The 71,108-nt window shown below is 43.9% G+C and overlaps 3 protein-coding genes across 5 annotated transcripts; 1 reads left to right on the top strand and 2 right to left on the bottom strand.

Annotated features, from left to right (window-relative positions):
* The first annotated feature begins 17,848 nt into the window (after positions 1 to 17,848).
* CCND1 (cyclin D1) lies at positions 17,849 to 35,670 on the top strand. The gene is made up of 5 exons (XM_054198411.1): positions 17,849 to 18,262; positions 20,046 to 20,261; positions 20,844 to 21,003; positions 26,622 to 26,770; positions 32,213 to 35,670. The coding sequence occupies exons 1-5, from the start codon at positions 18,065 to 18,067 to the stop codon at positions 32,366 to 32,368; spliced, it is 879 nt and encodes a 292-aa protein (XP_054054386.1). The 5' UTR covers positions 17,849 to 18,064; the 3' UTR covers positions 32,369 to 35,670.
* On the bottom strand, positions 21,537 to 53,321 carry LTO1 (LTO1 maturation factor of ABCE1). Of its 3 annotated transcripts, XM_054198412.1 has the most exons (6): positions 53,175 to 53,321; positions 52,500 to 52,605; positions 49,878 to 49,948; positions 48,779 to 48,896; positions 25,605 to 25,665; positions 21,537 to 23,591 (listed from the first exon to the last, which is right to left on the bottom strand). In XM_054198412.1, exons 1-6 carry the CDS (start codon positions 53,237 to 53,239, stop codon positions 23,536 to 23,538), a joined length of 477 nt encoding a protein of 158 aa, XP_054054387.1. In that variant the 5' UTR covers positions 53,240 to 53,321; the 3' UTR covers positions 21,537 to 23,535. The 3 variants fall into 3 exon arrangements, with proteins under 3 accessions (XP_054054387.1, XP_054054390.1, XP_054054388.1); XM_054198415.1 differs by lacking the exons at positions 21,537 to 23,591; positions 25,605 to 25,665 and adding an exon at positions 36,180 to 39,266; XM_054198413.1 differs by lacking the exons at positions 21,537 to 23,591; positions 25,605 to 25,665 and adding an exon at positions 45,806 to 48,416.
* A 5,282-nt stretch (positions 53,322 to 58,603) lies between these two features.
* On the bottom strand, positions 58,604 to 62,923 carry FGF19 (fibroblast growth factor 19). Its single transcript, XM_054200880.1, has 3 exons — positions 62,704 to 62,923; positions 62,493 to 62,596; positions 58,604 to 58,936 (listed from the first exon to the last, which is right to left on the bottom strand). Exons 1-3 carry the CDS (start codon positions 62,921 to 62,923, stop codon positions 58,604 to 58,606), a joined length of 657 nt encoding a protein of 218 aa, XP_054056855.1.
* Positions 62,924 to 71,108: the final 8,185 nt, after the last annotated feature.

Raw genomic sequence — 71,108 nt, 5'->3', positions numbered from 1 at the left:
CTTTCCAAGAGATAAGGCTATAACTACCAGTTGCTTTGACCTAAAAGAATGGGCTGTTTCTGGGTTTACAAGACACATTTGCTCCCCTTGCAATGAGATTTAAACAGATTAAAACAGATTTTAACCCCAGATTTTCCAAGGGTACACAGAGGCAAGGCTTGGCTCTAGATTTGAGGAAGAATGTATATGAGCTCTTAAACCAAGTGAAAGCAGTCAATGGAAATGTGGATGCTCATGGATTTGTGTGTTTGAGGCCTCGAATCCCTGCTAGTGATACACCATTCGTCACTATAGAGTAGCTGTGTGTTTCATACCGAGATTGATGGGACATGGGCTCATCAACAGCAACGAGAAACCAAAAGCTCTAGCTATTACATACTGTGCTGCATTTGAAAAAGGAGGAATGTAATGTTGAGAAATAGGAGTCCAGAGCTGTCCTGCGCATGAGAAGTCCTCTGGTAAAAAAGGAATTTGTGCTAGAGAAAGGGCGGGCAGACTTGTGAAGTGGATACTGTTGTTCTCTATTTGTTTCTCAGTCCTGCCAAATAATTCTTATACAGTGTTGGGCAAGACAATTCAATTTCTCTGGGCCTGTTTCTGTGACATGGAGATAATAAAGAATGATTTCTGTCTCCAGTCCTTTGTTTCTTTTGTCTATATGAACAGCAAACTGTTCAAGACCAGGGCTGTATCTTAACTGGATGTATTTGCAGTGCTTAGTATGGATGGCTCTCAGTCTCACATGTGGCCTCTAGGCACAATGGTATTACAAAAATAATTAACTGAGAGTGTGTATTTATTTAGTTAATTGTAATAACTTAAATCAGGATATTGGACCTAATTTTAGCTTAGTGTAAGTCAGTTCATATTCATTGATTGGTCTGCTCTTTCTAAGTCTATTGCTTGTGACAATATTGGTTCACAAGCAGGATGTCAACAGGCACATGGTGATTTCTATTGTTTGGGTGTTTTTTTTTTCCTGTGAAATGAGCAGGTGAGGATGCCTTACTGCCTGGAAGTTAACTGACTTCGAACTTATTTTAAATATACCTGATGCCCATCAATTTGTGAAGATGTAGAAGGATATAATACAACTAAACAACTTCAGGAAGAATGCCTTAATTACTCAGAGAGATGTTGAACGCATGCTGAATGACTCTCGCAGAAGCATCCTCCTATGCCTTATCTCACTGTCACAATGTCTTTATCTTACTGGTACAAAACCACATTTTATTTTCCTGCAGAAAATCGTGTCAAACTGCAAAGCAACGATTCAGCACCCAATGAAGACAAGCGGAATTATTTCTTTGATGGTAAGAAGCATAAGGATTTTGAAGACCCTTCCTGTGGCTGCCACTTCTTAAGTCCTGAGCATCCTCAGAATTGTTTGTGTTTTCGTATCTAAAGATGTACCTAGCACCTCACAGTTTTCGCTCCTGACATACATAGATCTTTTCTGTTTAGTTCAGAAGGATCACCGAATTGTTTAAATAGAGAGCGCTAAATATTACCACTGTTTTCCAGATTGCTGGCTGGTATCCTGAAAGAATATACAGGGTCACCTTTGAGAGTAAATTATTGTAAATGTTTAACTGAAGATTTATCACGTGGTTCCTAGTAGCATCCCAGTTTGATGTTGCATCAAACTTACTTTTTCTTTCTTTTAAAGAATTCAATGCATTTTGCTCTCCAACAGTGTTCAGCAACCTACAAGTTACATAGAGACATCAGAAGTCTTTAATGCAGGTTTTCAGAGTAAATGAAACCTTTTTTCGGTGTGGTTGCCTTTGTAATAACAGTCTTCTTATTTGTTGGATACTTATGTAACGTAAGATGAAAAGACATTTTATAGCCTTCTGGCAAGAGGACTTAAAATTAACAGCATACCTGTGGCTGCCCTAAGCCAGGGAGGGAGTCATTTTCAGGCCATGGGAAAACTGCAGTTTTGCATCCTTCGCTTCTTCTGACTTAACTGGTATTCAGTATTTCCATAGACTTGTTTTTCATGAAAGTATCGTCATCATGCACAAAAAGAAAAATTAAGTAATTGATTCTGATGGAAGAACAAGAGACCAAGGTGGTAAGTGATAACTGTCACCCATTAGCATTTCCCCAAAGAATGTGGTGGTTTAACTTATTCTTTCATTTTATATTTTCATGCCTGGCTGGGCTCTCGCATCGCACACAGTCAATTGGCTCTCTACGCAAAAGCTATTAACTGTCTGATTACCTCTGGCAGCAAAACGAAACAGATGCAGTGCACATCGAGAGGTAGGAATCTTCAGCCTCCCGGTAACATTATGGGCCATATCCTGCCAAGAGTCCGCAGGCAGGCAGGCTCCCACTGAATTTAAAGGGTATTTTACAAAACAATCAATGGCCCTTCACACTGACTCCCTCCCAATATGCAAAAAGGAAAACCACAAAAAGATAACGATCTGGGGTCTGATCTCACCCATACTGGGCTGACAGTAGGGTAATCCCGTTGACTTCAACCCATTTATTCTGTCAGTCAAATGACTTTCACAGGCTCTGGGCTGGGCCTTTAAACAAATGCAAACTTGATCAGAATCAAGCCCAATCACATTCATGCCCATTCTTGCTTTGAATATTTGTCTTCCACAGCACGCTTCCACCTGAAATACGACTGACCTCAGCGCAAAGTTTTATTATTTAAAATTGACAACTATTTTCAAGACAGGTAATTAGTCTCCATTATAAACGCAGAATGCTTTAAAATCCTTAAAGAAGCATGCCCGGAGATAGAATTTCCTACTCATCCACATTGATTACCAACAAATACATAGATCAGGGCTACAGTCCCCAAAGAAACGCAGCTCCTGAAGACATGCCTGAGCTCGTCGGCTCAGATATTGCTGGCTGCAGCGTGGAACACACCGTGGCCAGCAAAATCACCCAGGCCCCTAGGTAAATACTTGGGCTACTAGCCTGTCCTGAGCGTTGGGCTGCTCCAGTTATGCCACTATCAATACTTGTGCTGGCTAGTTGGGAGGCAGGTCTGGGTAGCTGGCCACGTGAGCTGCTGTCACTGGAGGATAGATAAAGACAGCATTCATAAAGGTGACTGAATCTAACCTTTGCCTACGTCCCAGGGCTTTCCGCGCCCATGGACAGCCCAATGGGGTCAACAGAGCAAGGCTGTCGCTCTTCTCACCCTAGGCACTGGAGGGAAGGGATGCGTCAGCCAGCAGAGCGTGGCCAGCACAGCTTACATGAAGGATAAGTCAAGCCCTCAGCTACAATCCTGCCTGGAAAAATAACTCCGCTTTCACAAAAGCCCTGTGAGATCTGTCATGACCCCAGGCGGCTGAGACCCCAGTTTCACGGCTCAAGGAAATATGCGACTAATTGGTATATTGCATCTACTGGAGATCAGACAGACTAATGCTAATACTCCTACGTTAGACATGCTAATACTCCTTTGCCTCTTCAGCCTTTGGGTTGTTTGAACTTTTTCTCTCAGCAGCAACAATTACCCGCAATACTAGAGATGGCAGTGATATTAGATTAGAAAATGACTCATCATTGAACTAGCCCTGTCAAGCAAGATAAATACAATTTAGTTGTTAGCTAATCTATTTTTGTTTGTATTCTCAATTCATCCAAGACACTGATTACGTTGCAGTCTATCATGCTAGCATTAAGTATATTTTGTTACAAAGCTCTTTGCTTTGTGAACATTTATGAATACAATAGTTGTATTTGTCTGTCAATATTACATCACTGCTGATGTACCGTCCATCAGCTCTCTGTGTCAAAGCACACAGAGTAATATTTTGGGTTTTCAGGAGTTAAATTATGGAAAGGCAGTATTTAACTAGAAGTCTCACCTAAGATACACTCTTGCTATCCGTCATCTTCATCTGCCAGTTATTCTTCCTCCACCTCTACAACTAAAGTTTCGTGGCTTGATACTGCGTTGAATCAGCTTTGGACTTTGGCCTAAGAAGGAAGGCTAACAGGAGCTGTCTTAAGAGGCCTTGCGGGATGCTTTTGCACCTCCGTGCTGAAATTTATCAATGCAAGCAGCTCTCAGGGGTGCTCAGCACCTCCTAAATTCTCCTTCTGGAAGAATTCAGGCTTTGCATTTGAGTTATTTATTTTCATTGTGCTTCCTCTCACTTTGTTTTTAGTTTTGTTTAGCACTTACTTAGCCCTTGGGAAGGGTATTTATGGAAATTTAAAATTTTCATGATAAAGAAAGTGTTTTACAATTAGAAGGAGAGGAAACCATTGATCTTGATAATAGAGAGAGAAACTTTCTAACTCGCATGGTTGGCAAATCAATTACCAATTGCCAAACTTTGCAGAACAGTAAATAGGCAAAGGTGCATGGTAAAAAGGAGGTGAAAAGCATTGTAAAACATGCTTTCTCTATTTGAATTTAATACCAAGTAAGTTGGCATTCCAGATAAAGCATTTATCAACTGTCATATTTTATGAAAGTCTTTACAGACTCAAGTAAAAGCTCTCGCTACAATCACCTCATGATGAAGTCTTTTTCTGGGAATCAGGGCAAGATAACCGATTATTTTGTGCAGGCCAAGAAAAAAAAAAGGAAACTGTGGTTTTGCAAAGTTCCACCACACGTATAACAGAACTTCAATAATCAACATTTCTGCTGCTTTTCCTAAAACTGACTACAGCGTTACACTGAAAGGACTGAACCAAACTATTAGTAATGAATTTACAATACTTTGGAAGCCAAACAGCTGTGGACATTTTTCAGGAGAGGCACGAATGCACGCCTACTGTCCATCATGATGTTTGCCTTCTACTGTGGTCCTTTAGGCCTTTTGTTGTATTTCTACTGGTGGTGAGAAACTCTTGTAGAGCCTACTGGTTAATCACGACGTGTTAAACAAGCTGCTAAGTGATGTGGGAAACCATTGCAAAGATACATAACTGAGACAGATTCACTATACTATGTATATAACCTCCTTCCATCTGATAGTACTATCGTTTGGTATGGGCTGTGTGGGAGCCTGAGCTGATGGTTCATACCACATTTCTCATGCAGATGATTCTGTCTCCCAAATTTAACCCGTAGGCTAGACAAGACTCAGAGGATGGGATGAAAATGAGTGAAGTAACTTCTATTCTCCCTCTTGAGTACATTACACTGCATTGTACTGCTTGTCAGGTACATTTTGAGACAATTGCTTATTTTTCTCATCTATACCATAAGATATTATCATTATCATTACTATTATGTGATATCATTTAAACTAGTCCAAAATTGCATACCTGTGTGCAATTCCATCTCTCTCTTCATCAGCTGAGACAGACGGATGAGATAACTATACCACGAGTGAAGCCAGGGCCCCGAGCTGGTTGGGCTCCATCAGCTTGGAAACGAAGGCGGCAGAGGTGGTTTCTAAATAAGAGGTAGGTTTGTGAATAAGAGCATGTTAACTGTGTTAACTTCCCCCACCAGAAGAGCAGGAAAGAAAATCCAGCCTGCGTTGAGGATCTGGCTTTCCTAGCAAGAAGATGCATCAGAACACAAGAGGCTGGTGTTTCCAGCCAACTCTATTGGACTGAGGACTGGAAGTGTGACAGCACTGTCTGAAAAAGCCCAGCAGCAGTCACTGCCAACAAAATCAATTCGACAGCTCGAAGTGGTGTAACAGACCTGTGGCCTGATCCTTACCCTCTTCCAGCTCCTGCCTGCACTTTCTAGTAGGTAAACCTTAAGAGTGACTTTTCCCGATGGCAACTTGTGAAAGGATGGATGCCTTATGGGCTGCCTGCTAGGCATGCAAGGAAAGCCAACATGTGTCCTTCTTATCTTCAGACTGATACCATCAAAGGGCTCAGTCTATCCTGTTTGGGGGTTGATTCTTGCTAGAGAGTGAATAACTTGTGAACTGTGGCTAAAGCTTGGATTTTTAGGTGGGTTTAGACACTCACACACTCACTACTGTAGCATCTAAGTTACTAAGGACTGGATTCAATGTAGGACTTGGATATTTGAAGAATAGGTGTGTGCTCCTTGGAGTGGGACAACAGTCTGGAGCAACCTGGCTAAATTGTGTGGGGAGAGCCCGGCACTGACGATGCCACAACAGCCAGCCACTCTCCTAAAGGGGTTTAGTCCCTCCTTCATCACCCAGTTGGGTGGCTGTTCCTAACTGACCCCAGCCACCCAGTCCTCCTCAGGACAAAAGGAGCTGAGGTTCCTTGCAGATCTACAAGACAGCCCTCCCGAAGCAATGCGCTCTGGCCTTTCCCTTGGTTGTTGATATTTCAAATAATACTTTGTTGCTGTTACATTTCTGCTGGAAGGATAACAACCACCAGTCAAAAAATATTTTCATAGCACAGAGGGTGGGCTAGGAACAAAGGAAGCTGCACTTGCAAATTCCACACATTGCACTTGAATTTTCACTTCTCGGTGCAGGAACTGTGCACGCAGAGTCCCACTGGGATTTTTGTCAAGGCTGTTTCTCCTTGTGCTGATGGTGCTATGGGAATGAGGGAAATCTTCAGGGACTACAATACTACACCGCAGTTATCAAAAAGGCTGCTTAGTACCAAAGCCCCAGGCGTGATCCAGTGAAAAGCATCAGAAATGCTAGAAAAAAAGCAGAGAGGTTAAAATGGCTCAATGTCAGAAGGAGATCCAAGACCTCAGTGAGCCCATCAGTGAAAGCCCTGCAGCCGTCATCAGCGCCCTTTATTTCTCCAGGGAAGCCATGCTGAGATTTGCAATGTTTTCTTCTCCCAGATACTACGTTCGGAACTAAAATTCTCTTTTTTCATTCTCACCCTTGATCATTCCAGGACAGTTCTCATGAGAGATGGAATTGGCTCCTGTGGCTTTGGACGAAACTATCCTGATCCATGTACGCTGTGCTGAATAGCTGCCATGCCCTGCCCCGGCCCTCGTTTCACGTCAGTGGTGCTGTATTTGATTAGTTGATAAAGTGCAGTGGGATCCTGTGTGAGGAAGGTTACTATAAACTGCTGGTAACAGCTGCCTGTGCTGTAGATCCGTGGTTCACATCAGCAGTTTTCTGTGGAAGAAAATCCCATGGATGTCTGCGTGGGTTCCTGAGAGCTCTGGGGAAAGCTGAGAAATCCAAGGTGAAGGATGGTAACTCAGCGATATAAATGAAAACAACACGTATTTTCACCTACATTTTTGCTTTCCACTGAAATGGTTTCAACTGTGGAAGCGTCAGCAAGGAAGAATATGATTTTAACTCTCCCTTAGGGGATGGGAACAATTGTAGTAAGGGGAAATCGATGCAAGACCTGTTATAAAATCACACCATCAGAGCCATGGTGAGGAGATAACAAAGAAAAAACACACCAAAGTCCCTGTTCTTTGGCACTTACAAGCTTAATTAAAGGGTAATGTAATCAAGCCGGTGATTAATCATAAACTTTTTATCAATGGAGAATGATAGATTTTCCCGCCAAAGACTCCAGCTCACATTTTGCTGTCACTCTAACCTCATCGAGTACATGGACTCCATCTTTCCCCACTAGCCCAACACGAGTCATGGGAGCCTGGGGAATTATACAAGGGTAAAATCAGCCAGAGGAGATAATTGCAAGGTAGCAGGATCCTTCCTTAAACTCCTACACAGAGTCAAATAAATGGATCTGAAACCATATTCCTATTGGATGATAGGAAATCTTTATGGCACAAGTAGTGCATTGCTTTGTAGATAAACTACGTGCTCCTTAAAGGCATTAAATTTATAGTCCCGGAGGCAAGGCCATGAATTATCCTTGTTCCCAACAGTACACAGAGTGGCATGAAAGACACCGATGAGGGAAAGTCATACCTCGTCCTGCCAGATAATGCTGTTACTATAATAGGAGGGAAAGAGAGGGGTGATAGTTTGCCACAGCCAGCAAGGACAAAACGGCCAAAAGTTTACAGATCCAGATTCCCGTGAAAGGAAAAGAATGGCCTCCTCAATCCCTTCCTATAGGATTCCTTGCGTTGTTGCAACAACGCCACTGCAAAGCTAAGCCAGTCTGCATATTAACACAAAGTTAGAACATCATACTTCACAGCAAATAAAGGCAGGGGCCAGGAAAATACCTCTAACTTAAAGTATATGCTGATGTAAGAGTGCACAATATTTCAGGGTCCCTTTGTAATAAACTCCCACGCTGTAGCCTTAAACCTTAATGGTCTGTGAAAGTTATTATGCGAAGTTTTTAGCATTCAGTTTCATTCTGACAGGACTTTATGATGTGTATTACAGAAGAATACTGTTAAGCTAATCATATTAATACCAAATCTTTGTAATATAATAGCTTCAAACATTTTGGGCAAGGAGCAACTTGACTTTTCATAAATATAGAAAGACAAAACTTTTAATGATGTTATTTTCCTACTGCTTCCCCAAGTCCATCTGCTAGAGTTGCTAAAGATCAAGGACCATAATTTCTTTTTTCTAAAAACCTAACAGTGGAAACTGAACTTGGCTTCCCAGGGCCTAATTCTGCACTTTTTTAGTCCCGGGGCACTCTCTTCAAGCATTATCAATTTGTCTTTCTCTTTTTCTTTTTAAGACATGCCTGGTATAAGTCATGTCTGAAATATAATTCCTTATTTCTGCTACTGATGACAGCTTAAATTATTAAAAGGAATTTTAAAGTTCTTTTTAGGTTTCTCATTTTCACATTATTTTCCTTTCTGCGTTTCATTCAGTTTTGGTAGTAGGGGCATTATTTGAGTCACTTTTTCCTTCTGTCTATTAAAACTAATTCTATTCTGCTTTTGATGTGCAGTTAAATCCAAAGAAAAGAAAAAAAAAATTCAGGTAGCAAATACTCTCAAACACTCACCTATGCAGAACTGCACATACTTAAAGAAAAACTAAATTTGCATCCTAAAATTGTCAAGAAGGGCCCTTTAAGCTTGAAACAGGAGCAGATTCTTTTAAACTTTCCCAGAGAATAGCAGTGACCTTGCAGATCAGATAACCCATGGTCCACAAGAGTTCAAATATGTCATCAAGACTTTATTTTACTGCTTGCTGTTCCTTGGCCTAGTTGCTCCAATCAGGCTAATTGCACCACCCCCACCGCCCCCCCCCCCCCCAAAAAAAACAACCAAAAAACCCTACAACAGAGCTGTACAACCAGGAGCAATGTCAGCAAAGCAGAGCTGGGTGCATGGTAGGAACAAGGAAGGATAAATGAGACTGCGTGTCGAAGGCTGGATTTTTGCTGAGTGACTGTAATCTGATGGGTACAATATATTAAAACTAATGGAAACAGTTGATTAAAAATATGCTAGATCTTTGCACAGAGTCTTATCACAGAGCCATCGCAGGCAGGCAGCCAAGTGCTTAGCTGCAGCACAAATGACCACGATAGAAATCCACAGGCCCCAGACTTCCTCCTTCCATGGAAAGCTTGCCAGAAGGATACCTGGGGTCCTCAGACCTCCACTGCCTTTAAATGTTTGCACTGAGGGACCGAGATCTGCTATCACCATCCTTAAAAACACTGACAACTCTGCATCATCTCCCCAAGCCCATGACTTCCTGGTGTACGTCCAGGAAGCCTTATCCTTTCCACGGAGTTATCTGCCTTTGTGTCAGGTCCTCTGAACAGCCTTCGATCTCCATGGTTTTATTCCAGAAAGTGTCAATCAGTTTGCCAGGAGACAGCACGGTCCTCGTGCTTGTAGCAAAACCTTCACAGAGGGCCAAATAGAAGTGCTGAAGCCCTAATATCTCTGTGGCTGGTTTCAGTGAAGCTGAGAAGCCACCAGTGATGTCCCTACATCTTCTGCATCCCACCATGAAAGGCAAGCATCTCAAAACACCCTGTCTCTTCTTGCTTGCTTTACAGCCAGCTTGATTTTGGTGACATATTTGTTTTACTCATCCCTTACTCTTAGTTATCGCTAGGAGAATGTAGAAGCCCGTAAGGAAAAGAAATAAATGTATCCTAGTCAGCATGAGAACTGCTCCCCTTAATTCTTTCTCCAACAGGCTGTAGCTTGTGAAATCAAATGGGGATTTCATGTTAGTACAACAACTGACTTCGGGGTATCTCCATTGATTTTTAGTATTAACTACGACTGTTACTTGCATTTTTATGAGAAATCAATACTTTTCAAAGTTGTTGAGGAAGTAGCAGTTATTGCCAACAAACTGCATTTGTTTTACTCCAACGTGGGCCATTTCAAGGAAGTAACTCAGGAGAAGAAAAATCACTTTTAGCAACAGCTACTGTCTAGATTAGTTTAGCTTTAACTTCAAACTGTACCCTTAGGCCTCAGTTCAGCAATGTATTTAAACATATATTTAATTTTTAAGCATATGAGTAATTCCGGTGTATTTACTTATTTAAATGTAGGCACATGTTTAAATCTTGTCCTGAATTAGCTTCTAAATCATTCACAATCTGGCCTCATTTCCATCAGTGCAAATCATCGTGCTACATCATCTGATTACTCCAGAAGTAGGAAAAAATATTCTCCGTATTTCTTGAGAAAGTTCTCCTGCTTTTTTACTAACGTTTTGCTGAGATTCAGCTTCTTTAACCAGTTTCAGCCCCAGCCTGAACTCAAAGACAGAGCTGGGATTTGATGAAATAGTTTGGTTGTGGACAAAATATGCTCAAACGGTACACAGATTTCAAAGAGGAAAGATAAGGTGGGGGCATAGCTTTATCATACATTTCAAGCAAAAATGTAGCCACTCCCCTTTTCCAGATCCTCCCTTTCCTAGCACAATATTCTGGTAAATTACCTGTGAGTTTCAAGACATGCCGCAATTAGCACTCACACCATGATACCCGTGCATGTGACACAAGCTTGTGCCTGGCAGAGAGCTGCGTGTGTATTTTGGGTTGGACATAAATATTAAGGTTTATCTTATTTTCTTCTTGGTGTTGTAAGTCTTGGATCTGCGTGCCTTACCATTTTCCAGTTGAGAATCTCTGTCAGATGATATCATCTAACTTCACTGCGTCCATCCAGACATCTTCTCAGCCCAATGCAACCGTTACTAGGAAATCCCATGAGAGCATCCTCCGAATTTTTTAGCTGCATGAAAAAGAGCTCCTTGCCATGATCAAGCAAATGGAGGTTGGACACATGCTGACTGAGCCTTAACATTTTCTGAATGACTGGGGAGCCTGTCAACAGGCAACAGCAGACTAAGCACTTCAAAAAAGCCATTTACGTCCCAAGCTGGGAATCAAGAAAACATAAAGGATAAAGTGAATTTCAAATAGAATGACATCACATTTTTAAATCTGCTTGTTCTTTACTTTAAAAGTGGGCACTGATGCTGCTACAAACTCCAGGCTCCTCCTAGGCCAAAGTAATATTAAGACCATGGAAAATGTCATACTTTGGAAATAAAGCATCTCTAATGTAGCTGTTAATCAAAACCGGCATTCACATTTTATTCTGACTTTCTTAAATTCCTCTGAACTGTAATACACATTCAGAAAGATAATTCCTCTCTTTTTTTTTTTCCTTCCCAAGAAGAAGCATCCACAGTTTAAGGTTGTAAATCTGAGCAATTTAGAAAACGATGTAAACACAAATGAAAATTAGCCAACAAAAGAAATTCAATTGAGTTAAATAGGAGGCTATTAGCATACCTTACATTCTGTTCTGTCACTAGCTGTAGCTCTGTGGAGAACGAGTCAGGTAAAAACAAACCAGAGGGGGCAAAAGAGCTACTGTTGATGTTTTGCACTATTCCTAACACAGCAAAATAAACAATAAATATAAAATAAGTAATATACAAAGATGCATTCCATACTCATTTTTAATCAAATTGAGCTGTACCACAAGCAAGGAAAAAAATACCAGGTGCCACAAGCAGACCAAATTAAGTGTAAATATTTCTGTAGTCTTCACTAAGACTATAATCTCATTTCTTCACTTCCTTTACTGATTTATGGAAACAAGTAGACCAAGCATCACTACTTTTATTTTTACCAATCTAGTATAACTGCCCCAGATTCAAAATGGTAGCACTCTAGATCCACTCACCTGGCACACGCATAAAAGCACGCACACACAAGGCAAAAGGTGGTAGAAAACCCAGGCAATACAAGTTTATTTGATTGTAGTCATTAGTGCTATACATTACAGGTTCAATCCTGCTCCCTTTGATGTTGATGGTAATACTCCCATTGAATTCATGTGCTCTGAAAAATGCCTGAGTTTTGAAAATTTATCATTTTGTCATCTATGCTTCAGGTCAAAATTATAATCCAGTGTTTTAGACTTGGTTTTGAGCCAAATGATTTTTACTAAAGGTTCAAAGTACGCATACTTGTCCCTCAGAGAGATGCCAATTCATTTTACAACCAAGGAGGAAAATGGTTGAGGATTTCAAAAAGGTCTGAGGGATGCAAACATCTTACAGGTGACTACAGCAATCTCAGCTTCCAGGGTCTCACTGAAGGAAACAGCAAGGCCCTCCTCTTGCTGGGGGCATGACAGTGCCCACCTGCTTAGAAAGAGTTGGGAAAATCATTTGCAGAACGCCAGAACTGAAGGAGACTTTCTGGGATTGTTTGTGCTACTGAACTGCAGCTCTTTCGGTGAAATATCCCAAGACTTAATCATTTACACCATCCAGTCCACCCACCACTTTTAAGTGAAGCAAGTTTCTTTCTCTCCTTGTCCTCACTTTCTCTCAGTCCGTGGTAGAGAACATTGCATACGGTGAGAAACATTGGGTAGTAAGAGCTAAGTTCTTCTGGTCATCACGGCTGTTCAACCCAAATGTGTTCAACAGCAATATTCAAGAGATTCTGAAACAAGGTAGATGAGTTTCCCAAAAATGGGACTACACTTTAAGTCAACAGAAAGGATGAGAGAATACAGAAACAATTAGGCAGGTGTCAGATGCCAACAGGACTTTGATTTTGAAAGCCTCTCCCTCCATCCCAAGTCAATGTACCAAAAACTGGGACCTTACCAGAGGACTTGTGAACTGCCACAAGCAGTAATTAAAGAAGGCAAGGAGATTACAGGGGAGTCAGGTGCCTGATTTACTGAAGAAATGACCCTTAGAACTACCACTGGCTTAAATTGGAGTTAACAGCACCCAAAAAAATCTGGCCCCAGCGGTAATTTGTACCACTTTTACTTGGAGAGTGTGTCACAAATATGCAGCAAGCAGATTTACCACTTTCAGGTAGGTGGAGAAGGAGCAGACAGGGCAGTAGACTGAAGCAAGAAGTGCAGCATGTGGCTGGATGGGCTTGGTTCTGAACTCTGGGAGAGCTGGAGAACGGCTGGTGGAGACGGTGACAAAAATGTGCCAGATCTCATTTGTATTCAGATCGGAGTCCCAAGATAAGCTTCTATCATCACACCCCTACCCCTCCCTGGAGCCAACATGGTTTAGGAAGCAAACCTGCCTGGATGGAACTACCCCACCAGCCCAGCCTACCTGACAGTCTGGATCACTATTACTAATGCATCTTTTCTGGCAGAGGGAGAAAAAAAATGTAAGAAGACGATACCTAAACATTCCTGAAATAGCTCTTCTGCAGCATATGTGATACATACTGATTTACTGGCACTTATCAGGAATTATGCAATGTACTCTGCAAAATTTGATTAGGCCTTTGCCACTGATGAACAAACACAGCATAGGGATCATTCCAGTAAACTCTCCGTCCCCCTGCCCCAAGCAAGTCATCACGCTGGCAATCTGCCCTGTTACAGGAACCCAACGGCTGCTGACTTCAGTGGGAGCAGAACTGAACCTATAATCACCACAAAACATCTTCCTGTGTCCGTCCTTTTGCAATACTGGTGAAGCGACAGATGGAAAATAATAACACCGTGTTTCAAAAACTACTCCCAATACCCAGTTCTAACTGTAACAAAATCCTAACTGTATTTTTAATGTGCCTTTAAATTGCCTACACGGAGGAAGCGTCAGTTTGAGGAACTGAGAAAATGTTCCTTTTCTACCTTGTAAACCGAGTTTAAACGCTGTATGTGGCTAAGCCGTGTTTTTTCATAGCTCACTAACCCATATCAAACACCAGCGTGTACGCTGGTCATTTTCACGCTACTGTGTTACCAAAATGTACTGTCAACTGAGGACTCCCAGTTAACAGCGCACAGCCAAACGGAAACTGTAGCTGCTGGTTTTAAAATCAAAATATTTTCCACTGAAACGCTTTCACTGTGAGGCTGTTGGTGCATAAAGACATTGTCTGTTCACCTTGATGCCGTCTGCCAGGCTTCCTTTCGTGCCTCTCCTTCCACCGGCTCGTTTCTGGCATGTCCCAACACAAGGTTTCCCTTGATGAAGAAAGAAACAAAACCAGCCCTGGCTTCCTTCCTGCTTCTTCCCCTGTCCTTAGCCCTGTTGACCTCCTTCTCCACTTTCTCACCTCCACTGTCCAGGCCAAACTTGAGCTAATGTTTGCCAGCCCTGGAAGGCAGCTATGGCCTGTCCCTGCCCCTCTGCTCCCTCAGCAATGGCTCCTCGCCTCCGACCAGCCGTCCCCCACCCTGTGCTGGGCTCACCCTCCCTCCCATTTGTGCCTCTCCCCGGCTTGGTGATGGCTGTCCCCCTTGAGCTTGGCTCCTTCAAACCCCCTTCTCCACAGGCCCCACATGGCCCTGTGGGTGCGCGTCCCAGGGGGACAACATGGCGGCAGGCGGCGCCACCACAAGGGCCGGGCCGGGCCGGGCCCTGGGGCCTCTCTCCTCACCAGAGCCTCCGGCACCTCACCACCTCTCCCTCACCGGGCACCTCCTGCCTCGTTAGCAGCACGTTAATTATCGGCAGCAGGGAATGAAAACATGTGACAACCGGGAGCGCCCAGGGTTTGAAGCCGAGGCCAGAGGGAAACCGCTCCCCCGGGGCGGAGGAAGGGGGTCTCTTCCCCTCCGGTGCCACCCCCCCCACCCGAGCGCTGCGCGGCTCTTCGGTAGATTACGGCGGCACGCCAGGAATGCGCGTCCCCGCGGCGGGCCCGCGCGCACCCGCAGCCGGCGGGGGCGGGCCCGGCCGCCCTTTGTCGGCGGCGGCGGCGGCGCGGGGCGGGATGACATCATGAGAAAGTGCCGGCCGGGAGCGGCGGCGGCCCCGGCAGCGGGCGCCGCGGGGCGGGGAGCGACGAGGCGGGGAGGGGCGGGCGGGCAGGCAGGAAGGAAACGCCGTCGGAAGCCCCCGGGGGTGACAGCGGCGGCGGTGGCAGCCCGCTCCCCCCCCCCCCGCCCCGGGTCGCGCCGCGGGCTGGGCGCGTTAGGCGGCGGGGCAGGAGGCGGCACGCCCGCTAGGCGCGTAGCCCGGGGCGGGCGGGGAGCAGGCATCCCCGCGCCGCCCGAGGGGAGCGGGCGCTACCGAAGCCCCGTTCCCGCAGGTAGCGGCGGGGGTGGGACCGCGGGGGTGGGCGGCACCGCCTGCGCACCACCACCCCCCCCGCTTCCCCCGACCCGGGCAGGTGCGGTGCCGCCCCGGTGCGGAGGCGGGAGCTGCCAGCGGTGCCGCCCCGGTGCGGTGGCCGCCATCCCGTCACCGTTGACCGGTCAGTCCCCTTTTGTCTTGGCGGGACCGGGCGAGCCCCTGCGCCGAGATCTGCCCGATCCGCCTGGTAACAGCCCGGCGCCCCCATTGGCTCACGCTAATGGCCGCTTCCTGCGGCCGCGCCGCCCCGCACCGCCCGCCGGGGGCTCCCCCGGGCCGGCCCCGCTCCCTCCCCCCCTCCCTCCCTCCCCGCCGCCGGCACCGCCCGGGAGCCCCGCGCCCCGCCGGGCAGCTTTTATGAATGAAACCCGGGCCTCGTGCTGAAAGGGGGTGGGGGGTGGGGGGGAAGGACACACACCAAACCGAGCCCACCCCAAGCGGGAGGCACCGGGAAAGCGAGGATGGTGGAGGCGTGGGGGCTGCGTCCCTGCTCCTGGGCAGGGCCGGGTGATGTGGCTAACGATAAATGTTTGGGGGCAAAGAGCTGGCACGATCCGGACCGGGACTGGGCCCCCCAAGCGCTCTGCCAGCACCCCCAGAGCGGCTGCTCCCCAGAAAGATGCTGGGGGTGCAAGCACATCAATTAAATCGGATTCCCCAGTCGCGCGTCGCGGGCAGGCCGGATTCCAGTCTGGGAGTGCAGGGTCATGGCGTGTTTCTGCATTAAAAATTAAAACTGGCCAACTGAAGTTGTGGAAACAGAAGCGCGTGTCCTGTGCGGAGGGACGCGGGCAGGGGACGGCTTCCTTCCCAAGAAACCCTCCCCATTCGCCCCAGGGGCTGTGGTGCACCAGGGAAACTGAGATCCCCATGGCTTCCGACGTCCTCCCGACGGACGAAGCCAAAATGGAGACAAACGGTCAAGCAAAGCGGTAAACTAGGAAAGATGGGCAGATATTTCATGCAAAGAGATTACGTAAATGCACCACTGTGCAACAGCGTGCCCTGTGATCTTTGGCACTGCTTTCCCCGTGGGTCATGCAGGGGAGATGCCGTGTAACTTTGTGTGGCATGTCTTCCAAAGCATGTCCTCCATGGCATGTCCTCCACGGCCATGAGACCCTTCCACTGCCCTGACGCCTGCTGGCGATGCTGCCGCCAGTGCCGTCCCACCGATGAGGTCTTCCTGCACCCAGGTGATGCTGAAGCGCCGAGGCTGAGGAGCGGGTGGGCAGATGGCAACGTGACCCCCAGTTGATGGCCTTCCCGCTTCTCCCCACTCCACTTTGGAGCTGGACAAGTCATTTCTCCCCCGCAGTGGGGCATCGGCTTGACCTCTGGTGTCTTCCAGCTGGCCCCAAGCTCCCCTATCAGCCCCTCAAAAAACAAGGAGTTTAAAAGAGACTTCTTTTATTAGAAACAAAGCAAAGCAAAGTGTTTTCAGGTACGGGCGGTTCAGCCAGGGAATGGGAGTTATTTATGGTGGGGCCCTGCATGTCACGCGTGGACAGGCTGTCCTGCCAGCACGGCGTGTCGGATGAGGCCCCAGCAGGCTCCGGCGGCTGCCGGCACCTCCCTCTCCCCCCCTTGATTCATCTCCCTTTAGGTGCTGGAGGAAGCTCTGGCCACCATTTTGCTGCTCTGCTGGGATATTTCTTTTCTGGGTGGCTGTGCGCGGTGGGGGTGGGGTGGGGAGGGGAGCGCGGCCTGCCCGGCGTGCACTGCCACCGACGGCGGCTCGGATTAGCTGTCACCCTGTCTCCTGCCACCTCTGTGCCCCTTGTGGAGGGTAAAACCTTTAAAGTGAAAGGAAAGACATTAAAATTAAAAAAAAAAAATAAAAAAAAAAATAGAAGAAAGAGCACTATCGTGACAGAGGTGGGAGACCCCAATTCCTTTAAAACTTCTGGTGCGCAGCGGAACGATCTAGCCTGGGAAAAAATAGGTCTGAGGAAATGGGAGAAAGCTTTCCCTTGGGATCAACTACAAAGAGCTGGAGTTCAGGTTGGGAGCGTGCCTTTTTAAACGACGCCTGTTGCAGGTACCCGTGGGTGACAGCAATAATAATAATTGATAAGCAAACAGCGATGTGCTGGTACTGCCCTGCTCCCCCTCCCCAGCACCCCCCAGTAAAATAATACCAACCCAGTCTCCTTGTATTTATATCCCTGCGTGTCTGTGTGTGGCCTAGCCCCATTCATCATTTGGCTCCCACTGCAGAACTCGCTCCATTTTTAAAATTATGCATGATACACTGAAGAGACAATTTGGGTTTCCCCCACCTCTCCCTTGCCCTTGAAGAAAGCAAGCCCTTGTCTCATTTGCATTTGCATTAAACCCCTGCTCTCTATAAGCTAAGCAAAGGGGAAGGACTTGAAGCCTATGGGATGGCTTTAGGGCTCTGCCCCTTGCTTTTGGCTCTCTCTCTCTCTCTTTCTCATTCTCTCTCGTGCTTTGATCTCTGCTTAACAACAGTAACGTCACAGGGACTATACAGGAGAGTTTTGTTGGAAGTTAGAAAGTTCTGCAGCCTCCAGAGGGCTGTAGCGGCAGTAGCAGAAGCAGCATCCAAGGGACTCCTGGAAGGGGAAGAGAGCGAGCGAGCGACTGACTCAGTCCTGCTGCAGAAAACTGACTCGAGGACGACGGAGGCAGACATGGAACATCAGCTGCTGTGCTGCGAGGTGGAGACCATCCGACGAGCCTACCTAGATGCCAACCTCCTCAATGACAGGGTGCTGCAGACAATGCTGAAGGCGGAGGAGACCTGCTCGCCCTCCGTCTCCTACTTCAAGTGCGTGCAGAAAGAAATCTTGCCATATATGAGGAAAATAGTTGCCACTTGGATGTTGGAGGTTTGTATCTTTCCGGGGATTTTCTTTGCTCCGGCACCGAAATGAATTAAGCCGGAGAGCTGCTCCCCCATCTCCTGACACCCCCCCCCCCCCCGCCCCCCCCAATCTCCTCCCGAAATAAGTTCCCCGGCGCGGCACACGTTGCTCTGGCTCCGGAGACGCCCGCCCGCACCGAGGCGACCCGGGCCGGGCTTACCATCGCCGCCGCCGTTATTGCCGCTTCTTTATCCCCGCTGCAGCGGTCGGGTCCCGCCGCGGAGAAGCGGCGGACGACCGACACCCACCCCCGCTTCCCTCCATCCCCCCACCCCCCCCGGTACACCGCGTCGGGGGGCGCCCCGGCACCTTCCCCGGCCGTCGGGGCACGGCGTGTACCGGCGGAGAGCACCGGGCCGCCGGTGCCCCCCGTCCGCCGCCCCGCCGGGAGCGGCCCCGGCCGCCGAGCCCCCGGCCGCGCCGTGCGGGGCCGCCGGGAAACCCTGCCAGTTAATTTTTTCGGTGGGGGGGGGGATTTTATTTTAAATTAATATCCTTGTACACGTATGCAAGCGGCTGCCCGTGCCAGTATTATGCGCCATCTTTGTTCTTTTATTTGCAAAGCAAAAAGTGTTTATTAATGGGGAGAAAAATTAAGAAAGTCCCGGGGAGCCAGCCAAGGGTGTGTGTTGCGGGGGGGAGCGGGGGAAGGGGGCCGGGGGAAAGGAGGTCGGGGGCCGGGGGACCCAGCTGGGGCTGCGGGCAGGGAGACCGGCCGGAGGGGCTCCGGCGTTTCTTGGGGGGAGTTGCAGGGTGAAAGTTTCTTTGTTCAGCGCGAAGAGAGGCTGGAGCTGTGGTCACCCCTCAAAGGCACGCTTGTGCTGCGGCGGCGATCGGCAAGGTCGCCTGGGAAAAGCCAGTTGGAAAGGGCCTCATCCCCTGGCGGGACACGTCTCGGGGGGCTCCCAGAGGGAGCCCCAGGAGCTGGGCTACATTTTCATGCCTTTTCCGAAGCCCTGGGCGCCCGCGATCTATTTTTAATTAATTTTTGAAAGCGCAGCGCCCTGCCTTGCTCTGGGAAATGTCGCGCCCGGCTGTGCTGCAGGGCGAGAGAGGGAGGCGGTGAATTTCACTTCGGGGGGCCTCCCCGGAGCCCCCCAGCAGGACCATCGGCACGGGGCTCGGTAAAGGACCCCCGCCGCTTCATTTTCAGCCTTTTTTGAGAGCTCGAATTATTTTTTAAATATTTTTAAATATTTTTTGAAAAGATGACGTCTGGGGAAATGAGGCTGGACGCCACCTTTGTGTCTCGACCAGAGAGGGGAATCGGCAGCACAACGGCAAATTAGATGAAAAAATAAAAGCGAAATAAATAAAACTGGGGGCAAGCCCGGCTCTGCACCCCGTTCCCAGACACGGGGGCTCGCATTTTCCTCCGCTTTCCTTTTTCTTTCTTTTTTTTAAAATTTGTTCTAGGGGCTGCAAAGATGGGGACAGACGTCCTCATCGATTCCCCCCCTTCCTACCCCCCCCAACACTTTTTTTACCATGAATCGCCTGCGGATTTTTTGACGCCACATTTCTCCCCATTTTGCCACTCGTGACTTTCTCTTTCATTTTCTTTGATGTCTCCGTTTTTCCCTTATTTATCCCGTTTCCCCCCAACTGCATTTTTCCCCCTCGTCTCCTTCAACATTGCCCTGCAAAGCCTGGGGGGCGAGAGGGGGGGGGAAGACGAGGGCGGCAGGACAAGCCCAGCTTTCGCCTGTATTAAATTATTCTTCAACGATCTCTCTCCTTCTTCCAGGTTTGCGAGGAGCAGAAGTGCGAAGAGGAAGTTTTCCCCTTGGCTATGAATTATTTGGACAGATTTTTGTCGTTTGAACCCCTCAAGAAAAGCCGATTGCAATTGCTCGGAGCTACCTGCATGTTTGTGGCTTCAAAAATGAAGGAAACTATTCCTCTGACCGCAGAAAAACTGTGCATTTATACAGATAACTCCATTAGACCCGACGAATTACTGGTAATTTCACGTTTAATCACCTCAGGAAAAAAATAGAAAATAATAAAAACCACCAAAAACGCCGATTAACGAGCCCCCCCACCACCACCACCAGGGGAGGGCGAGGAGGGGGCTACCTCCGTGCCGGCGCCGGGTGGGAGTCTTTCCCCGCCGCCGCAGGGCTGCAGCCGGGGAGGGGAGCGGACCGGGGCCGTGTCGGTACCAGCCCCCCCCCCCGCCCCCGCCATTCCCGCTCCCCCCGGTCGCCCCCCCGCTCCCCCGGGCCGGACCCGCCGCCACCGCGCAGCGAGGGCGCCCCCTGGCGGCCCCGCAGGGGGGCAGCGGCGGGCGCTTCCCGGCGGGGGGCGGCTCGGCGGCCCCCGCCTGAGCCGGGGCTGGGCAGCGGGAGGACCCCCCTGCTTTTTACACACACACCCCCCCCCCGGCTCACCATCCCCGGCCGGGGAAGCGGGCTGGGCCGAGGGCTGACTCGCCCAGCTGCGGATGCTGCTGGTCCGAGCGTGTGCGAGCCGAGCTAACCGCATTTTCCCTCTTCTCCTTCCTCTTCTCTTCTTCCCCCTTCCCTCCCTCTTGTCTTTGCAGCAAATGGAGCTGCTTCTGGTGAATAAGCTGAAATGGAATCTGGCTGCAATGACCCCCCACGATTTCATTGAACATTTCCTTACTAAAATGCCTCTGGCAGAGGACACCAAGCAGATCATCCGTAAACATGCTCAGACTTTTGTGGCTCTGTGCGCTACAGGTATGAGCCCTGCACGTTAAGCGAAGCGTGTTTGCTCCCCTACACGCACCTACCCCCCGGCTTGTAAAGCTTCCCGTAGCTGTGGTCTAAAGCGAGCTCCCAGAGCTGTGGGGAGGTAGTTTAAACCCCGATTATTGCCCCTTGTTGTTTGCAGAAGGTGGATTACTTTGCAGAGGTAAGTTTTGGTGTTTGTTTCTTTTTTTTTTTCCCAGAAGATAATTTTGCTTCTGAGTTGAGTCTGTGGTGTTGCCAGGGAGGGAGAAACACCCCCCCCCCCCCCCATTTTTGTAGCTCAGCCGTGGCACGATTTCTTCACCTCCGTACGCCGGGTTTGATGTGGGGGCTGCAAAAGGCTCGCCGCCCGTACGGGGGAATCCCTCCCCGCGTGGATTCATTCTTAAGACGGTTTTTAAAAGGCGGAGGGAGATTTTGCTTGTGTGAATAGCTCGGCGCAGGGGGTTTTAAAACTTCCCTCTTCAAGTTGCCTCTTCCCCCTACCCCTCCCGCCCCCCTCCCTTTCCTCGGTGGCTGGTGGATTGGAGGAGGGCCACGCGGCGCAGAGGCTTTCCTGGCACCGGACCCAGCCGCTGCCATCTGCACCCTTCGGACCACGTGCTGCGCTGAAGCCATGTGCGGGGCCGGCCTCCAAAGACGCCGACTGTTGGCTAGGCCAGGTTTGCAAAGGCCTGATCTTTGGTTTCAAGGGCACCGTGCGTGCACGAGCGAGCGAGCGCTGGTTCTTTTGAAGTTCCATGTTTGCATGTGGACTCTGTGTGTGTATGCATTTGTACATGTACCGGCTTTAACCCGCTGATCCCGAACGAGTGGGAAGGAGGAGGAAAAAAAAAAAAAAAAAAAAAGTTGTAGAAGAGTCTTTTCTGTTCTCCAGATCTCGAGATCTCGCTGTTCCCACAGGACAGAGTGGAGGAGCAGGGACAAAAGAAGTTCTAGAGGGAAGATACTCTGTTTAAACAAAACGTGTTCGGCGCGTTTTTAGTATGGCGAGACCAATCCAGGGATGGCAAAAGAATAAGGAAGAAAAAGCAGCCAAAGCAAATGATCCTTTGCAGTAGCACGTAAAGAGGAATGCCAGACACTCCGTTGACACTGATAAAAACTTAGTGTAAAGGAGATACAGTGCTTTAGTAAATGTTAATATTCGGTGGCAGTGTGTGCTAAAAAAAGAGATTGAGCCTGCATTTGGACTCGAGAAGAGGTATCCACGCTTGAAAACCTCGGTGGGATGTATGTGGCCAGTGGCACAAATTAAGGTTGTGTAGTTTATTTTCCAGAGATTGATTTGGTAAAAAGATCGAAGAAAGATTGCAGGCGCTCAGAAGAAGAATTTTATTTCACACAATCTGCCTTACTGCAAGGCCTAAAGATAGAACGACCAAGCCATAAAAGAGAAATTTATAAATGCTGGCATTGCTCTTCATCTTGGGCCTAACATCAGCATAACGGGTAGTTCGTAAATTAGATTGCCTGGAACAATGCTCGGTGTTCGGAGCGCTACAACCTTCCAACAGCCTTCAAAACTACCTGCAGCAACATTTTGGGAAAATCAGCCGTTAACTCTCCGTGCCAGATTCTACCGAGATAAGGCTGCTGCGACTCCGAATGCGTGATTTTGCTAAGTTTGAAGCTTCCTCGGCTGCTAGCTAAAAAGAACAGCTACTCGGCCTCCCCTTTGGATATGGGGATGTTTAACCTAGGTTGTTGTGTTGGCAATGACAGGGATGAAAACAAGAGTAGTTCAAAGGTTGGAGACTTGCTAAGAGTCCAGTACTTTGATCTACTGTCGGTGTTGTTATGTTTCTTTTAGGAAGCACATCCAGAGCCTTTATTTAACACTGCTACACACCACAGCTGGAGAATGGATCAGTAAATGAGAACCATGTTCTGGGAGTTTTACTTAGCTTTTAAAAAAACAGTGCTGAGCTCACCAGAATTGGGGCCCTCTTCAGCTCCCTACTGAAGTTGGGAATATTGCCTGGGGAAAGAGCGCTCAGGAAGGCTGCCACTACGGCTCTGTATTTTTATTGTTATTTTTGGATGTCAGGGTTTTCTCTACCTCTTGCTTTCCTCATGACTTCTTTGTTGGCTAGTGAAGATCACATGTGGCTTAAGTAGCATCTGGACTTTGCTTTGCTGTTGCTGGGTTGTGTTGTATTTCCCCTTGCCAAAATGAACCTAGACGGGACTGCAAATGCATGGTGCTGCCTGGATGCTGTGGGGCCCAATCCAAAGTCCACTGGAAACACTGACACTCGCTTAAGTGGCCCCAGGGGCAAGTGCAAGTATGTCCTCTACTCGGGGATACGTGGGCCTGTGTCCTCTGCTGTAAAGGAGGGTCTCCTAAGAAGAGACGGCAAGATAACGCTTGCTTAGAAAAGAAGAACCTCCGCCAGTTGGCTTAGGAGGGTGAAGGCTGTGGAAGTGTTTGTAGATGAGTGTGCAGAAGGTTAAGCTGCAAGGTGAAGTTGAGGGGAATTCCTTCCGAGCTCCCTCCGCTGGCTAGTAGAACTGGATTTATTGGATTAGGTTTAGTTTTGAAAAATCCATTTTCACCAAAGGATGTCTTTGTGCTGTGGTAGGTTTGGGAGAAAAAGAAAAAAAAAAAAAAAAAGAAAAAAAAAAAAAGAGTAAAAAAAATTACCAGGGGTTGTTTGAAGTTAACACATAATTGAGCTTAATGAATGGGGCTTTGGCATGGCCGAGCAAGGCAAGGAGAGCTCAAAAGGAAGCAGGCCTCTTTTGGCCCAAGTTAAGACCAGTGTTGAGGGAGAACTGCAGCTCTATACAAGCATAACAATGAATAGCAACAAATATTGGAGCTTCAGCATTTCATTATGTTCCTCTGGTTATCAAAACATACCAGGCTCCTTTTATATTATTATTATTGCTGTTATTATTGTTGTTGCTTTCCTCCTCGGATGGAGAAAGAACGATCCCCCTTTGAAAACAAGCGCGTTACAATTCTCCTATTCTCTGGCCTTTATAAAATTGGAAGTCTCAAGGTATGTGACCAGTTGGAACCTGTTGCATCTTGCAGCAAGTGATTTATGTTCGCAGTTTTGATTTGCCTCAATGAAAAGATTTTCATTCATAGCCCCCAGCTCTCCAGACGGATGGAATTGCTGCTCCATTTAAAAAGGAAAAGGGGTGACTCGCCTTGTTAGGAATTTTTTTTAAAGCGCTGCAGCGCCTATATGCCTGCTTTGTCCTCCCTTCAGGGTGGCTGGCATTCTTCTCTCTCCTCCCCCTCCTCTCTCTCTCTCTCTCTCTCTTTTTAACAACGCTGAAGTTGTTTATTCTTTTTGGATGAAGTCTCAGATAGGCTACTGGGGATGTGTGCTTCAATTGATGGGGCCCCCTACCCCATTGTGGCTGTGTCAGGTCTAATTCATCTCACCGAAGCCCCCTTGTTCCTGAGCGCTCAATAGCGCAAGATGAGGCGATGGAGGCTGACAATGATGCCACACTCTTCACTTGGGGGCATCCAATTACAGGCGAGAGGGGCCCCCTGATTAATATGCTGAAATTAGTGGCCTCTGCCACAAATAATTCCTTGTTGAGTTGCAACAAAAAGGCAGTCCATGCTGCTTGTCTGGAGTGGTTATAGGGACAGACACAAACTGGTCATTTAAACTTCATTATCACTTTTCCACCTTGGAAAGAATGAGGGTGTGACTATGAATTCATGTTCTTGTTTACTGCTCCATTTAAAAGAAGAACGCAAATATTAATCCCAAACGTGATCCTGTCGGGACAGACTCATTAAACTGACACATTTTGGTCATGTTCTGTTTGTGTGGAGCTCAGTAAATAGTGGCGCGACCGCGCTGCCACCGTACCCCTCTGAGCGACCCAATCTTGGTGGAATTTGTGCTTGCCTGCTGAAATCCCTCATTCCTGAAGTCTACCTGCAGCTGTCTGTCAGGATTACAGTGAGGGGTCTGGCTTGGGAATGCGTATAGTGTCGATAAGCAGACTGGACCACTTTGATTTTGGGAATGACAGAAGTTTGCTAGAAGCTGGTTGTATTTATATATCTGCCCGGAAACGGGGCAGATTAGGAAAAAGGGACAAACTGGATTTATTTTAAGCCTGGTAACGTAAATGAGATGACTGTAGATAAAGTTCGCCTTTCCGCCGGCAGTGCATCACCAAAGTTTGGCCACAGTTCATTGTATCAGTTTAATTTTGAAGGTTCATAGAACGATGGGTGAAGTGCCCCTTTGAAGGTGGGTATTGGTCTGGGCTGCAATGGAGTGTCAGAGGTATATGAATAGATTGAGAGAGAGGACTTTCCCAGAGTCCCAAAGTCTTCGGTTTCACTGGTGTAAAACATTTACGCAAAAGTTATTTTATCATAATAAAGTAGATGCATGATTTAATACTTAAACTGTTCCACCGAGCCCTCTAAGCTGCCCGTTCCTTTGATTTCATTCAAGGGTTTGACAGATGGTTTATATTTTTTCAACCCGGAGGAAGTTGTATTCTGATAAAAGCTGAAGGAATGTATCTCAGGTTCTTGTGTATAATGTGGCATTTCCCTTTCTTCCTCAAAAAATTATCCGTTTACTTGTGCCACTTACTTCCTTTGTTTCCCGTTTTCCTCCAAGGTGCACGCTGCCACGGATCAAACGCATTCCTGTTCTGCAGCAAGAGTCTTAGCATTAAAATGTGGATTATTTTATTATTAAAAAAAAAAACAAAACCAAAAAAAAAACCAAACCAAAACAAAAAAAAACACCACCAAAACAAAACCAAACCGAAAACATGCTAAATGGCAGAGATAGCCCCTGGAGGAATCATGGGAGTGGCTTTGTGGAGAGACCTACAGCAATGCAGTCTGGAAGGGGGCCCAGCCTCTTGTCAGCATGGTGTCACATCAGAATGTAACTGATTGTCCGCCAATTCTTGGGACCCCCGTCACTTAGTTATGCCACATTTACATTAAATCCCTGTTGCCAGGATGGATGGCAGCCACTGACAAGAGACTAGGTTGAGACAAAGCATTTTTAAGATGAAACCTTAATTTAAATATGGATTATCTGCCTCCTGACAGGGTTAAGCAGCCTTTCTCTTTCTTTCTTTTTGTTGATGTTGTTGTTCATTAAAGCTATATTCCTTTGAATGTCAGTGCAAAGGTTTCTGCTTTAAAGGGCCCGAGGACTCCTCATTGGAGCGCACCTCGGATCTGATCATGCGAAACACTTCAGAATGCCAACAGGTTTTCTCAGATGTATAGTGCCATTGACCCCAGTGGCATTATTCACATGAGCAAAGTATTTTAACGTTGGAAGAATGGGGGCCCCGCTTATGATAAAAATACCTCGGAGTGATGAATGGCCTCCCTGGCGTAGCGCTGGGAAGGGCTGCTCGCTCCAGTACGGTTGCTCGTGTGGGTAAGTGTTCACAGGTTTGGACCTGTAACAGTTTAGAGCAGGAGGCACCTTTCTGCTCACAGCTTTCCCTACCTTTTTGGATGCAATAGTTGGCAGCTGAAGCCAGGCTGGTAGAAGAGCGTATGTGTATGGGCAGGCTTCTCCTAAAGCAATCATTTCAGTCTTTTTTTTTTTCTTTTTTTTTTTCTCTCTTCCTTCATACAGATATTAAATTTATTTCAAACCCACCTTCCATGATCGCAGCTGGCAGTGTGGTAGCAGCTGTGCAAGGCCTGCATCTGGGGAACACTAACACTTTCCTCTCCTATCAATGCCTCACACATTTCCTATCACAAGTTATCAAATGTGATCCGGTAAGTGACTCTTTCTTTCGGTTGATCTGCTGCCTTAGAGTTAAGAATGAATGCCTGCTTACTGCAGAGTGGCTGATCTGACAGTAAATCTCGATAAAAGTCAAGCTTCCGAGTGGGGTTTTCGAACGTGTTCTGTTGTGTCCATCCGAGTTACATTGCTGTCGTTACATCCATTAATAATCGGTGATTACGCTGCTGCAGTTCACTGATAGGAATGCCACGTCCAGCTCCGGTGGCTTTGTAGCTGACAAAGCAAAAGAAACCCTGCATCCATTTAGGCTGCGTTTGGTTGTAGGTAACTAAACCAGGAGTCTGTGTAAAACCAAACTTTGAAAATAAGAGGAGGAAATAGTCACGGAGACCTTGTGGTATCTCTGACCTTATCTTTGACCATTCTCGAGGCCTTTTTATTGTGCCAAGTGGTGTGAAAAAGCCTTTCTTAAAAGAGTTCTAATGATCTAATTTGGTTTATTACGTGCTAGACCTGCACAGTAGCTGGTATTGAATTCCTTTTCGGAACAAATGCTTGTCCCACGACTTTCTGACGAGGTAGATGGTCCTCACAGGACTCTCATTTTGCCCTGCAGCTTCCAGGAGATGCACATCAGTAACTAGTGAGCAATAAACCTTTCATGAGTGAATGGGCCAGGAAGGGAGCCTACAAGGAAGACCTAAAGTCAATGATCCATGTCATAATGGTGTGTGAAGTTGGGGCAGAGTTGAGCTTTGTTTTGTAACAATGTGGAAGACCAATAAATAGATGCTTTAAAAAGGTTCTTGTGAGGTCTCCAAGCGCCGGACAATGAGTCAAATAAAGACAACTCTGTGGTTAGCGGCAGAATCTTTGGGATGCCGTTAAATTATTTTACATGTTAATAATTTAAATACATAGAGAACTGTACTAGTCCAGACGCTGCAAAACTGCTAGGTTTGCGTAACTGGACTTTGTTGACCGGACTGAGTGATTTCTGGAAAGATGAATGCACCATAATTAATTATTCACAAAAGAATATTTTATTTTTGATAGACTGTGTGAAACAATTGCTGACTAGTATCATATCTCAGCTTATTATTTTGATCCCCTTAACAATGCCTCAGTATTGAGCGCGTTATTTTTGCCATTTATATTAAAGCTAAGAAGCTCAAGTAATATGGATCCAGTGCTGAAATGTTAAATACTGTAAGAACTTCAAATCCTGCAGTACAATGCTGCTCAGTTTGGTATGTACGTGTAATGCTTTTAGTCAGTTCGGGAACAACGTGGATATTTCAGCGTATGGTTGGCCACTATCCAGTGTGAGATATCTGAAGCAGGTACTGAGGAAAAATACTAGGCTCGCGCTCTGCTCTGACGGTGTCTGATTCAAACAAAAACCTTATTTGATCATTCCTGATACAGAGCATTGAGGTAGATTCTCTAACATCTCTGAGAAGAACAGCACACCCGTATGTGACTTGACTTAGTTGATGACAGAACTCTTTGAAAAGAAAAGAAGGTGGTTTTAGCAAGAAGGAGAATTCTTGCGTATGTCTTTTTTATTGTCCGGAGTCATTGCAAGGCCACAATCTGCGTAACCCGAATTTAAGAGCTTTAAAAGGAAGTAACAAACTCCCCTCCAGCTTTCACTGGTAAATACATTCACGTGTTAGAGCAGCTGGAGTTAGAAGTTCGGTTTTTGTATGGGTTGCTACAGAAAATAAGCATCATAGAATTATACCTACATATGTGTATATTGTGTTTGTAATGGAATAAAGGAACAGCATTTTTCACTACTATGAGTAGAGAAAACTGCTCGGCTTCATACACAGCACGATTCCCCTGCACAGGGAGCTTCCCGCAAGACCTGCCTATGTAATCCATGGCACCAAATGCTATTCCTATTACCTTATCTCACTAGCATGTGTATGAAGTTTGTTACTCCACAGCGATGGTTCCCCTTGTCGGACCGCACAAATGAATACGCTTGATATTGGGTTGTCTGGAAATATTAAAGAGCACGCATTATAACATGGCCAGCATTCTCCCTGATTATCTATTAGCTAGAGCAGCTGGGCTGTTGGATTTCAGGTTATATAATTACACTTTTTTACCTTTAGTCTCAAAGAAAGCTGAATCTAAAGTAAAATGAATATCACCTGATTGGAATTCCTTTATGGTTCATGTTTACGTTGGTAGGAGTCCAATTTCCCATTTTGCCTTTGATCAGGGGTAATTAGAAGTCAGATAATCACAATTAGAATGTCTTGGGCTGTCTTCCATCATTCTATTCTTGACCCCATCATCCAAACAGATTGAATTTTACCTGACATTCATTTCCAGGCCAGAAATTTGCTAAACTAGATTAGATTGGGTTTCCACGCTGTCTGTTAGTACATTGGAATTCGTCTCCTGCCTGCCCCTACTCAGAGGCACCTTCAAACATGTGCTTGTTATCCACAATGGGTCGGGCAGTAACAAAGGATTTCCAAGCAGTTTCTTTTTTGTTGTTGTTTGTTTCCTTTAGCATCTGACCCTGGAGTCTGATCATGTCTACTGTGTGTGTTAAAGGTATTTGACCACATCAGTTAAGCTAGCAAGTCTCTTTTTTTTTTTTTTTTTTTTTTTTTTTTTTCCACTGAGGAGCTTAATTAATCCAGGAAGGGTTTATGACCTTGAACAAACTGTGGGCATTGAAAATTTGGGTAGTGAAGCAGAAAAGTTGTTGGGAGAAGTTACCAGAGTAATGCACAAGTTTTGCATTTGCTGTTCGATGTTGAGGAGTACTGATGAAAAAAGCTTTGCTGAGGTTGTGGACAGTGAATGTTACATTTTGCAGTTATTTTTGCTAGCTCTAATACATTCCTGCAGGCAAACTATTCATCTAATAAGAAGTGATCTGAACAAAAATGCCTGAAACATTAAAAAAAAATTGTTCATTCAACTGTAGCTTAAGACATAGTCTGTTCATAATTGTGAAGATTATGTTTAAAAAACATACAACATGCTGTACTCTTGAGAATCTCACAGGGGAAAAAAATTTCTGTGGTCAAAAATTACCTTTAAATTACATAGTCCTATGTGATTATTCATGACTGGACTCCAGAGGGAGAAGAATAGGTATTTATAGAAATTCTTTTGAATGGTTTTAGTTTTCAGAGCTCAGACATGCTATATGCAAATGGTAGGATTAAAGAAAAAAACCCCAAAACAACAAAACCTCCATGAAAACCCACGAAACACCCCCTACACCCCCAAAGAAAAAGCAAACAGGGTTTGTTTTGCTCAGAAAATAAATGGGCTTTCAGTTTTGGAACACTGAACGTGCCACCGTGTTAAAACAGAATTATCCTCAGAAGTGCCTGGATTTGTTAAAACTGAAAATACGTAAACCCGTATCCTGTACTACTCTTTAGTACATCTAATTCCAAGTGTGACTGAGGTGCGTGGTACAGGACATGCAAGTAGAAGCCCTACAGTCAGGATTGATCCGTCATATCTTGAGAAGGGGCGAAAGGACTTCATAGAGACCTTATTGTGAAGGCCAGAGGTATGTAGGAGCCAAAGGCATGATGACTTTAGGATATGAGGCGTTTCTTTTTGTCATTTAAAACGCTGTGTGTCTCTGTCAAGAGGAAATATTACACTAGGGTTTAAACCAGAAAAGGTCATAGGTTATGTGTTTTCAGTGAGCTGTAACTGATGGTCTGATCTGCTTAGAGGTAGGATTAACCTCCCTCTCTCTCAGAAAGGACTTGCACAGAATTGTTTGCTTGGGTTTCTAATCTTATTTTACCCCAAATGCCATGTGCCCTTATTGGTGGCAGAGGAGATTCTTGTGGTAGTGGAATCAGTGAAAAGCTGGTAGATCACACAAGAAGCCTCTGAATGAAGGCAGAATTGAAACTGGGAAATAAAGAAAACAGCAGGCAGGTCACCCTCTCAGGAAAACAACATTCATTCTCAGTCATGCACATCCTAACACTTTTGACGGCAATTTATCATGGAAGACTGGGTTCACCGCAAGGGCTAACACATGTCATAGGTTAAATCAGAAAAGGCAATACTGAAAGGAAACTTCAAAGTCCTTAATACACAGAGTTAAATATGTTGGGGGAAAGCTTACGATGTTTGTTATAAAGATATGAGTAAACAGCATGCTGGAGGAATTTTGGCAAAATGTAGCGCGATTGTTTTGCCTGTTTACGGCCTCATTTGTGTCATTGCAATGGCTCTGAAGAACCCAATCGTAACATGCAGACAGTTGAAGAGGTTGAGCTGACAGGCCTTCTCCAATTCTAACGGCTGCGGATCGATAAGTAGAGTCGGACATATCTGCTCATGGTATGGTTTAACGCCTGGGGGAGGTTACCTTTCCCCACAGGAGACGGGATCCTGCATGGTGCTTGATGCTTTTAATTCACACGGAGGTCTGTGCAAGCGGCGAGGCCCTTGCGCCCTCCCGCACACTCGGCAGGATCGTGTGCGCAGTCAGCTCCGAGAACGTGCTTTTGAGGCAAGGGAAAGAGATCTCAAGGTGAACGCAGTGGCAAACAGAAAGCTTGGCAGCACTTTATAAGGCATGGTTGCGAGGATGCTCAGCGGTGCTTCTGAAAGATCTCTCCATTTTGGGGTCGTACAGTCCAGTACATTTTTCTATTCAGACATTTTCCAAGCGAGGGATCACTTAGCTCACTTGAGCTGCCCAGTGCTGGACACAGCAGCAGCTGGCAGGTAACTTTAGGCATGTATATCTAAAAATAAATATATATATATATATATATGGCACTTCTATCTAAGAACTTTATATTATCAGAACTCAGCCTGGGAAACTCACTGTTTAGACCATCACTTCTAGTAGACGGTACTGCTAAAGCGTTTCTGTGATAAAATGGGAAATCAGGCATCAGCAATACTTGGAGCAACTCTGACTCCCGCCCAGTTTTATGTCTTTCAAGTCCACGTGTTTTAATTTTGATTGATTCACGCTGCTGTCCAGTCAGACTGTTCCTATTTTTCGAAAGGTATAAAGGACAGTGAAGGTAAAAGATGGCGTGGATGGACTTTTATAGAACTGCTGAAGTAGTAGTGCAAGCTCTAATATCCTCCTGGGTCAAGGTCCTGCCCGGACCTTGTTGTGGACCTATGGCCTGAGACTACCAACACAACCAGTCATGGTTTGTCCAGAGGACCGTGTATGGAGGTCCCTACCATGGCCGTTAAATAGAAGATAGTAAAAGTTAGTTGCTGAAGTCTGGATCCAGGCTAGCACCCTGCAGAAAACGGGGTAGCTGTCACTATTTGGCGTTTCTCTTGCTCTTCCCACACTCCTCTCAGTCTCCTGCCCTTCCAAATAACTTGATTATATTTCTTTTGCTTTTTCAAGAAATGGTATTTGGTCTGTGATCTTATTGTTTTTCTAAAGGACCCTGGGTCTTTTTCTCCTTCCATTCAATCTTCTCTAGGATTGTTTACGAGCCTGCCAAGAACAGATTGAATCCCTCCTTGAATCCAGTCTACGTCAGGCACAGCAGCACAATGTATCTTCAGAAACAAAGACTGTAGAGGATGAAGCAGACCTTTCCTGCACACCTACTGATGTGCGAGATGTGAACATTTAAGAGGACTTCTCCTAATGGGTTTGCTTGGCAAGAAAAGCAAAGAAAGGGCATCTGAGAAGGAATCGGCATCAGGATCTCCCCCCCAGAAACCCTTTTCTCCAGGACATTTTTATACCAGAAGGGAAAACCAGTCTCGTTATATTTTTTTCTTGCTCTGTCTCCCTTCCATCTGTGACTTCAAACAAACAAATAAACAAAAAATACCCCAAAAACTGTCTTAAAAAAAGAAAAAAATAGTATTTGCATTACCCCCAGGGGTTTGTGCTACAAAAATAGAGGATTTTATACAATAATAATCAACTAGTTTTTATATTAAAGTGTTCTTGTCTGTATGTTGTAAAAATAGGCATTAACACACAAAATGTCTCCAGGGGAGGTATTAGATTTGATTTCTTACATACAAAACAAACCAACCAACCATTTTTAAAGTAGAAGAGGGTGTTTTTTTTTTTTTTTTAGATAGTAAATGAAATATTCTTTTTTTTTTTCTTTAAAAAAGCATAGCTTTAACGCAGTTCTAGGCTTTTCTGTATCTTGCTTGCTTATGCATTTAGTCACTTTATAATTCATCTGTAAATGTTTATTTTATTTCCTTAGGGTTTTTTTTATCCTCTTCACCTTATAAATGGTTAACGTAACCCATAAGTTAGTGTATGTTAGTATGCAGCATTATTATATGTTAATCTTTTTTTTTTTTTGGTGCCTGTGGATTGCCTGTGCATAAGGCATTTGTAGGGTTCCAGCTTAGCGTTGTTGGGAAAGGCCAATGTACTACTCATACGATACTCTATTATAAAGAGAAACCGAAATAGTGACATAATATATTATATTTTTGTAATCTTCATATTTTTGTAGTTACCTGTGTAAAATGCTGGTCTGACCCCACAGATATTCAGCCTAACTATGGTCAGGTTCAATCCACAGTTTAGTCTTTTTTTTTTTTTTTTCGTTTGTTTGTAATATTCTAAAACCATTCCATTCAAAGCACTTTCAGTCCATTAGATATAGGAAATACATTCTTTTATTGTGTGGGAATTTTTTTTTAATGGAATGGTTTGGAAATATATTAAGTGCTTGTTCGCAAACTTGGAATTGCAAAGCAAGTGCATTTAACTATGGTGTTAGAGGAGAGGTGATTTTTTTTTTTTTCCGAAGGTTGTGTTCCAGTGAGAGAAATTGCATTCACAAATTGCCAGGATATCTTCCTATCCTTTTCTATAGAAAAGTTGAAGTTTAGAAATCCTTTGGTGCCAACTCATCTTTATAAATTAGGGGGCCTTAAAGGTTCACATATAGGACACATAGTTTAAGGATTGTCGCTAGATGTTTTACAACTGAAGGTTTTTAAACACTAAAATATATAATTTATAGTTAAGGCTAAAAAGAATATTTATTGCAGAGGATGTTCGTAAGGCCAGTATGATTTGTAAAATAATGCAATCGCCCCTTTTTTAAAAAAAAATAATCTTTCTACCCTTGATGTTGCAGTTTTAACACAGCTTATTAAAGAAAAAAGGACACGCTTCAAAGAACAACCCCGAAACAAAGCAGTCTGTTTGGCCCCTTCCTATACATTTTTCAAAAGCAGTCTAACCATGAAAACGCCATAGTTAATAGATACGAAAATTGGAGTACTTGAAAGAAGTTCTTATTCCAGTATATGCCCCATTTTTTTATTTAGCTACAAATAGAAAATTTGCACATCTTGGCTATGTATCTTTTTATTATTATTTTAGAAAGTAGCTGAAGGGACGTGGACATAGCTGTTGAAGTTGATGCTCGAGGAGAATGTGATGGTGAAACGTATGTGAGAAAACTGCCGCTAAGGTGTTGATTGTAAAAAAAGAAAACAACAACAAAAAAAAAAACCAACAAAAAAATGAAAAAAGAAAAAAATCTTAAAATAAAAAAAAAAAAAAGAAAAAGAGAAAAGAAAAGGAGTGGATGCTCCATTTTTATTGAGCTGCTATGGATAAATTCCCAGCATGGTTTGAAAAAAAAATTAACATTGCTTTTCTGTATCTTTGTCATTGTGTTTTGCTGCTATTTTGTGGATCAGTTTGTTTTTTTTTTTTTTGTTATACAATGTCATATACTGCCATGTTATAGGTTTTAATTTTCTCATAGAAAATTATATTATTGACATCATTTTTTTTTTTGTAGATTTTTTTATGTGATCAATTTTTACTTAATGTGATTACTGCTCTATTCCAAAAAGGCTCCTGTTTCACAATACCTCATACTTCAGTTAACCATGTCTAGACCAGGTTTTAATGTTCGTACACAGTGCCTCATAGTGCTACTGCAAACGGAAATGCATCGAACGTTATTCTGAATGGGTCTCGCGATTTGCAACTAGGTTGCATTAACTTAAAAACAGCAGACATTTCAGAAGATCGAGTAATGTCAGTTTTTTTGTTGTTATGCATTTTATAAAGCTGGATTCTTTGTCTGATCTGGGGTTTATTATCATAGTAGTTTTAAGCTGTGTTATTAGCCACATTGATATATGAAAGGTGCATTATAATATAACTCTTGTATGCCACCTGATGTGGTTTCCCATCGCTTGGGACACATCATTTGGTATGATAGGTTATCTTCTGGAACTCTAAGTATTTTGTGTGTTTAATCTGTTATGATATACTAGTTGTTTTTTTGTTTTGGTTTTTTTTTTTTTTTTAATTATAGCATAATGCTAATTTAAAAAGCCTGTAAATCTCATAAATAAGCCAGCTAACAGAGTTGTATGCTGAAGAATAATCTAGCTGTTGCCTGTATGCTGCTAAACCAAAACAGAATTAGAACTCATTTTGAGGCAAATGCAGTTAAGATCCTACATAGTGCATAAATAAAGCATTGCAATGCTACTAGCAGTCGCAGGACCCAGGAGGACTGGATACATTCTGTCCAAATTTCAGGAACATTTCTTACTGCTTACCTCATAAAACACTTCTGTTCGTGGCATCTCTGTGTCTCTGAACCAAACATGATTCTTGAGTTAGTGCTTGTTGGTTATATTATGTGTTACACTGAGTGGCAGTGTGTATTGCAAATTTCTTTTAAGATATTGTATGTACTAAAAGGCCAAATCCAGATTAAGTGGGTTCATGTGCCAACAGAGATGCTTTATTTGTCACATTATTATAACAATCTGTAGTAAGCAAGCAATTCAGATTTGTACATTTTTATATTGTACTTATTGGCATCACTGGTCTGAAATGCACATTTTCACCAACAGACCTGTAACAGACAAGTTTCCAGCAAAAAAACTAAAGTCTAGAAATAAAATTGGTAAAACCCAACGTCTGCTTGTTGTCGTCTCTTTCTTTTTTTTTTTTCTTTTTAATTCATGAATGCTGAAGGGTAGTAACTACCTGATGCGATGGGTAAACCGCGTGACATTTCTGGTTTTGACTCTGTGCTTTAATAGTTGGCAATGCTGAAAACCTTTTGTTGTTATTTTGGGGAACTGTAGGCGTTTTTAGCTCTGTGACTGCCTGTCCCAGTAACGTGTATTTTTAAAAAAGGAAAAATTTTTTTTTTTTTTTTGCTGAAGACTTTCTTTTAAACATCTAAAGTAACTGCTCGGAGTAAAACACCGTTCAGTGGTTCTTTTCAATACAAGTAAAATGAAGTAGGTGTTGGATGGTAGAGAATACTTGTTTGTATTTATTTATCAGTGTAAGGTTTTGTGTCCTAGAATACCTTTACAGAAGATGGTTTGTTTTAAAAGTGGTAAGGTGAACCCGCCGCCTTCTCTTTTCCTTCCCCTCACGCACAGCTTTTGCATCTTACTCTTGTATCACTAAGATAATAAGGAGAAAAGCAGAAAAATGTAAAAGCCTGCTAAAAATAGGTAAAGAAGAACTGGACCTAGAAGGACAGAAATTAGATATAAAGTGTGTCCCAATTCACATTGCGAAATGTCTCTGGAAACTGGGGGTGCGTATTATCAATTACTACAGGAGCTTGAACGTGGCACAGGCAGCTTGTTCTTAGTGGAGAACGGTCAAGCTGCTAACCTATGCATTTGACTATTTACCCTATGAAAATACTTCTGCCTTAAAAAAAAAAGGATTACATAAAACATCAAGTGCTCGTCTCTCCCGTCGCAAATTAGGAACCTAGTATCTGCCTCCTGAGTTTCTCATTGAGTAAACTTCACATGACAACTGATTCTGTGCAGTGCGTACAGCAAAGGAAATGAAAAATGAAACTCCCAAGTTAACACCGAATGTGTTAATTAAAGCCTAGTGCAAACTAAGTTTGTCTCAGGGCAGTTACCAATGGTGGGAAACCATCTGCATCAGCGGAATCCCAGTTGAGCCCGTATTAGCCCGTCAGTTTCCCAGTCATTTCAGACAGAAACCTGACCCATGTGGCCTACCCTAAAATCACAGAGCAGGTAGGTGAAGCAGCATCGGTACGTGCTGTGATCTGTAATTTTTTCCATTCGAAATCGGGAGCTCCTCAATACGGTGAAGTTACACTGGCAGGCAGCGAAGATTCAGCTAGCAGTGAAAGATCTTGACTAGATTCACAACGACTTTAAAGACAGATCAAGCCAGAGCTTAAATTGGACTCAACTTGGTCAAGACAGACTCGTTTTTTCCACACAGATCTTTTAGCAGTTTTCTGCAAAATTTCGGCATATTCTAAAGAAAAAAGAGGGGAGGAAAAAAAAAAAAGCTCACTTTTGTATCACTGATGGCTAACCCCTCTGATTTTAAATGTTTGAAAATTGAGTGAAGATGTATTTATGAAATGTTGATTTGGGACAAAAACATTTTTGCTGATAGAAAAATGAAAATGATTCGGTGAGAAACGTAAACCTGCGTGTTGTTGAACATGTTAAGTGGGTTTTGCCTTTCCTATCTGTTTTATAAACTCTATTAAACCGACTGAAGTGTTCTGTGACTTAAGTAGGTTTAATCCCACATAGTCAGCTCTGTTATTTACATTTTCCTTCTCTCAAACATCATCTCTAAATGCAGACTACTAAATTTGAATGTTGGGTGAACTATGCCAGTATTACTCACATAGCAAAGGGCAGAAAGACAAGAATGTAGCAAGAAAAACAATTTACTATAGGCTGTAAAAAATATGCCTGTTCAGCTAGGCTATGCTGTAGCTTATTGAAGGGAAAAATACTGTATTTTCTTACATCAGATTGAGACGTGTACAGAGACAAACCTCCAAAAAAACCTCCTCAATTCCATTGCTGAATTCATACTGATTGACAACCTTTTATGAACACTTAAATTCACATACTCTTTATTAAAGAAGATCTGTTAAATGTAAAAACTCGGAATCCCCTTACATTCAAGTGTATCTGGCATTTTAAGTGATAGAAAACTCCAGAAGGTAGAGGAGAAAGTGAAGCTTGGAGCTATTATTTCAAAGGAGTCACAGGAATGACCCAGGCATGTGGGCTAGATACTCTGATAAAGATTCCTGGCAACGTCACTGAAAAGCTACAATGGGACAAAGGCAGTAAAACTATAAATGATGGCATTTTAATGAATTCCTGCCAGCATCGTTTTATGGGAAATGTATCTCCTCAGACAAACACGGTATTTTTACGATCCCACAAATATAATTGATAATAGTAATTGCATTGGCATGGCAAACATAGATTCCCATCTGGCTTTTGACGTGAGTTCCACACAATATTACAATCAAATGATGAGAAAGGGATTGCAAATTAGTCAACTGGGTTGCACCGACAACGTGAGACTTGCCAGACTTCTGGTTTTGCTCTTTAAGGTCAAGGAGTACAAACTCAGGAGCAAGGCAGAAGCTACCCCTCTGTTTCTTTAATGTGATAGACATTAAGGAAAAGAGGAATAGTTTCTGGACAGTCCCATTAGCATCTGCAGAGCCCTACTTAGATCTGTCCTACTTTTTCCCTGTGTGAAGACTATGTATTAAAAAGTCTCCTATTTTAGGGAAGTCACTAAGTATTCACAGCCATCATTTTCCTGAGGGCTCTTAACCGAAGAGGGAACTACTTCTGTAGTATGCTCACAGCAAATCAGGAGTAAGGCACACAGGGAGCATCCTCACCCTGCGTGGGCCCTGCCCATGCAGAAGCACCACCACAGCGCGCGGGCAACAGATCTGCTCCCAGGGTACACACCACCACGTCTGCTGAACTCCCCAAGAGGTTTTTAACGTGGTCGTCAGAGCATCAATTACTCCACAGAACAGCCCCAAGCTTTTAGGGAGTAGTCGCTACCATACACAGACCAACACAAGTTTCACCACAATGCCAGTCTGTCTGTCCACTCACTTGAACACTGCAGTAGAAAATTATATATTCCCGTCATATTAAAAATATATGCTAACAGACAGTCACAGTACGATCTTCCCTGCTAACGTGTCTGTGGAGGGGTGAAGCCTGCCTGAAAGCCAAAGACTGCCCAGTCAAATGAGACCTTGACTACATCTGCTCAGCTCTGACTAATCTGGCATGAACTGGAAAACAAAGAAGCAAAGGAAGAACTTCATTAGGCAACTATTGCTAAATTCACTCTTGGTAACAGGTTTGGGGTGTGTGACCAGAAGGCGACAGAAACCTCCTCCCCACCATAACGGGCCTGAGGTACAGAAACAGGCAGAGAGAATGGCCAGGGACTGCTTGTGACAAATATATAAAGCAGTAACTGGTTAAGAGGGTAAGCCCTTGGGGTCGCAGAGAGCTCTGGGTACAGGTACCCAATACCACCAAGGAAGCTGAACCAAAGGAGGAATCGCTACACGCACAGGCCAAGCTCCAAGGCAGGACCTGACGGGTTGGAGCAGCAGCCCTCTTCTGGGTCCACGTCTAGGGCTTTGATTTGCGTGGGTACTGCGCGCATCACAGAATGGAAATTGCTATCCACTCAGCATTCACAACCTGCGAAGTAAATAAATTTTAGATTTTACATTGCCGACTGGTGCGGTTTTGCTACTTCATCCATCCCACCTGACTGCCCTCTGACACTTGTCTTAATCCATCCGCAAGCTATACTCCATCAAATGCCTGCTCTCCTACCACAGCTCACACGCTGCCCACCGTAAGGATGTTGTTTGTAACATTAGCACCAGCCTTCGAGGAGCTGGGCTGAGATGGGCAAATCATTTATCAGAGACCACTAAACCACCGCTAGGGCATTACGACAACTCACCGGCGCCAGCACCAAAGGAGTGACCTAGTGCCCTAAGCCACTACTCCGATGGCAAACTGTCTGAAACGCACAATTGAGCTTTTTGATGTTTTATTTCTCCTTTTATTAGATTTTATCACTACGGATTGTTTGAATACAGAGTATTATTTTTGAACAGCTTTTTTGCTCCTTGAACACCCACAGGCCACAGTTCTTTACATTTGGTTGCTGGCTACTTTAAATAGGAAGATCAGATCTGCGGCAAACATACCCTGTTAAATATAGCGATGTTCTTTTTGTATGCACAGACGTAACATCTTCCCAAGATTTTCAGAGGGCATCAGCAATTTACTCAAAAGTAAATGTTATTTTTTTTACAAACGTAATACACTTATTTCATGTTTTTGACTCTATATTTCTGTAGCTGTTTCAGTCATCCACTATAACCACTTTGTTCCATTCAGACAATACACCGATCAGCCACACATTAGTTCAGGTGTCTCTTTTCATGGAGACGCTTGGATCAGAAAGGTTCCTCCTTTATGGACGGCATCTTTCTGATATAAGTGAAAGAGTTCACCTGCCCTCACTCCTGCATGACGGTGTTCAACAGCGCTGCAGAGTCACACAAGTAGAGGCAAAGCCTCACGTGTTTGTGGAAACACAAGCGTTCTCTCATCCTCAAACAACTTTCCAATCACCTAAATATAGTCCTCCATGTTTTTAAATCACTCTGTAAACCTGCTTAAGGTGTCTGCTGCTGAAGAAGAATTTCAGGCAAAACACAAGTCACAGCTCCTTGAAAAAGCCTCTCTGCATTTTTCTCTAACGCAATTTGTTTCTTTCTCATTACTTTGAGAAATAACGATGCTACTGGATTTTTGTGAAGTTTGTCCTCACCTTATTGCATAAGAGAACTTCAGAGGAAGACATGCAACAATAACGATTGGGCCAGATCCTCAACACGTGCTTCTAACGATGTACCTACGGTGAAGCAGGGTTATGAATTTCCCAGTTGTGCTCAAATTATTCTCCATCTTACTCAGATATTCTGGATATGACACAGAAAACGACGTCATAACCCCATGTGGTTTTAAGTTTACAGAGCACCTGACTAACTGCACCACGGCCGAGGTCTCCTCAAGAAGGAGATACACGGCAGACATAACCTCTAGCTCTGGTTAAAAGTGACATACTATTATACAGATTCAAATAATCATTTGTTTTTTACTTGTATTTCAAAAATTGTCAAGTGCTTATTAACAATAACTTCTGTATGTGTGTTTTCTCAAGGAGGTAAATGGGGTCTCAAAAATTCAATGTCTGCACATACATTGCAAAAAAAAAAAAAAAAAGCCAGTTTGGAGAACAATGTAGGCATGTGTTTTTAAACTACTGTTCGTGCAGTCTGGTCAGGACTGTGTGACACAGTATACAGTGTTTTGTCATCCAAGGAATGTCTTTGATCAAGAGTTTATGCAAGAAGGAAAAAAAAAGCCATGAAACCCTAATCCGTTCCCACAGTCCAGTAAACGTGAGCTGGACAAACAGTGGACAATAGCAGTAAAGCTTGCTGCTGGAACAATAGCTGCAACTAAAAAAATTAAAGGGTTGCTGACTCACAGTTCCTACAATCAAGAAAGATTCCATGCGGTGTTGGTTATCCCCCAGAATCCTGAAGATGCTGAAGGTTAAAAATTGTAATTATCATTACATTGAGATAAAGCAGCAAAATACGCTGCTAAACAGTCAAAAATAAAAGACAGTGACAAATACCAACGTTGATTCTGTCTACTGCAGAGTCAGGATGCACACACTGAATAGTCAATCTTTTTTCTGCCTAAACATTTTGCTAAACTCTGTAATTTTATTATAAACAAATACCAGTTTAATTCTTTCAGTCAGTATACCACTATTTCAGATGCCATCCATCCAAATTCTGCACAACTACAACCAAGCTTTCTAATTTTTCAAGACTAAAGCTGTATGCTATTTCTTATACCGATTCAGAAATCTCCTGGAGGCAGTTTTGCCATGCCAAAACCAGATACACAGAATGACGTATTATCGGTTAATGACCTATGCATATGAAATACGATAGAACAATTAAAAACACTATATAGCGAGCCACTTCCACATCAACTGGCACTTACTATGGCCGATTTTTTTTTTTACCTTTCGTGTATTTCATGAGAATGAACAGGTACTACTTCATGTTAATCAAGACTTCCAAAGTCTCCTATGTTGGCTATGTTTCAGTTAAGTTCACTGACCGTGTTTCCTTCTGCATAGTATTACATCCTTTGGTAGAGCTTTATGTACGTTCAGGAGTCGAGGAGCACTTAAAGAATCTTAGGATGAAAAATGCCACAAGAATGTAATTATTACACTTAGGGAATAAACACTCCGGTGATTAAGGTAGGAATATTCACAATGTGATGCCAAAGAGATACTCAAGTTAGCTACAAATGAACTAACTGTATAAGCAGTGTTAAAAAGGGCTTATTTGGATATTTAACAGCTTTGTTCATCAGCTAGATCAGTGCTTTGTTCTAACATAGGGATCCTCTTTCTGCTGCATTAAGCTGGTTTTAATTTTAGCCCAGCTACCACCCCATTGCACGGTGTAGTCTAGACAATCCCAAAGAATCCAAGAGCTCCACGATCTCCTCTTGTCTCTGCTAAGGAAACCATTATTTTCAAGTCTGAGTGCATGGAGTTATATACTTAGACTTTGCTTTCAACATAGCGCACAAAGCTTTTTATATTATTATTTTTAGTGTCAACAGAAGCTGAGCTAGTTCTGCAATTCCAAACTGGGACACACTGAAGCGCTTCAGTACCAGATCGCTCTAGCTGGCCTTTATGCGTCAACCCTAGACACCAAAACTTGCAACTGGAAACTTGCCACGGAACTCATTTCACACCTCCCAAATCCCCATTTTCCCTGGCGATATATACATTTCTGTGGTAATGTGTACTGTCATAATTTTATCCATTAAAAAAACAACTCTGGCAGACTGTAAAATGAGAATCTTCATGGTTACTTGCCAAACTGTGGAAGCTGAAGTTTTAGGCTGTAATTAGACCAGAACCCATTGCCATAAGAAGTTGAAAAGAGCAGCAAGCGCCTTTGAGTAGCACCAAGAATGTATAGAACTATAACGTCAGTAAAAATATTAAACATTTTGTTTCAAACCAAAGCTTTTCTCTTCAAGAAGATCAGGATGAGATACAGTACCCCACACACACACACTGCTCTGTCTGCCTGAGCCAGCTTTGTTATAACTTTCAAGTGCCCTGAACAAACTCTCATCAGAACTAAAGATTCTAATCTAGAGGGACTTCAGATATTTCTAACATTCCAGCAGATTTCAAACTATATCTTTAAGATCATTAGGCACAGCGATACCGGCACTTTGTCAAAAATGCGTAGTGCTTCACGCTGCTCTCGTTGCAGGAATTGTTTAAGAGAGCAATTACCCTGACAAGGAGTCTTGTCCTCATCTTGCTTGCCCACAACTGTATCTCCAGAAGATTACATTTGTTAATATCATCAGCATTCTCCTTCAAGCATCCAACACTGCCAAGTAATTACAGGACATTTAAAAAAACCCTCACAAACGTTCAAACAAGCCACCCAGGGAGAAAGCACCCACTCTTATTTGAGAATAAACTCAAAAGAACTAGAAAAGAATCTAAGATTATTAAATTAGATCTTGAAACAGCAGGCTGTATCTAATAAAATATACAGCTTTGGCAGCTTGTGAGTAAATAAATAAATGTTAGATCCAGACCTGTAGTTGCATGATTTTTATAAATAAAAGATCCCATTTTTAATGCTCTTTTCTTGTAGTACCTTAACGTGGAGATACATGTTAAAACTTTACATTCAAAAAGGACTCAAAAAGGGATATAGATGCATACAGAACAAAAAAGATGTCAACAGAACAGGATTTATGGATTTAAAACCTTGAAAATTCAGATTATTTGACCTCACTCTGCAGGGTAAGTCATTTATCTTAAAAGGGTACCGGTCCTTACTCTAAAGCACTGTGGAGTATTAGGGTGCAGGCAGACTTCTGACAGACGGATCTCCCTTTGCTCCAATAAAGGAAGTTATATTTCCAGCCAAAGAGCAAATCAGCATTCATAAATACATCACAGAGCTCAAACTCTCTCTTGCATCTCTTCAAACCCCAAACCTGTAAGTTTACAAACTTTGGAACTGATCTGAAAAATTAAAACTCATCATTTTATCTGAACATAATCTATCTATTTAAAAATAATCAATGAAAGTGTGCTACCCTTCTAGAAATCCGAAAGACACAGACCAAAATGTGTACTTTACCAAAAATAATCCTACAAAACCAGAGTGTTTAAACCAGTCTTTATTTTCCTTCCTCTAAATGGCCTATGTCCAGAAAGCTAGCAACGTGGGTTTGCACGGGTTCTCCATGCATACTAGAACACATTATTGCTTACATATTTCATACCCCAATAGCAATCGGGATCTAAAAGTCACATAACCAAACAAGGCACGCCAAGCTGTGAAGCCAGACTTTCCTTACACATCCCACATGTAAATTATGATAATCTTGTTTCAGAAAAACAATAGGGTTTGAATGAGCCAGACTGCTCCTACAGGGTTGGTGTTTAAGCGAATTGCATACACGGATTTTTTTTCTGACTTATTTCACCCATTTCTGTTGATTACAGATGTTCGTTCAAAGCTGAAACTGATCCCCTTCACATTAGAGTTTACAACAAATGGCAAGAAAATATACTGCTTAATGAAGATAGAACAGGTGTTTTATTCATGAATTTTCCTAGGAAGCTTTAACAAACTCCATCCTATTTTTTTTTTCCCCTGTACTGATGTAGGACAATGACACAGATAACCTACAAAGTCAGATTTACATGTTCTAGTGACGGCTGATTTGGTATCAGCAGCTGATGATCCCATGGCTGTAAGTCAGCATTGAACCAGCACGCAATTCCGCAGGGAATGAATTCACTGTAGTCAGAGTTTACCTTCCCCTGCTGATGCCTCAAAACTCACTATTTCTTATACTCGTCGCATATCGTAGAAAGAAAAATTACAAGTCTTCGGGACCGCAGTGACTTCAGTACACTAGCAGTAATTAGCTTTGTATCCACCTTTTAATAAAATTTTGGATTCTGCAACCTCAGCTGAGATGATCATGAAGAAACAGAACAAGCCAGAACGCAGCCCAGGCAAGTCAGAAATTTGTAAGGTAAATGTTTCAAACATTCCTCCCTAACTACTGAGCATTAACTAGAGGCGGTGAACACAGCAATGCATTTTTAAGTCTTAGCAACTTCAAGAATTTTTAGCAGAAATTTTCTATCTTAACTGTTCTTAACAGATGGAGTACTTCTGCAAAATTTCAAACCTGTTTGGCAATACAGCACAGAGCCACAACCCCTATGTTCTGCTTTATTAATAGCCAATATTGTAATCTACAAGATGGGATTCTTTTCCCCCCGTATCTTTTCCACCCAGTCTTTAAAGCAATACTGAACTCGCACAGTCAAGCATCCAAACCAGGGAATGTCTGAACGACCGCGGTCCACAGGAGCTTTATCCACCCTCTCTGTGCATAGATCTTCTGATAGAGTCTTTAATTACAGTGTAACACTGGCTTCCACCAGAGCCCTGACCATTCAAGAACACAGGATGAGTAAACCAGGTGTGAAACTAATGAAGCCATTTATAAGAATTTGTTTTCATTTGTTACAGATTTTAGGAAGATACTAACGTAACAGGAAAAGAAACCACACGCTTATATATCACAAAACTGAACGCTAGTTTTGGAAATTTTGATGGTTTTTTTTCTCCCCAGCAGCATTCTAGCTGGCTTAAGCACACATCTTTCACAGGTGTTTGCTAACTGTAATGTTCCTCATTTTCTAGGTGACTGATCTGAGAAACACAGGCAAGAATACAAACATGCAAAAAAGCCAGGTTCTCACAGCCGCTCTTGACATTGGCAAGCAGCACATTCTGAAGTATTCGAGTACTCAAAATGCAAGACTATTTGGATCAAGTCACATTAGACATCTCACATTGGTTAAGGCAAATCAATATTCTTGACGTAACCCGGGTTTTAACTCCTTAGCTGTAAATAAGGTATAAAACCACCCCGAAGCGCGAAGACTCCACTGTTACAGCCCTGGACAACACAGAAACCCCCCACAACTCTGTTGCAGAAAACAGTTTAAAAAGTTGGCACCAAAGAAAGTATACAACTGCATAGCCAACAGATTTTTTTAACCACACCTCATTTAATAAACACCATTGGGCCCATACAAGACATGAGACAGAAGATATTCAGAAAAATACAAACTCGTGGAATAAGAGACTCCATCAGTACATACAGACATACGGAGCTAAACTAAAGACCTAACGGGCAACCCTAAACCTGGCATATCCCAATTTGAAATACTGGTTGCTACAATCTTTATAGTTAAATATGTATATATATATATATTTAATATATATATAATTTATTGTAATAATGTAAATTTATTATACATAAAATTAAAGCAGTGCAAGAAAATTAGCCACCAAACCAATTTGCAAAGTAACAGTCATTGACCGCTTGGTCTGCAAAGATCCTTTCTCTCCTTAGTTAAACAAAAATAATTTTGATTTCGATACAACCAATATTTTGCATATAGCTTACATATTATACACTTCTAGTAATCAAACCCTTCACAGATATTTTGAGCTCTCAAATCCCCTCCCTTGCTTTTACAAATATCTTTGTAAACCAGGTACGAAGGTTCCAAGAAAGGCCGCATTTTAAAACATGAATACTTAGACCTCCAGCATTTACTTCTCTTTGTACTACCATTCAGAAGAACAAAACTGCCTTTTTTTTTAGACCAAGGTCCAGGGGGAGTTTATTTAAAGCATAATTCATGGATTTCAACAACAAAATATTTTGAGTCAAAGTTAATCACAGCTGAATATCTAGTACCTTTCATTACTTTGAAGTAAACAGGTAAAATAATTCGATTTGCAAAAAGAAACTGGTTTGTGGATGCAGAGACAACTTTTTCAAATTTGGACTTCTCTGAAGTGATACAAAGTCAAATTAGCTTTCTTTTCTCTACTATGCGACCTTCTTGTTCTGTGTCTATCTACGTACTGAGATTACAGGGTGTGCTACTTTATTTTGCTTCTATTTTCAGGTACTTGCAGGTTGCTGCTTGTTCTGTTTCCCAGTGGTTTGAGCTGCATCACAATTAAAAGCCAGCTGTGCTCAAGAAGAGCTGTATCATGCGTACATATGTTCCGTACTCTATTTTAACAACTTCTAGCTATATAAATATTTGTGAAATCTTATAATCTTTCTTACACAATACAACGGCCTCCTCCACTAGATGGCCCTGACACTCACTGTAAGTATCAAAGCTGTTTGAAAGCTTACACATGTAAGATAATTAAGCAAAAAAAAAAAAAAACCCAAACAGTACGCCAGCAATCAGTTATTAAGAAAAGCCTCTGGTACTGGCATACTCAGGAAACAGACAAAAAGTAAGATTATTTTGAAATAAATTGATATATATGCACACAACTCCCTCTGTACTGTCAGCAAAACTGTTTTTATCTTCAGAGTCCAAAATCCAAAAATTTTAGCAGAAAGCATGTCCTTCATATCCCAGATATGAACAGACAGCAAATGTTTTAAAAATTCAAGTTACTTATTTTCTTATATTAAAAAAAATAATATTTTTTATTATAAAAAAGCTGTACAAGTAAAACAGAAGTGAGGTCTAGATGGCACAAAGTCGTGCTGCCCAAGGGTATGGCCATATTAAAACATGTCCTTCAGTCAGATCTCTCCTTATGAAGCCACACTACGCCACGTAGACTCCCCCAGACATGCCTATGTTACAGCTGATGAAAAGTCTTCTGGAATTCATTATTTCACTGGCAAATTGTATGCAAAGACATCTAGCAGCCCAACCTAACACATCTTTCAGATAAAACAGCTGACTGTATTTACCTTAAACTAACATAGTTGAATACATTCAGCTGACAGCATCCATTTTTTTGGAATGAGACTAAAAAGTGTCTTTTCAACACTGAAAATAAAAAGCTATTCCTTGATAATATGTACAAATAAATAATAAATCAGTATCAAAATTCTTCTGGTAGTCATATTTCTCTCACTGATCACTGAAATTGCTAGCTTTTTGGGGGGGTTGGTGGGTTTTTCCCCCACACTGGATCAGTCTGCAGAAAGTTCAAGTGTCATGTCCTGAGCTGCAGCTACTTTATGAGCAGGAATCTTTAATCTTTCTCCTTCACATTCTGGCTTCATTTGTCATTCTACCCTTTACCCACAAAAATGTTTCCTACTTCAAAGTCTGCAAACAATTGATTATATTTTACTTCACCTAAAATATCTACACACCGTGTAAACTGAATGATCTGCATACACAGATTTTTAAATAGCTTACACCCTTTATAAATAAGGAAACTTTGCAAATGCATATGCTTTCCTTTTGAGGAATTAATCTATCAGTGTGAGGCCAGTGAGGAATTAAAACAAATATTTCTATTTAACAGGTTTGCACAATGGTGTTTCAGTGATCCTAAATAAAACCTGGACATAATAAACGTTAAAGAAGTAGTACTATTACAAGTTCAATGCCTTTCCCTTTCTCCTGTAATATTTAGCACCTCTTCACTGTATGGATTTTGTTTAAAATAAGAGTAGACAAACACTTTTCCAGTTATCTGTTCTTTTAATGTTTCTTCTTTGGTCATCCACGTTTATCTTCATCTGTTATATTCAAAAAGTTAGTGAAGATCTTTCAGTACCAATTCTAAAATCAGACTGAATATTTAGCATTGAACAAACCTAAAAAAGAATACATGAGACCGGTTCAAACCATCTATTTTCCAAGAAGAATGTTCAACAAAACTCCCAATTCCTCCATTTATCTTCTTCTGGTCCCGTTTGCAATTCATTGTCAAATAACAATTTCAATTTTCATTTAAAGAATATTTTTCTTTCATTTTGCATTTGTTATCAGTTGGGGAGTTTTCACCTATCGAGTATTTTCACTTAATCCACTTCGTTTGAAGTATTTTTACTGTGATTGCAAAAGGAGAACAATAACTGCTCTGCACAAACACTACGTTTTTGAGCAGGTTTAGAGACTAAATATTTTCAGAAAGTAACACTGTTTTGTGCTAAAATAACAACTTAATCCTACAAACCTGTTTAAATTTTCCTCTGATTTTTTCCAGATCTTCTTGCAGCTTATCATAAGTGGGGTCTTCATACGGGAATTTCTGTATCATTCCTATTAATGAATCCAGAGCCCTTATCTTTTTGCTACCAGAAAAAAAAAAAATCAAAACAGAAAAAACAATGAGCCTACTACAGAAGCTTTTTTCAATCTGTCCATATGAAAATTATACTAATACTTATATATAATAATTCAGAGCATAGAATGCAGCCCTCCATCCTTCTTTTTCATACAACTTCTCCCATTTAGCTCACTGAGAGTGCGTATTTGATACATATTTAAGCCATAATCAGAAATTAATCTGTAGCACAACTGACAAAGGTAAGGTTTCCCGTTTAACTCACCTGCCAAAAGTTGAGAAATATTCAAGAATCTTCAGAAATACTGATTAGCTGACTGAGCAAAATAACGAAATGCAATACAAAAAGCTCACCAGAACACACATCAAAACGGTTGACAGTATGGTGGCAATTCTGTCAGATAAATTAACCAAAAGTGGACTGGAAAAAAAATTATGGAGAGAAGAGATGAAAGTCATAGAAAAATGTAGGTTGGAAGAGACAGCTGGAGGTCACCTAGCCCACCTTCTGCAGCAGTTGCACTAACTTCAAAACTAGCTAAGGTTGCTCAGCGCCATCTCCAACCAGATTTTGAAAATCTACAAAGATGGAGCTTCTAGAGTCTCTCTGGACAACTTGTACCAGCATTTAGATGCCTGCACTGGAAAGGACCTTCTCCTTATGCCTCACTAGAACTTTGTTTCAAATTGTGAAAGTTGCCTCTTGGCCTTTCGCTGTGCACTTCTGCAAGGAACATGTCTCCACCCTATCTAGAACTTCCCCTTATGTGGTACAACTAGGTATCTCCCTTGCCGTCTCTTCTCCAGGCTGAAGAAACCAAGTTCCCTTATCCTCTTTTCAGTATCACATGGTCCAGCACATGATACCACCCTAGTGGCCCTCTGTTCCCGTTTCTTCTGTTTTTCACTATTTCTTTTGTACAGGCAATACCGGACATCATAATTTGAAACAGCATTAAAGGAACAGTACATTTTTTTTTTACCTTACCTGTTCTTTTCATCCATGCATTTCTGGAGCAGACACTGCCACGTCAGGGCAAACCCAAGGTAGCAGCCAATCTGCGAATTTATCAGAATGTCATGAGGGGAAAAAAACCCAAACATGTAGTATATAGAGTCAAACAAAAACAAAGCCCTACATTGTACCCCACCCTTCAGGAAACAACTCACTGGATATACAAGTACCTTTCTACGCTGGAAAGTTCAGTAAACTAGGGTAGGACAAACGAGGGCTATCTGCGTTACACAGTACACGAGTCAGGAAACTTCTTGTAAGAATCTGTTTAGCATCAGAGAACAAAATATTTAAAATGCAGCATAAAAAGCAGTTTTACAAAACTAGCACTTTATATGCTTTGAGCCCCCAAATTTATTAAAGTGTGGTAGTAGACAGACAGTTAGAAAACAACCTATTTAAGATGTTTCGGTAAATATTCGTTCTTGCAGCACTGTGAGTTTCAGCAGCCCCTGTATAGCCCTACAAAAAGGCGTACCAGCTGGACTGAGGGAGCAACCAAGTCAACCAAAAAGGAGACCACACCTTTTTCTGAGTTAATACGCAAACAATTTTACCAGCCGAACTCAAGAGGGTAGCAGGGAATCAGAAAGAAGCACGAGGAGCTGACTAAGCCAGCTTTGCTGCCAGAACTCTTCATTACAACTTTGGACACCAAATGAAATAGGAATATAGAAAAGTTCTTCAATGCACCAACTGGGTAAGTCAGCTGGAGTCCCTTTCAGAAGTGACTGAGCAGTCACAGGAAAACAACGCTGATACCTGAAGCAGAAGCTGGCTGACTTCCAGAAATGAAGTCCAACATCACACCAAATTCCAGTTTGGTCCATATGTATGGTGTATGCATAGACCTGCCTTTTAAACTTACAAAACATTGTTGTACCTGTAAGCTCCTGTGGCCTGCAAACCACTTCAGAATACAGTGGGAGCGCTTGGTGGTTCCAGTCTTCTGTTAGTTATGTTTGTTAAAGCACATAGTGGGGGTTATTTTTAAGGCACAGACACGGGTTTGGGCCTTAACATCCCATTAAGCGTTCAAGCATATTTGAAGTGAGGCTTCCAATTAAATTTTTGTTGACAGAAATTTAATTTGCATTCCCCAAAACTGCTTAGAGACACAAGGTAAGCGGAAAAAAACCGACAGATACAGCAGTTACCACTGCTGCAAACGCAAGCTACTATGATAAAACACACCACCTGGCCCCTGGACACTTAGCTGCAGACTTCGCAGCTTAATTAGCACTGCCCTACCACAAGGGAGCAATGCCAATCTTCTGCTCGAGACCAAACAGACACTGTGTCTAAGCCTGCCCAAGGACCATGCCTGAAAACAGACACACTTTAATTATAATGTCTTACTTTAATTCTCTATCAAGCAACGCAACTGTCAGATGAGTATCGTAATTGTGCCCAAATACAAAATAGGCTGACAGGTCTAAAATTACCCAAGTTACTCTTATTCTCATTTAATGTGACTCACTGTCTATAATCCTACTGCCTTCTGGAGCACCCCCAATATAAGTAGATTAGAGTACTTCTTTATTATGGTCTGTCTAGGATCATTTTGTATAAATCTACCCAGCTTTGGAGACTGCTGTTTAACATTCTCATTTTGGGATTACATAGCTGTAGTCTAAGTAGGAAATATTTCATCACTGTACATCTCTGTATCACACCCAAATGCAACCCAAAATTTTACGAAAACCATCCTTTCAGGATTTGACAGTTTATGCATTAATGCCATTGCTACTGTTCTTTCTATATGTAATTAACTTTCTGAAACCTGAAAATATGAAAAGGAAAAACTGCCACATTACCCAAAGGTCTTCAATACATTGAACAGATTTAGATTGGTGGTGCTGTACTTGAAATAAGGCCTACCATGAATCCTGTAGTACAGCTTCCCATCAAAGCTGAAAAAAATCCACTTTGGGTCCAGAAATACTGTAACTGCATTGTACAACACTGAACACACTCCGTGTTATCAGAAACTTGAGCTGGACACATGAGACAAGTCAAGGTGCATCACCACCACCCTCTGGTCCTTTTATTTCCACAAAGGTTTATTGGTTCAGGCATGCCGTTGTGTGGCAATATACAGAACTGACTCCATCTACTAAAGAATAACTGTGCCTCAACCAAATATCTCTCCCAGTATCAGAAGTAACAAAGAGTGCAACAGAGACGCCTTTATGGTTCTCCACCCAAGCTGTCTCAATATTCCATGTTTTTCCCTAATGCTGAGCCACAACAGATGGTACAGGGGGGCCTTTAGTCACAATTTCGGGTTATTAAAATGTCCATCACCATTTTTTTCTGAGCAAGCTTATTTGATTTTGTCTCTTTTTATCCTCTCTTTCAGAAAAAAACTAATCAAAATCTCATAGAGCAAATAAGCTCAGAAAACACCAAACCATCTATTTAACTATTCAATCAAAATACCACCTTTAAACTAGTTTTGTAGGTCCTCTTGGACCTACAGTAACATAGCAGGCCTCAGGCTACCACTACATAGAGCTTTGCCTAACAGTTTCTGTATTAAAATAATTATCCAATGACAAAAACGTTGTAATTCTCAAGTATTTTCCCATTTACCTCAGACCCCATCTTGGCACCATGGAGCGATCCATACCTCCGTCCCTCAACAACTCCAACGTGACTGCCTTCAGCATACCCCTCCTCATACCCCTCACCATGAAACCTGTGAAGACAGAAGCATAATTTTCATCACCTGTTTTCATCACATATCAAACTCACACGGCACACAAGCAACCGCCAGAAACAAACCCACGCTGTACCATCTCTGAAATGAAACTGCCCATATTTAGAACTACCACGTGACGCTGAAAATTAAGATGCAATTATGCACCTTGTGATCCCTTCAAACAAGTTTATAATGATTTGCCGAGAACAACACGCCCAGCAATCCAGCTCAGTACTTTCACCAGAGTAACACCACTGACTACAAGCTCACAACGGCGGGGCAAATTTCCACACACAGCGGGAAAGCTGATAGCGAGCACACTGGTCCCTCAACAAGAGCAAAGAGGAGAATTTCCCCCTCCCCTGGGCTCATTACCTGCCCTGCGCCCCTCTCTTTTTCCTTCTCAGCTCCTACTGCCCACTGTGGAGGCCCAGGCCCAGGCCCAGGCCCAGCCCCCCCCCCCCCCCTTCCCCCCTCCCTCCTCCTAGCCCGACCCGTTACCCGCGGCAAGCGAGGTGTCCCGCCTGTCCCCCGAAGTCCCAACCCCGCGGCCAAGGCTGCCCCACCTCTCGTCAGCCATCACGATCTCATCGAACATATCCGAACTCGGCAACGCGGCCTCCGCCGCCATGTCGCCGCCAAAGCCCGTCCGCTTTGCGTGCCGGGAAACGACGGCAAGCCGGAGGGGCCGGGAGCCGCTGGTGCCACTGCGCAGGCGCGAAAACCCCCGGTGGGCGGGGCCCGAGGGGCGTGACCACGCCCCCTCCCTCGCTATAGGCTGGGGCACTCGAATGGCCACGCCCCCTTCGTCCCTCTCCCCGCCCCTCCGCGGCGGGAGCGGCCCCGCGTGTGTCCGCCAGGGGGCGCCCCAGCGCCGCCGCCGGCGGGGGGAGCGGGGGGGGCGCGGCGAAGAGAGGGGGCCAGCGGGTCTGCCAATGGTCCCCTAAGCCAGCGGGGGGATCAGCGCTGCTGAAAGGAAGCGTTTATGCTGGTAAAAGGAAGCGTTTATACTTATTTATAAGCATATTTGCTTATAAATATATTTATATATATATATATTAAAAAAATGTTAACTTACACTGTTTTTTTCCGGATACTGAATGAATGAAAAATGTGGCTCTGGCCACGGCGAAGCAGGCTGCCAAGCCAAACTGGCGGGCGGCTGGGGGGTCCGTTATCCTCCCAGTCATACGCAGGAGGGCGGAGGACTGGAAAAGACAGCTTGAAAATCCGGAGATGGGCCTAAAGAAGAAATAAAACTGCGTTTAAGTGAAAACAAAGTCGCGCCGCTAAAGGTTTAGCTAAGCAGGTGCACCAGCACACTTCATTAAAAATGCTCCATCGCAGCAGGCTTTACTGATTTATATGTATTCGCCCTATTTATCGCGATTTATCTAGAGCGACTGTAGAGCCAGCTCATTTTCTGCATTGAAGTGTAGATATCACTGGATCTCACATTAAAATCACCGAAAGTTTCCCAGGTGTGAACACCTATCTGCTCTACCACCGCATGATCACAAGCAAACACCGACTGTTCACTGATTTGGGGGAAACATAAGGTGTCTTTACAGGTTTCCTTTAAGCTAACAGCTACAGTTTAAATCTTGCTTCGGAAGTTAACGAAAAGCAAGTTCTTTGATCCCCGTAGGTAGCAGGATTGATGGGGAATGCTAAAAATATAATAATATCCTGGCAAGAAGACTACAAAACAATTGTCTCGTTTTGGGGCATTCTTACCTTTAACAGCCTCGGGGTTCCTGATCAACTTACCGTGTGCCCAAACCGTCACAAATTCACCCCGAATTCAGAGTCCTAATGATGTCCTTTTTTTGCGCTCCCATTTGCTTCCAAGGGAAACGCATCTCTGCGTTCATCGCATCTGACGCTGCCCGAAAGGAAGGTTGGCTTCCCTACGTTTTTGAGGAAAGAAAGTACTTTTTTTTTTTCTTAATTAATAGTGTCATCCTCAGTTCACATACAAAGCACGCTGGCAGAGCAGGAAGAGTGGTCACAAATTTTTCCATGAAAATAGTGTCAGCGCTTTGAGCAGAGGTAAAGTTGCTATTAGGGCTCTTGAATAAAAGATTTATAGCTTTTTACACTTCCCCAGAGTGGAAATGGAGATGCCCAGTATCTCCTTTCCTACAGCCTTCCCACTACTCTGACAACTGGCATTTGCACATCACAGCTCCGGAGCCAGACTTCACAAGGAGGCATTTGACACCTGGCCTTTAAAAACCTTTTAGGGCTGTAAAATGTCGTATTGCGAATGCGGGTGCTGCGATTGTCCCGCTGTCTTTGAGAAAACTACGATCAACCGGGGTGGGGGGTGGGGGGCGCGTACAGTGAATGGTGGCGGCGGTGTTTACATTCCCACAGAATGGTGTTTCCAGGTTTTGCGCACCAAGTTCCTGACCCAGTCAGGTGTCTGATGGCAGGGAAAGCATTTTCCAGTAATCCTTCCACCTCACGCTGCGATCTTGTCAGATTTTATAAGCAAAACAGCCAAAGCCTGGTCAGAGCTGGGATGGGAAACCTCCAAGGAAAACTAAAGTGCTCCAGGAAGCGGTGTGTGGGTAATTCAGCTCTTGGCATTCTTCCCTCCGTCTGAATAAATATTGAACCAACCTCTAACCACGCCGTTGCAGTAAGAAACATCGCGCTGCCGGTGGAAGATGCAGTTTGTCAGCAAACAGGGTCACCGGAGAGCTCGGGACGCCGTTCGCTAACGTGAGGCTGCTCTTCTTTGCGCTCTTGAGCAATATTCACCATGTGACAGCCACTTAAATCTCTCACTGGTTAAATTAAACAGCGTACCCTCCGAACTCCATCATGTGCTGTGTTTCCCATCAAAGCTGAGCGTTTTTTTCAGCAGAAAAGTAAAAGTGGAATGTTTTGACCAAACTTGAAAAGTTCATATTTATTTTATTTTGTTTTCTGGGTTTTTTTTATTCTTATTTTTTACAAAAAGGTCTTGAAAGGTATCTAACATTCAAATAAAATATACTGGCTGATCCAAACTGGAACTGAAAAACAGAAAACCGGAATGCCCCAAACGTGAAAACCTTTGGAATAAAACAACTTGAAAATCAGGACTACTACACCTCCCAGGATGTGAGGAGCGGGAACCCTCCGGATGTGTGGCATTGGCTCAGCACAACGGAGAATGGGAAACACCACGGGAGATGTTTGCCAGCCAAGAGATCTGCAATTCCTGTGACTCACTGCATTTCCGAACGGAAACGTTCAGCCTTTTTTTCCTGCCAGAAATCGACATCTTTTTCAGGCAAAAATGACCAGTTTTCTCCCCCGCGGCGCTGTTGAATGCGGTGCCGATTTGAAAAGGGAGCAGCCTTCCACCTGCAGGATTTCTTGCCTTTTGCAGGGGGATTTTGCGCAGCCTAAGAAGAACCACAGAACCCACAGCTGCTGGTGGATTTTTCCATCTCCCCCAGGAATCACCTCCTCCGAGCAGCGCTCCTTTCCGTGTCCGGCACCTCGAAGGCTGCGAGAAGTGCAAATAGCAGGTTTTAATGACATAAATGGAATATGAAAGGGATGTTTTATACAATAGATGCAAATCCACGACTGCTTTATCGCAGATGAAGTGTAACCGATGATGTCCCCGGGCAGCACTCGCTGGCCTAGATCTACAGCTTCCTAAAAGGAGGGTCTATTGAGGTGGGGGTCGGTCTCTTCTCCCAAGGAACTGGCAATAGGACAAGACAAAATGGCCTCAAGTTGTGCCAGGGGAGGTTTAGGTTGGATATTGGGAAAAATTTCTTCACCAAAATGGTTGTCAGGCATCGGAACAGGCTGCCCAGGGAAGTGGTTGAGTCGCCATCCCTGGAGGTGTTTAAAAGCCAGGTAGATGTAGTGCTGAGGGACACGGTTTAGTGGTGGAGTTGGCAGTGTTGGGTTGATGGTTGGACTTGATGATCTTAAGGGTCTTTTCCAACCTAAATGGTTCTTTGATTCTATTCTATGATTGAATGATGAGGAATGGGAGGGAAACATCAGGACACACACAGCTTAAAGCTGAGCTTCACTCGTTTCTTCTAGCAAGAGGGTAATAACTTAGGACTAGATGGAGTGACCTTCACCTATCCCAAGGTCAAAATTTAATGAGCTGTTTCCAAAACCCTTCCGTAACAGAGATACTGTTCTTAGACTTGCTATTTCCCACAGAGCTCATCGGTAATTAGCCGCAGAAAGACGGGAATTCCAGCCCTGGTCTTCACTGCCTGGCTTTGGGAAAACCCCTTTGTCCCTCCTTGTCTGTTGTATTATCTCAACTCCACCACCTTCACAAGGGACACCATCTTCAACCAGCGGCTGCGGAGCCAGATGCCAACAGTTTGCTAAAGGTCCTTGAGGTCTCCAGACTAAAGGAGTGACAAAAGAGTCAGATAGACTTCTGTGTGGAAGATGATTTTCTTTTTATTGCAAATGTAGACATTACACTACTGATAATGCACAGGAATTTAAAAAGTTATCGTTTGCTAAAATTTCCTGATTACAAAACTTCACAAAATTTCTTACAACTAAAAAACCCACCTTCAGGAGTATATAAATAGAATTTTGAGCATAAATAACAGTAACAAAATAAACAGATGTATGTATTCAATAAATTAATTATAAATATTGCATTGGCAATGAAGTGCTAGGTCAGAAGAACACCAGTATTTCCAGGAAAGCTTTTTTTGGTATAGAAATCTCTGTTACAAATGAACCTTTGGAAACGAGTAGAATTCCTGAACCCTGTTTTCGCATGGCTTTTTTTTTTTCTTTCTTTCTTTTTTCTTTTTTTTTCTTTGGTTTCACCTCGGTCACTCCCTCATCGAATCGTTAGAAGGGGAGAACAGAACGGAAGACATCAGACACCTGTGTTTTGGCCACGAGGTACTCATAATCCCTTCCTGCAAGAAGAACGGCGTGGCTTGACCCGGTCCTGCGGGATTTAAGTCACTAAACTGCCTCTCCACTGACTCCCACAGATGCAGAATCAAGCCTGGAAGGGACTTGAAAGAATTCCTGATGGTTAAAGGTTAAACACGACAACCTATTTTGCAATCGATTTGACCTATACATCATCCATTTTCAGTCTTTCTCTCCGTTTGCTAACGACATGCATGCTTATATACAACAAACCGTAATTTAAACGCTAATTTGAACGGCTCATTCCCTGCCTGATGAACACAAATGCTCGTTCCGTGCACCCTTCCAACCGCGCACTGAATTCTCACTAACGTTAAGGAGAACTCTCTGCTGGATGACGCTGATCCCACAGCGAACATAAATTAGCCTTTAAAAAAAAAAAAAATAAAATCAAAGATCCGGTTTTCCGAAGTACCCTCTAGCAATAAGGGAAGGAAGAAATTTTTCCTTCCCTTATTTCCTAAGGGAAGAAAAAGCACAATATACAAGCGGAATTGTTTTTTCAGTGGTATGCTTTCAGTAGAAAGTTTTCCCAGAACGTTGTCAGCAGCTTTTCAAGAAACAGCGTTAAGCCTAGCTCGCGTCGCCGCGTTTGCTAGGTTTTCCTTAATTGTGTTGTGTTCCAAACGCTTGTCTTTAAGGCCTCTGAAGCTACGAGATCGTTAACCTCCCCGTGGCCGGAAAAAAGGTTTTCTGCGGTTGCTCCTATGAGCAGAACTAACAGGTGAACATACATGGCAATGAAGTTGATGTAGAAAAATTGTAAGTATTTTGTCATCACCACGGTAATGGAGGAACTCTGATGAAGCTGTTAAGCTTTTCTTATTTAATCCTTTTCCAACTAAAACTGCGGATAGGCAATTCTTTCGACTATAGAATAGCCTCTGGGCACTCATCTCTTACAGGTACAACACATGGCAAGGAAAAGTCTGGCTCTGTACTGAAATACACAAAAAAGTTCGAAATACCACTACATGAAAAGCTAAAATAACCCCTGCAGTATTCTGCAATATCTCTTTAAAAACGTGCGCGTGTGTGTGTGTGTGTGTGATCAGGGTCATTTCTGAAAGCTGGGGCTCTTCACTGGCGACAGTTTGGAGGTGATGCCAAAGGGGTCCATGCTGTCCGTTTCCAGAGGCGAGGAGTACACCTCCGGCTCAAACGCCTGGCTGTAATCACCGTACTCGCCAAAGTCTGTTGACTCCACGGGCACAGTGTTGATCATAGGTAAGAAGTGAGACAGCGGAAGAAAATCTTTTCCTTTGAACTGTTGTCTTTGCTTGGCACTGCTCAAAGACACCGATATTCCGTATTTTTTTGATCTATATACATTGTAGCCGTCTGGACGAATCTCCTCTTCGAAGGAACAATCCTCAGTGGAATACCTGAGCTGAACAGCAAGGAGTAACGAGAATTACAAATACACCCACCAGACTCATTGTATTCAACCACAACATAAACCTTGGATGCCACCAGCCCTTTTCCCTCTGCTGGCAGTGGGGGTGTCCCTCTGGCTTGTCGTGGGGGCCCCAATTTGGTGCACCTTGAAGACCCTGCTGCCAGATCCACGCTGGTGGGCTGCCCGCTGCCTCTCTGCCGGGCTGCTGCAGGGGTGCAGGTGGGACCCATTGCTCTGCTGACTGCTCCTTCAGCAATGGACCACGGCCACCAAGAGGAAGTGCCCTGAAGAAGTGGTCAGGTAGTTGGACTAGGTGATTGTTGTAGGTCCCTTCCAACTGAAATTATTCTATTCTATTCTATTCTATTCTATTCTATTCTATGCTATTCTATTCTATGCTATTCTGTTCTACGCTATTCTATTCTATTCCTGTTCCATCCCATTCTGTTCCGTCCCGTTCAGTTCTGTTCTGTTCTATTCTATTCTAGTCTATTCTATTCTATTCTATTCTTGTCCTGTTCCGTTCTATTCTATTCTATTCTATTCTATTCTATTCTATTCTATTCTATTCTATTCTTGTTCCGTTCCGTTCCGTTCCGTTCTGTTCCATTCTATTCTATTCTATTCTATTCTATTCTATTCTATTCTATTCTATTCTATTCTATTCTATTCTGTTCTGTTCCTGTTCCTGTTCCTGTTCCTGTTCCTGTTCCTGTTCCTGTTCCTACTCCACTCAAGCTCCCCACATGGCACACAGTACGCATTTTGGATTTTGAGGCAATTAAAAGACCTAATCCAGAACTCCTGAAGTTCCTGCACGTCCATCACATTAAATAAGGTTTGAATCCTGGATGTGCACTTCTCCACAGCTACCACACTTATCCTGTCCTGAGCACAGGCAAAAAGAATCTCGGATGACAGTGCTCATTTAGATAAACTGTCCTTAATTGCTGCCAGTGCTTAACTGCAGTCATGAGAGCTAATGCAACAATCCTCAGGTATAAAACTCCGTCTCTACTGGAGATTTGCCTGTGTTAAGGGCTTCGGGAACAGGTCTGTAGAAAGGCAGCGCTGTCAATGTTGGCTTTCGCAAACATGGCCAATCAGTAAAACGATACTGAAAAGGTAATTTCTGGTTTTTTTTTTACTTAGCATAGGCTGAAATTACAAAAGACCGGTTAACACAGTGTTACTTGCTCACTAGACATTAGTTAGAACTGTCACGTTAATAACAGGGCAAGTTAAGGTTTTGTGTAGAAGAAGGTATTTGCCTAGGTATGAATTTGTCGAAATAAATTTCTGACGCACCGTACAGATCGTGTATTGGGAGTTTGCATCGCCGGGTCAGACCTTTCCAGATCCTTACACAAGCACTGTATTTCCTACAACTCGGGTGCTATTTCAGGCTCAGCCACTCCAGGTGATTGAACTCGCGGTCAATAAAAGACAATTGCCGATTATGTCTCAGTCTGCAGTAATGAAAGTGTCCTTACACGAATGCTCTGCCCGTCTGAATAGCGAGCATATTTGATACTCTTCAGTCCTTTCTCGAACACCCATAATAATATGGAGTACAATTAAGTGCATACATTTGATTGTCTTTTAAAAGCACTCTTTAAACTAATCAAGCAATTTTTAAAAAGTCGTTTTTTTCCAAATAAAATTACACAATATTTAGCCTTCTACACACATTATATCTCAGAAAAATATGTGTCTATGACAGAAATTTATGGCTGGATTGTTAGCTGTCCTTATTTCTATGAGTGCTCAGCCTCACTAACACGGATGATGAAATAAAAAAGCTCTTGAGCACGTGTGCATTGCAAATAACAGTTATTGATTGCGCCTCCCGTGTCTCAACTATACTGTTCCCTCTTCATTTCATTGGGATTGTCTCTAGTGTATTTTTTTAAATAAGTGCCAAACGCACTTTAACTATTTCCAGGTTATTTTTGTCACAGGAGGAATTTATAGTATCTCAGTACATTAAGCAGTTAGGTGATTTCCCCCAAACTATGGACTATGGCACACTGCACATTCAAAAATCAGCCCAAGTCACCAGTTTTCCAGTGTTAAAAAAGGGCATGTTTCTGGAGTGCAAGTGGTTGCCCAGTTCAGTCCCCAGACACCATACTTGCCCTTTCGTTCTTCCACTCCTGAGCACGGCACTGACAAGGCAAAGAATTGCCTGTAGAGCAGCCGGCCGGGGCTGTTAGCAGAGAGGTGACAGCAGGTGTCCACAACATAGGGATGTGACAGCATGGCTACAAGCCATTGTATTTACCGTAAAAAAACTCTGCAATTAATACTATACACCAACAAACCCAACCTCAGTCTCTCTGCTTTGTTTTCATTGATCATTTTGCTTTGGATATACATGAGAACACTAAGCGAATAATTTCCCTACCATACTGTCTGAACCTATGCAGCTTATCACAGCATCAATCGATTCTAGCCCAGAAAAGCAAGGAAATTCAGGAAGAAAGGCTTAGTCCTATGTTATAAATGCATTCAAAACCACCACTGTATCGGTATTGCTCTTATTAAAGATACTGGGAGCTTTGACAATGGGCCAAATCCTTGCCCGATTGAAATCAGCAGAAATTTTGCCAGAGTAATCAGAGCAGAATCAAGCTGTATCTTTACCATCGCATAATAAAAAGCCATCGCTCTGTGAAACTCAGGCTCCTGTAGAGCAATCACACACAGACTGAATCTGACTCTTACCCTTCAAACTCTAGAGTTGGCAACTTACGCGGCTTCACAAACAAGCTTCTATCGCTGATAATGACTAGCTGATATGCTGACATAACTAGGGAAAAAAGCACGACCTAACAAAGTGGTGTCAGCGGGTCACTAAACTCCTCAACCTCTTGGAGTCCCACAGGTGTGCAGTTATCACAGGTCAGAAGCGAGACAGCAAAGAAGAGTCCTTCTTCCCCTCGAAATCCCATTTCTGTTTGGTACTACCTAAGAGACGGCATCCCCCTGTTTCTGGGATTTGTCTGCCTGGCAGCCATCTGCCTGCATCTCCTTTCTAAGGAGTAATATATATATACATGTTCATATATATATATATATATTTAGAATACCTGACCTGAACAGTGAGAAATTGTTCAGATTAAATTATTTAGATTCTATGCCTCGACTTAATCTATTTCTGCGGCAGAGATGCAGCCACCCACCGATGAGGCTTTTTAAACATAAATGCAATTTTGCCCTGGACTGTATTTTCGGTATATTTTGGCGAGGGACATGCAACATACACTTCGTGTTCTAAATGATGTTCCTTGCTGAATTCTCATAATCCTGGTGGCCTTTCAGGCAGCAACAGTGACAAGAATCACCACTCCTATGGAGAAAAGGGGGTGGGGGAGACCCGAAAGCTTTGTTAACCCGTTACCAACCGCATCCATAACAAAACCATGTCAGCCCTTCTGTCTCGCCTGCCGCTTCAGCGCGGCGGCCGGGCTGGAAAGAGCCCTCGGGAAAGGCCATCCCGGGTTTAGAGCCTCCGGGACCGGTGTGCGGGATGGCCGCAGCTCACCTGCCCGTGCAGCCGCCCCGCCTCGTCCATGCAGAGGTAACGGGAGCTCCGCACGCCCTTGATGGCCACGGTGCGCACCGCCACGGCGCGGATCTCCAGCAGACCTGCGGAGACAGAGGGAAAAACGGCGGTTGGCTCCGCGGAACCGTCCCGTCCCGTCCCGTCCCGTCCCGTCCCGTCCCGGCCACCCGGCGGTGCCGCCGGTACTCACTCTGCGGGCTCTGGCTACCGGCAGCGTCCACCCGCCCGTCGCCGCCGATGCGCAGGAAGCAGCTGAAGAGCCCGTGCTTGCTGGCGGTGTAGAGGTGCCGCAGCCGGATCGGTTCCCCCCACCCGTAGTTGACGTGGGGACCGGCGTCGGGCAGCGGCAGCGACACGACGGCGGCGGCGGCGAGCCCCAGGAGCGCCAGGGCGGCGGGGGGCGGCCCCATGCCGCGGGAGGGGCGCGGAGAGGCGCGGAAGGGAGCGGAGGGGCGCGGAAGGGAGCGGAGGGGCGCGGAGCGGCGGCCGGGCGCTGGCTGCGCTGGCTGCGGCTCGGGGATGGAGCGCGGGGGAAGCCGGCCCCCCGGCCTTTTATAGCTCTCCCTTATCAGCCCGATCGATTCGGCTGCATCCAGCTCCAATATAGAGCCCATTTCATAGCGGGAATTGGTCGGATCGGTCACTCCCCCCGAAAATATTGATCGGATGACATCATGTCGCAGGGGACACCCTGAAGTCGCTCCCTCCCCATCCCTACCTCCCAGCTTTTCCCCCTTCGAGTCTCCGGCCGCGCTTCCCCCACCACCGCCCTCCCCCGCGACCGGACCCCGGCGGTCCCCGAGGGGACGGGATGGACGGGCGGCACTGCCGGTCCCGCAGCCCCTGCCCTGATGTGGGCGCCGGGAAGGGGACCGGGGGAGGGGGGCTGGACCTGTGTACATCAGACCCCATCCAGCGGCGACGCGGAGGTGGGGAATAAAATTCGGGGAATGCTTCGTACACCTCGCTAAGGGAAACCAGCCTCGGGCAAGGCAGAGCAGGACCCTGTCCCTTGCCAAAGCCACGGCGACTCCCCGGTCCTGCCGTACAGCCCCGTCCCGGGGACCGCGAGCCCCTGTCACCTCCCACGGCAGGGTCGGTACCGCCGTTCCCGGTTACCGGCAGCCGGCGGGGCACAGCCTCCCGCCGCGACGGGGCGGCCCGGGGCGGCCCGGTACGGCCCGGTACGGCGCCTCTGGGCGGGCCGGCGCTGCTCCCGGGCTTTATCGCAGCCCGGCCATCCCCGGCTGTGTCACTAGATGGAGCCTGGCACCTGGGATGCCGGCTGGCCTCGCCTTTGGGGAGTCTGGGGGGGCGGGGGGGAGGGTCTCCAGCTCCTGTTCGTCCCCACTCGTACAAAGAGATTGGGGGGAAAAAAAGCGTGTGTAGTAAAACTGCATCGCCCGCAGCCGGCGGCCCCATCTAAACGTCAAACAGCTTTATTTATCTGGTCTGTGCGTGGACTTTTTCCACTCGGGCACTTCTCCAGGAGCTCACTCAGCAAGTGCAGCAGGAGGGGTGGGAAGAAGCAGACACACACACACATTTTGGGTTGTTCCACGCTTTTGGCATCTCAGGGACGCTTTAGGGCTTTGCTGCTGGCTTTCTACTGTCCATCCAAACTGAGCATTGAAGGAATTTTCTCAGATCTCGAGAGAGAAAATGGGTAATTTCATAAAGAAAACAAATCCTTCCCCCACAGGACACATTAAATAGCAATTAAGCAAAACATAACCCCACGCCCCCAGCAACTTCTCTGAAACAGCAAAGTTTCAGTCAGCTTCCACATACTGCTTTTATATTTTGCTACCTGTTTACTTTCATCCTTTTGTCTGTACACTTGCATTTCCCTCATGTAAACACACAAATAACTTTTCTTTATGAGCAATCTTAGCTCATAAAGGCAGGCTGTGCATGTAAACAACGTCTACAAAAATGCAGAGTCTTGTAGGATGCTGGCCTGCACTTGTATAAATGCTTACGCTTGTTACCATGTGTAGCTTATGGTACTGAAGTTAATGACATCAATCAATCAGTGCTTGAATGAACAGGGTCTTGCATCAAAAGCTCCCTGGAGCAAGGGATTGTATGTCACCAACCATTTCGAAAGCAACGACTGATTGTGACTACCTTCAGGGTTTTTTTGATGGTCAGCTTGAGACACACAGAAAGGAACCCAGTTTTCTCTGCATGGCTGATGAATAATTAATAAAAATCAGGACACTTTCAGGTGTCTTCTGCTGCATCCTCCAAGTCACGGGCTGTTTTGAGAAATTCTGGCCTTTCAAACATCACACAAATCCACAGTATTATAAACCCAGTAAATAACACAAAGGCATCCGAGACCCTCATTTTTTTTCCCTCTACAGAATTCTGCAATGTTATTACATGACTGCTACAGAGGCGGTTCACTGCCCTGCAACCCTGGGCCCCACAGCAGTTGTGCATGTAACTCATCCTGGCTACACATGCATTCTTCAAGGTATCGAGCACCCACCACACACACAGAGGTTACGGTCTGAAATGAATCCGAAAATCTTTTTTAGTTCATTTTGTTGTGCATCTCAGTGAACAGAATCTATTTTACGATTACTATTTCTGCTATGCTATAGTGTCAATAATATTCACGGTCATAAGCATTCATTTTCTTCATCAAGAATTCCAACTTCTTTCAAGTGGTAAGGAATCGATGCTCGCAACTTGTTTATTCATTTTGCCAGCATCGTTATTCCCTTGCAAAGATCAAAAACTGAGGCAGAAAGGGCAAAAGATTTGCACTAAATGGTATTTCACAGCCAGTGAAAAAGCTGGCTATAAGCGAGAATTTCCTAACAGTTGATGGAGAGCTTTTAAAAAGGTTGCTGATGTTACATGGACTGAGGTTTAAAGGTTCATATATAATCAAATTTAAACAAAAATGAAGAACTTAACTACTTTTTTTTTGAATGGCCCCTCTTGTTATAGGAAGATTTCAACCCAAATCATCTGTCCAAGTTCCTCTGTAGTCGGTGACAGAGGTAAGTGCCTCCAAGTACTTATCTGGACTGGTTAGTACCAATGCTACCTCAAAACAGCTGCTTAAGACATATGGGTTAAATAATCTCTGGAAGTGCCTATTTCTTCCTTGGCTCTGGAAAAAAAAAACCTAGATGATTAACGCAGGTTAAGTACCTTATTTTTAGCTAGAGCTAAATGAGCTAATGGATCTCACTGTTTTCAAAATACAGTTGCAACGTGATTTTCATTTCAGTTCCTATCAGTGTCACTGAACGTTATCATTTATTGGCACCTTTTTACCAAAGTTCAATAGAAAGATACATGTCTTTACATGTTTCTGCAAACGTGTTGCAGAAAAAAATTTATTTGCAGAACAAATGTATTACAGGGTGAATCACACCATCACTTCCAGTGCTGGACCTGCTTCTTACAAACAGAGACTTCAACGAGGAAACCTGGGAGTGTAGGACTTTTTTTGCTTTTATGGGAATAGGAAAAAAGAAAAACCCCAGGAGGAAAGTCTTGTAGAATAAAAATACCTCCTGACCAAATAGTACACAACTGCAAAAGCATTTTCACCTGTTGTAATGAATCATTTATTACCACTGCAGTTTTCAATGTCTCAGTGTAATTTCTGCAGAACAAGAACTTCGGCTTTCTGTGACACTAAAGCTGAACAGAACGTGTTTTGGAAGAACATAACTACCTATATTTAAAAGTCAAACATCCAGAGATCCTGGAACATGCCAAAAAAGATAGCAGAGGGCTTGTGCCTAACTGAGCAATAACATCGTTGGAACCAACTGGAATGAAACCAAGGAAGATTGCCACACGTAACGATCAGAAATAGGGCTTGAAGCCACCTATGAGTAAAAGGTGGTCGTAGCAGGCTACCTTGTGGTGGAGATGAAAGGAAAAAATACATAGATGAGTGACTCAAGACTGAGTGACGGTCAAAATGTGATAAACTCAATGTGTCTAGGATGAAGAGACATCTGCTCAAAAGTAGAATAACTTCAGGATGTCTATAGAACACCATGGGGAAAACTCTAGGGATATAAGTCATTGCAGAAAGAGAAAAATGGTACAGAAACTTGAAAGAGTTTTTACTTCCTTTCGGGTCTTTTTGGGATCTCCCGCAGATTTAGGAGCATTACATGAATGTGATTCAATATTACTTTTGAGAGGAGATTTGTAAGTCTTTTCCCCTTTTCTCTGAAGTCGGAAGTGAGAGAATTACAGAGGCCATAAATACTCCGAGGGAAGTAAGGTCCCAAGCGGAGCTAGAGATGTTAGTGCTAACTCCTGTGGTTTCTCATTTCTGCCGCAGTTCCTGCATGTCATCCCAGAAGCGACAGCAGAAAGCAAGCCTTTATTTTCCCCGTGGCAGAGGGCCAGCAGAACAGTGCAGTCCTTTCTCTTGCTTCTGGTAGCGATGAGTATGTCAGGCAAACGAGGGAAGGCAGAAGTGAAGACATAGTACACTGCGATATGCGGTTATTCGAGCACGGGGTTGTTCTATAAAGGGCCTTATCAGCACAGCGCAAGTTAAAAAACCTGCCTAAGAAGGAGAGGTTACTCCACCATATGTCAAGGACTGCTCTGCTTCCCAGCTGCTTCTGCAATCCAAGAGGCATAAAGGTGACAATATTTCTCCCTGGGCTGTGAACGAGCGCAGAATTGAGATTCCACAGCTCCCGCTGCGTGCGCCCACTGACAGGATGTCATACGACAGGATGAGCATTCATGGAGGCTCTCCCCAGATAGGAATATAGTATAATAGTCCCTGGCGAATTAGTAGGATCCAAATGCATCAGATACTTAAAGATTTTTCAAATGATTGGCTTCCGGAGGGGTTCCCCTTCTGAAACTCCTCTGCTAAAGAAGGTCGACGCGCCGGAGAGATCGTTGCTACTGTACTTCGTGGTTGCATGTGTTATTGCTGGTTCTTTCCAATGAACACAGCCAGACAACTAATTTCAAATATCTCTCGCCATTCTGTTATCTAATGCTTTCTCAACTATTGCTATCAGTCAATGCATTCCTGAGAGCAATACTTAGCCTGGAATTGACTCAAAGCCCTCACGGTCAAATGATACCTTCTGATTAAGTCTACTCTAAAGCTCACAAAAGTCTCATCAGCTTCAAATGGGCTAAATGCATTTTTTCCTCACTGTAAGTGAGGAAATTCCATGCTTTGGAAATGTTTAATCCATCCCATCTTTCCTGTGTCCTATGAAATCCTTTGTAATTCTGGTATAGAAGAAGCCTTATTGATTTTCTGGGAACATATTTGGGAACAGTAGCTCTCTAGCACCTAATTCACACTTAATCAACAAAAGTTTGAAAATGTAGGCACATAATCTAAACATTTAATTTAATCAAAATATTTTAGTACCAAAGGCAATTGTAATCTGGCCTTTCTATGAAGGCTGGGATCCTCATTTTTTCTTACTTTTGTTTTGGGCTTGACACAGAAATGTGCAATGTTGCTGGATTATTACGGATGGCGATTTATTCTTTAAAATGATCTTGCGCCACGGTTATTTTTTGAGGAAACCTGCATCCCGCAGCAGAAATGACTAACTGCAAGTTTCTTTGCTAGTGGGTTACATTTCAGTTTCTAGCTTGACTTGGGAGTAATGCCCCTGGACTTTGTTTATGCAATGTGTTTGCGAAAACCATGAGGAAAGTCTCTGACTTCTTCAGAAAAGGGTAATCCCAGATCACCAGCTTCTCAATCTAAAGTGGTGTCCACAGAGCATTTACCTGTTCTCTTTTCTTGTCAGTGGCTAAATAACTTTGTCTTTATGGCAAGTTCCAACTCCATTGGAAATATTCTTCCTGTAACAGACAGAGAATGGTCCAGCAGTAGCAGAAGATATACTACAAGAAGAACGAAACAGAGTTTCTACCAAAGTTTTGCTTCAAAATCACAAGAGTGTGTACTCCGAGCTGTGGTCCTGTTCAAAAATATCCAAAGCCAGGATTAATCAAGTGATCCTATTCAGTCTGATACAGTGACAATTCCCACAAAGTCAACAAGAGCACAATAGGAAACCGGGATGTGCAAAGACTTCAGCAACGAGACCGTTACAGGCACATTAAGCCAAACGTGACCCTGGAGCAGCCTCACTGAGTTATATCTGGGATGAATTTGTTCCATAAAGGTCTGACTTCATTTCACCAGAGACGCAAAATTGTTTTCTTTGTTAACAAGGACACTGAGCCAGGGGCTCTCAGGTGTTGATTTTTGGGGAGTCAGAAGTAAGAGGGAGGGGGATGAGAGGTGTTTAGCTATGCCCGTCTGCTTGGTGAGGCACTGAGTCCCCTCTTCTCTTGAAGTCAGGCCTCCTGTATATCTGGGAGTGTGATTATAACTCTGCTTAAAGGCAGGCGTTTTCCCAAAAGCACCTATGATAATAATCCTGATTTGCTGTAAAATTGATACCACCAAATGCAGATGATAATAGATTATACCATCGAAAGTATGTGGTAGGCTTATGGCCATCTAAGTGGTATTTTAGGTAGAATCAGGTAGGCTTGGCCGAGAAGCTATGGGAGAATTGTTACAGCTTATGTGACATTGAGGATCACACCACCCTATAGCTGTCCCTGACGGCCCATAAAGGTAAGATGCCTTTGAGATGTTCATCTGAGGCTTTACAGCAAGTAAAGTTTACACACTGCAGCTGTCTCAGGAGGATGATCTCACGCAACCGAGTTGTAGAGTCAGCGTAACAAACATATGCAAGCAGTTGGGCTAACAAAGAGGTAGGTTTCCTCAGAGCTGCTGTCAGTGCAAACTACTTGCTAGGCTTGCCTTTGTGCTTTCTCAGGAAGGTTTGAGGGGTCTGAACTATTAAAGACCAAGAGACCTCCATCCTTTATTTGCTGTTAAATCACCAGTGTATTCTGCTAAAAGTTGTGGAAGGTTTCTAGTCCAGCCATGGTTTGATGAAGCTGGCACAGCTTTTTTTTTTTCCATGAGAATCCTATGCTTGCCACTATGATAGAATCACAGAGTGGTTAGAACTGGAAGGGACCTTAAAGATCATCTAGTTCCAATCCCCTGGGCAGGGACACCTTCCACTATAGATCTTATATACATTAAGATGTGCAGATACTTGGCACAGTGAGTTTTTTGGAGGACGGATGTGGAGAAGTGCCTGGCTTCACATCATCGCTATACAGGTTAGTTCCAGATTGCTCAGTCCTGTTAAAACTGAAGGATGTTAAAGGTAAGTACTATACATGCCTGGGGAACTTCTGCTTGTATTCCTTTGTGGACAGCTGGGAGTGTTTTGGATCTGGGATTCAAACGCTTGACCAAGGAGTCCGAGGTCTGCACTGAGCACAGTACGACAATTTACCATGTTGTGGAGTAAAAGAGGTAGAAAGGGAGTTAAGGAAACCAGCTGAGACTCACAGTTTTCTTGCTGCTTATTATTTCATGCCACACTCTGCTGCTTATCATTACTAGCCTCCTAGCTGCTGTTACTAGGAATTACTAGGAATTGCAAGTCACCGACAGAACTGGGTAAGCTGTTAAGAGATGTAAATGATTAGTGAATGCAGGTGAACGTTGTGTCAAAGTGTCAATTCAATCCACAAGTGCTTATTCACCCACTGTCATCAATTTTTGATTATTATGATATTGCAGGAAGGACTCTTACTGAAATGCTGAAGCCCTGTATGAAACAGTTCTGAACAAGTGTAAACTTAAAAAAAGTACGAAGTTTCCTAATGGCATCATTTAAGGTTGTTAAGAATATTTCGCACACAGACACATCCTCAGCTTCCGGAAAGCAAAGTGGTTCAGCTGAATCAATAGAAGTCTACCTTAAGTCTACCTTTCACACTAGCCCATACCAAGGGCCTAACACCAAGGAGAAATATGTTAGAGCAAAAAAAATTCTTCTGCAACTCCTCCAATTTAGTAGATGGTGTTACTTCACACGGATTTTAAGAAGTGTGACAATATCTTGCTTCCCTCTTCACAAGACACCCAGACTCAGTCATTAATATTAGGTAACGCTCATGCAGAAAGTTTTTACAGTGGCTTTTCTCAAGAGGCAAGAGATGAAGATTATTGATAACTGTTCATCCACTTGGAGGTCAGAGGAAGTAATCTTCTGCTGAAAGGAAGCCTGTGCTACAACGGTAGCGTGGCTGCAGGATTTGCCATGAATTGGGAAACCGAGTAACCTTCTCTGGTGTTCCTTATTGCGGCTTCTTAACTAGTCCCATTTGCTACCACCGAACAGGGCTGTGGGATGTTTGGGGTCAAGAATTGAAGGGCAAAGGTTACTGAAGCATCCTGCCAACGCGGCTAAAAGGGACCTTTACTTGACAAAGCAGAAGTAACATGGGATCTAAAAGAGCGGTATTCAAATAGCCAGTCCATCCAAAACATTGCATTTGGATTGATCCTAATCAGCCATAATTTCCTAGTTTAATGGCCAATTAAAAGGCCATTTGAAAGTAAGAGAAGCAGAACAAATCAGCATGGAAAAAGCCTGGATGGTCTTTAGAAAGTAATTCAAGTTTACTTAGGTTTTACACATCTGACCAGCGACAAAACGAGTAGGAAACGGA

This window comes from Rissa tridactyla, chromosome 4 (assembly GCF_028500815.1).
Source record: "Rissa tridactyla isolate bRisTri1 chromosome 4, bRisTri1.patW.cur.20221130, whole genome shotgun sequence".
In the NCBI taxonomy this organism is placed as follows: Eukaryota; Metazoa; Chordata; class Aves; order Charadriiformes; family Laridae; genus Rissa; species Rissa tridactyla.
Note: the sequence above shows the minus strand (reverse complement) of the source record. Positions and strands in the feature narration are given on the sequence as shown.

Excerpts from the sequence above, each read along its gene's own strand:
- CCND1 (XM_054198411.1), top strand. The coding sequence starts at position 18,065 with ATGGAACATCAGCTGCTGTGCTGCGAGGTGGAGACCATCCGACGAGCC. Across the intron at positions 21,004-26,621 it reads TGTGGCTCTGTGCGCTACAG|ATATTAAATTTATTTCAAAC; the intron begins GTATGAGCCCTG and ends TCCTTCATACAG. Across the intron at positions 26,771-32,212 it reads AAGTTATCAAATGTGATCCG|GATTGTTTACGAGCCTGCCA; the intron begins GTAAGTGACTCT and ends AATCTTCTCTAG.
- LTO1 (XM_054198412.1), bottom strand. The coding sequence starts at position 53,239 with ATGGCGGCGGAGGCCGCGTTGCCGAGTTCGGATATGTTCGATGAGATC. Across the intron at positions 48,897-49,877 it reads TGCATGGATGAAAAGAACAG|CAAAAAGATAAGGGCTCTGG; the intron begins GTAAGGTAAAAA and ends TTTTTCTGGTAG. Across the intron at positions 23,592-25,604 it reads GAAAACGGGAAACAAAGGAA|CACAAAGACATCCTTTGGTG; the intron begins GTAAGTGGCACA and ends AACCTACCACAG.
- FGF19 (XM_054200880.1), bottom strand. The coding sequence starts at position 62,923 with ATGGGGCCGCCCCCCGCCGCCCTGGCGCTCCTGGGGCTCGCCGCCGCC. Across the intron at positions 62,597-62,703 it reads CGGTAGCCAGAGCCCGCAGA|GTCTGCTGGAGATCCGCGCC; the intron begins GTGAGTACCGGC and ends CTGTCTCCGCAG. Across the intron at positions 58,937-62,492 it reads CGGGGCGGCTGCACGGGCAG|CTCAGGTATTCCACTGAGGA; the intron begins GTGAGCTGCGGC and ends CTTGCTGTTCAG.